The sequence below is a fragment of the Zingiber officinale genome, chromosome 4B, assembly GCF_018446385.1.
Source record: "Zingiber officinale cultivar Zhangliang chromosome 4B, Zo_v1.1, whole genome shotgun sequence".
Lineage (NCBI taxonomy): Eukaryota > Viridiplantae > Streptophyta > Magnoliopsida > Zingiberales > Zingiberaceae > Zingiber > Zingiber officinale.
Window position 1 is genome coordinate 125,501,657 of NC_055993.1, and position 72,089 is coordinate 125,573,745.

Genomic DNA, 72,089 nt, shown 5'->3' on the forward strand with positions numbered 1-72,089 from the left:
AATTTTCTATGAAAATACTTCATATTTTCAAGGATTGACACAAACTTGAAAACTTACAAAAACTTTAGTGTTTTCTTCAAGTTTGTGTCTAACTATTCAATGGTGATTACTATCAAAAGATAGCCTTCACCAAGGTTTTCCAAAATCATTTTGAAAACATTTTCAAACCAATATCCCACCATGTTCCTTGGGCTTAATGCACATGATTTGTACATTAGCTTTCCCAATGATGGGAAAACACATAACTATGTGTTTTGATGAACTAAAAACTCAAACGAATGCACTAAATCAACATTTTGAGTTTTGTTCATCATCCTAACATCTCACTTGTATTTAATGTGCACTAAAACACATACAAGTCACCTTATAATCCTTGTGAGATGTGAGATTTTGGTTTTGCCCTATTCTAGGGATCATGCATATCTATCTAGGCATTTTAGAGATATTAGACATCCACCTAGGATGTCACTTGTTAATAAGTGTTGTTAAATGCCATTTGTCCTTAATTACAAGGAATTAAACTTAATGCATGATTATGTTATGACATACATCAAAAGGAAATAATTTTTCAAAAGAAAATATCCTATAACTACATGATGTATGAATGTCATGACATGGTATTTTTGGATTTTTCATAATAAAACATGAATGCAAAAATAGACATGATGTCATGGCATATGATGGGAAAATAATCATGGCAAGGTTTAGCATAAATAAAATATACCTAGATTACCTATCTAAGTATCCTTAACCACTTAGCTAAATCAAAAAGCATATACCCTAGATCGCCCAATTTCCTTAAGAAAATACCAAAACCTAACTTGACATTTCTTTAATCTCTTGAATTAATTATGCCAATTAAGAATTTAAAACATTCCTCAAATGTTGGCATATTTCATTTTCCCATAAGAGTAATCACTTTAAATTAAGGCTTAGATTTGCCTTAAATTCCTAAGACAATACCAAAGTCCCAATTTGGTATTTCTTAACACTTGATTTCTTGTGCCATTTAAAGTCATCTCAAATTTCTTCCTTTATAGCACATTTTACTCTTTCCAAGAGTAACAATAAATCCATTTCATTTTCAAAGGTTAACAAAAACCTTGAAAATGCTCCTTGAGTGTCAATTTCTTCAAAGTTGGGTTAACTACCCTTCTTCTCAAAGTTGACACTCTCTAACCCATCTATGGGATAGAGAAAATGCTCCTAGGAACCCAAAACCTATTGGTGCTCCTTGGATGCTCTAGGTATTCACTAGGGATAACTTCCCTAGATACCTTCCTAGTGACTTTATTTGGCTTCTTAGAAGTCTTGGTCACTTTTTCTAGGTCAACTCTAGGGATTGCTTCCCTTGTAACATTCTTTGTGACTTTCTTAGACTTCTTAGAAGTCTTAGTCACATTTGTTGCAAAAATACTCTTAGGGATAACTTCCCTTGTATTTTTAGCTTGACCACTAGACCTAGGGTTGGTTCCATAACTATATGGAACCCTATGGTAAGAGATTACATCCTTCTTAGCCTTTGGTTTGTATCCCAAACCCCTATGGCCATTAGATGACCTTTGTGCTCCTAGACCTAGGCTATGCTCATTTTGCCCTTTTAGGATATATTCCATCCTTTTTAGGGTCTTTTCCATTTTATCAAGCCTTGACCTCAAGACTTGATTTTCTATCACTAAGTCCTTAGTTTTTGGTTTTCCATTAAATTTATGAGCATTTTTATTTCTAGGCTTGTAGCTAAGGTCCTTAGTGTGATTGCCTAGATTTTTATCTACCTTCCTAATCCTAGGTGTGGTAGTTTTGGCATGGTAAGCTACATTATTTTCCTTAATTTTACCATGCTCTCTATTCTTATGGTACATAGCATTAAAATGATATAAGTTAGAACTAGCATGCTTTTTACCATAATGTTAAGGGGTAGACTCAATAAAAGTTACCTTCCTTTTTACCTTAGAGGCTCCCCCTTGACTTGAGCTTCCTCCTTGAGCTTTGACCATCTTCTTCCCCTTAGGGCATGGACTCCGGTAATGCCCCTTTTGATTGCAAGAGAAGCACACAATGTGCTCCTTGCTCTTCTTTATTCCGGGGATGGTCTCCTTTGGCTTCTCCTTGCCCTTAGGTGCCACTTGGCCCTTCTTCTTGGCCAATTTAGGTCACTTGCTTTTGTAGTACCCATGTTCCCTACATTCAAAACATATAATATGATTCTTATTATTAATTGAACTATTTATACCTTCTTGTGTAGGGGTGGCACTTGCTCCTCCATTTGATATGAATGTAGAGGCTTCCTCTTGATCCGAAATCGATTTCCCTCCAATTGATTTATCTTGACTTGTGGAGGTGGAAGCTTCTTCATCCTCTTCTTCTCTTGACCCGGATGTGGAGGATTCTCCTTCTTTTTTATCCGGTGTCACCAAGAGTTGCTCCCCCTCAATCCTAGAGGTGGAGGCTTCACCTTCTTCTTCATCCTCTTGTACATGAAACAAGGAATATGCTCCTTCCTTGCTCTTTTGATTACACTCCCTTGAGAATGAAGCTTCTTGGATTTCCTCTTCTTCGGAAGTTGAGCATCTCTCAACTTCGGAGTCCTCCTCTTGATCTTGCTCCAATGAGTCACCCTCTTTAGATTCTTCTTGGTTAGGTACAGTGGAGGGGATCTCATGAGCCTTTTCCAATTTGCTCCATAGCTCTTTGGCATCTTCAACTTCTCCAATTTTCTCTAAGATGTTGCTCGGCAATAGATTGACCAAAAGCTTGGTCACTTTGTCATTGGCCTCACATCTTTGGATTTGTTCTTGGCTCCATTTGCTCCTTTTGAGCACTTTGCCCTTTGAATTCCTTGGAGCCTTAAAACCTTCCATTAGAGCAAACCATTGCTCTATCTCCATCATCAAGAAATTTTCAAGCTTGTGGATGTGTATGGTGGAGCCACACTTGTATCAAATCCAAGTCCATCTTGGAATTGCATCTTGAAGTTGAGCTTCTTGAATTCTTTGACTTTGATGAATTTGCTCCAACTTCTTCACCCTCTAGCTTTTCTTGTTATGTTTGCCCCTTCCGGCGGTGATTCCGGTGAAGAGCAACCTCGCTCTGATACCACTTGTTAGGACCGAAAAGTAGCTAGAGGGGGGGTGAATAGCTTCGCGTGTGCTCGTCGTGCTTCGTTGCTTGTTTCTTCAAAGTGATGCGCAGCGGAATACAAAGAAACAAACCACAACAATGCTAACAATAGGATTTTACTTGGTATCCACCTCACAATAGGTGACTAGTCCAAGGATCCACGCACACACACACACACCTCCACTAATAAACACTCCTTTTCGGTAACTACTGAAGGCGGAGAAGCCCTACAAGACTCTCAATACAAGTAGAAGAAAGAGTAGTAAAGAATAAGCAAAAGCTTACAAGAGATGCAGTAAAAACCCTAGCTTCTTCTTCTTCTCGTTGCAACTCGCCTCTTGACTTGGATGAACCTCCAAGAACCTTCAAGAACTGGCGGTGAGGAGCTTAGAGAGTGCTGGGGAGGAGCTGTGATGAATCTGGAATGAATCGGTGAAGTTATGCTGAAGGAATCGCACGCCAACAGCTATAAATGACGCCAACGGTCGAATCCCAATCGATTGGATTGCTCCCAATCGATTGGGGAGGCTTTGGATCGATCCACGGATTGATCCAGAGCGCCTCTGTGCTCTGAAAAAATATCTGGATCGATTCACGGATCAATCCAGCGCTTATCGCGCGAAGCAGCAGCGTCCCAATCGATCCAATGATCGATTGAGACCTCTGGATCGATCCACTGATCGATCCAGAAGCTTTCTGTTCGCTGGGAAAAGCCTGGATCGATCCACTGATCGATCCGGAGGCCTGGATCGATCCACTGATCGATCCAGAGGCTTTCTGTTCGCTGGGAAAAGCCTGGATCGATCCACTGATCGATCCACTGATCAATCCACTGATTGATTCAGCTCTTGGTTTTTACCCAAAACCAAGTCCCAAGCCTCCCAAACCAACATCCGGTCAACCATGACTTGTTGGTACATAAAACCTAGCATCCGGTCACCCTTGACCAGCTAGGACTCTCTCACCAAGTGTCCAGTCAATCTCTTTAACCCACTTGGACTTTTTTCTTCTTGCCAAGTATCCGGTCAATCCTTTGACCTACTTGGTCTTTTCTTCCTTGTGCCAAGTATCCGATCAATCCCTTTGACCTACTTGGACTTTTCACCAAATGTCTGGTCAACCTTGACCCATCTGGATTTCCCTTGCCTGGCTTCACTCACCAGGACTTTCATACTGCCTAGCTTCACTCACTAGGATTTTCTCTTCTGCAATCAACCTTTCATTGTCAAACATCGAAATCCAAACCAAGACTCAAGCTTGGTCAACCAGGTCAACCTTGACCTAAGGGATATTGCACCAACAGATATCACAACCACACATATCTCAACCTGACTATGTCCGAGTCGAGTGGTTTTGGCCCTGAAAAGAATATGAACGATATAATATATCTTCCTCGTATGGAGGAAGTTGATATCACAACCATAAGGATCTCGACCCGACTATGTCTGAATCAGGGAGTTTGGGTTCTGAAAAGGATATGGGAAACACGATATATGTTCCCTGCACAGAAGAAATTGATATCACAACCACATGAATCTTGGCTCGACTATGTCCGAGTTAGAGAGTTTGTGTCCTGAAAAAGACACGGGTGATACAATATATGTTTCCCATCGAAGGAAGTTGATATTGTAGCCACATGGATCTTGACCCGACTATGTCCGAATTAGGGAATTGGGGCCCTGAAAAGGACACGGGCGATACTATATATGTTCCCTCGAGGAGGAAGTTGATATCACAGCTACATGAATCTTGGCTCGACTATGTCCGAGTCAAGGAGTTTGGGGCAACCATGCCTCAAATCTTTTGGGAAAAAGTTTGTTTGCATGGAAAAGAGGAAACAATATAGAACTTTGCAAAAAGAAGACTAAAAAAAGGAGATATCCTATAAGATACTAGTGAAGCTCTTCAAGCATGGTAGGGTTTCAAGTGGTTAGCATTCTTGGGGTGATCGAGTTATTTTTCTCTTGGAATGGTCCCTCCCATTGTAGATCCAGCTTGTCGAAGATCCGTATTTTTTTATCCATATGAGGTTTTCCAGGTAGATTCTTCGCCCACTTCTACCGGGACAATTGCTTCTCTGTCGTAGACTAGGTGAAAAGAGGTCATTCTCGTACTTTCTTAAGGAGTAGTCCAATAAGTCCAAATAATGCTTGGCAATTCGTTGACCAAGCTGCCTCCAACGTGGTTCAATTTAATTTTGAGTCCCCACACTATCTTTCGATTAATCACTTCCACTTGCCCATTGCTTTGTGGGTAAGCTACTGAGGTGAAGACTTGCTAAATGTACATCCCTTCACACCACTCCTTCAGTTGATAACTCTAAATTGTCGCCTGTTATCGAAGACGAGCTTGTGAGGTATCCCAAATTAACAAACTATATACTGCCATATAAACTTTTGTACAACGCCTTCCATAATTCGGGTCAAGAGGGTTTCATCAACACACTTAGAAAAGTAATTCATAGCTACCAAAAGAAACTTCTTCTGTTAGAGTCCAATCAAGACAAGATCCACAATGTCCATACCCCACTAATCAAAAGGAAAAAATACTATAGAAGTTTTCAAGAGTGTGGTCGGGTTGTGGGAGATATTTTGATGCTTTTGGCAGTAAAGGCATGAAGCAATAAACTGAGTAGTATCGGCTTGTAGCATTGGCCAAAAGTATCTAGCTAGTAGTGCCTTTAGATTAAGGGTCCACCCTCCGATATCATTTCTGCAAATGCCTTCATGGGTTTTCCTCATGACATAGTTAGCATCATCGAGACCAAGACATTTGAGGAGAGGACGAGAAAAAGACCAATGGTACAATATGTCCTAGATTAGAGTGAATTGAGGGGTCTTCCTTTTAAGTAGTCGGACCTTCTCATAATCTGAGGGTAAAATTTCTCACTCCAAATAATCAATGAGAGGTGATCTCCAATCGACAGGTGTATACTAATTTAGAATTTGGTCAATTTGAGCCACAACAAGATTTGCGTTACCAAATTATCAGGAGTGCAGGTGGTCATTGTGCTTGCTATCTTGGCTAATGCATCCGTTCTTTGATTTTTGGCTTAGGGAATCTTGCATACGTTGACTTGCTGGAACCATAAGTTTTTCGAAGAGCTTTGATTAATGCCACAGCTAGTCATTTCGTATCTCAAAGTTCTCAGCTAGTTGTTGTGCAGCTAGTTGGGAATCTGAGTGGATGACCACTCGGGATGCCCCGACTTATTTGGCGGCTTGGAGTCCTACCAATAGAACTTCATATTCAACCTCATTATTGGAGGCTCAGAAGTTCAGTCATATGGAGAGTTGGAGCACATCATCTCAGGGAGAAATTAATAGGATCCTGACTCCGCTGTCTTGTTGAGCGGATGCTCTAGCCACATATATTTTCCAGACTCCTTTGCTCTCTTGGTTAGGAACTTTAGGGAGGAAATCGGCCTTAAGGCCTTAGCTTTGATAGTCATTCGTCGTTGATATTGAATGTTATATTCACTTAGTTCAATAGTCCATTTGATCAATTTGTCGAAGATCTCGAGATTCTTTAATACGCAACCCAAACTACTGTTGGTGAGAACCATGAAGTATGATCTCGGTTGATGGGTTGTGAGAGTCAGCATGAGTGCTAATTTATCTAAGTTAATGTATCTTCTTTCTACTTTTTTAACAAATGATTGAAGAAGCAAACCAGATGTTGGATGTTGTCTTCCTGCTATAGCAATACCATGGTGACAACTCCTCCTGAGCCTGACAGATAAACCCATAGCTTTTTTCTGGCTATCAATTCAACAACAAGTGGTAGGCGGGCCAAATATTCCTTCAATTCCGTAAAGGCATTGTCACATTTTTCATCTCACTTGAATTTGGAAGCCTTTTTCAACACTTTGATGAAGGGCAAACTTCGATCTACGGAGTGGGAAATGAACTTGGACAAAACCATGATGTGGCCTATTAATCTTTGTACTTCCTTGAGGTTGTGAGGGGGCCGCATGCTTTGGAGGGCTTGGATCTTCTCGAAATTAGGCTTGATTCCTCTTTCAGTCACCAAGTACCCAAGGAACTTTCCACTGCATTTACTCGGATTAAGTTTGAGCCCGAATCGCCTTAGAGTGTCTCACATTTCTTCGATGTCCGCAATCAAGCTCCCGGTCGGGTAGTTTTGATTAGGATGTCATTTATGTATAGTTCAATGTTCTTCCCGATTTTATGTTCAAACACTCAATCCATTAGCCGTTAATATATAGCTACTGTATTCTTTAGTCTAAACAATATAATTATATAACAAAAAGTACCGACAGAAGTGATGAAGTTAACTTTTTCCTAATCCTTCCTAGAAAAGGGATTTGATGGTACCCATAATATGTGTTTAACATTCATATTAACTCACATCTGGCTGTTGAGTTTACCAACTAGTTAATTCAAGGCAGTTCGAGGCAGGGGTAATAATCTTTTGGACAAACTTTGTTGATATCTTGAAAGTTGATACAGACCATCCACTTGCCCTTGGTTTGGACACTAACACCGCGTTGGCCAACCAAATCGGGAATTAGACTTCCCGGATGTATCCCGACTCCTTTAGTTTCTTGATCTCTGCTTGGATCAAATGTTTTTGTTCGAGCAAAAAATTCTATTTCTTTTGCTGGACGGGGCGGGCATCCGAGAGTATGTTCAATCGGTGAGTCATCACTGTCAAGGAGACTCTCGTGACCTCTCTAGAAGACCAGGCGAAGACATCATGATTGTGTGAGAGGCACGCAATCAATTCTTACTTTAGCTCTGGATGAAAGTCACTAGCTACTTTACGTCGGGCGGTATAGCAATTATCCTGCGGACTAACGAGAAGAGGGGAATTGAGGAGAAGACAAAAGAGGAACCTCCAAAAAGGAAAATTTTTATTAAAATTAGAGGGTTAATCCCTCGACATCTAAACATGACTCTTATATGGACCATAACCTAAGACCTAAATAAGGAAAAAAAGATTTACAATTAACATATCTTAATTCTAATATGTAGAGAAAGGAAATAAATCTTTTTCCTAAAAAGAAAAGAAATTACAATTAACATATCTTAATTCTAATTTTGTAAAGAAAGGAAATAGAGTTTTATCCGAAAAGGAAAGTGATTAATGTTGGTGTAGCGGGACCGACAAGAGGGGGATGAATTGCTTGAGAAATAAAAGAGTATACCCTCCTCAAGACTTTTAACTCAAAAGAAAATGCAACAGTAATAAAGTAAACTAAAAGAAAAAGACTCAGCAATTTACTTGGTTACAACCCAGGGGGTTGTTAATCCATGACAGTAGAAAAAGCTCTGAACGATCTCCTTATCTGAAGGTGGAGAAGTCTTTTACACACTAGAAGCTCAGAATTATTACTAGAAATGAATACAAAGTTGAATACCTGATTAATCATCATTCCTAGGTCCAGGGGTCCTTTTTTATAGCCCCTGGAAAGTCTATCCCGTAGGTCGAAGGCGCCTCCAATTGAGGTCCAAAGCGCCTCAACTCGGGTGAATGGATAGAACTCTATCTGGTCAACAATGGTCATTTTGACCAGGGCTGAGGCGTCTCAAACAAGCATGAAAGCGCCTCCAAGGTGGAGGCGCCTCCGATACTTGATGAAGGCGCCTTGAGCTTGATTTTCAACTTGCTTTCTCCTTTGTTTTGACTTATGAAGCTTCACGTGTTTGGGTGATTCCTGCCAACCGAAATAGGACTCACCCGAACCTAATTTTCGACCTTCTCCTCGAGTAGACTTCCGTCCCGACTTCTCGTCCTTCGAACACTGTGCACGTTCTTCTCGCCCACCGGTGTACTCTTCCGCAGCTCTTTCGTCCTTCGGACGCACCGAGCCCGTCGACTCCCTTCCCGTGACGTCCTTCTTGCTAGCTGCGTCTTCCGCTCGACTTCCTGTGCTCCTAAGCTCCTGCACACTTAGACACAGGGATCAAATAACAAATAGGACCTAACCTAACTTGGTTGATCATATCAAAATAATCACGGAGTCCAACAATTAATTGAATAATCTTAACTCAAATTAGCATGCGAATCAAAACAAATCCTCTCTAATAAATACCAGGAATACTAAAATTAACCTAAATATCCCAAAAATGGAAATAACTAACAAAAAAAGGTCCCGAAAAGGGTTTAAATGGTGAAATTTGGGACTGAAATTTGGCGATTACAATTTCACATATAACAAACATATGATTTTAAATTCTGCACATATGGCGATAGACAAAGCCTAATTCTGAGTCTCCAGTCAAAAGTTATGATCATTTAAAATTAAAAAATTCATATTAGGCTTCAACATGAGTTGTGCCTACATCACTACTCGGGTGTTTTCGTCTGATAAGTGGGGATGAATCCGTACATCCGATTTATCCTCAACCAGGTGGGACATGTGTACTTCTTAAACGACTTATACCGAGGCCCCCTTTAGCCGTGAAATTTTACATGAGTCGACCTTGATAACATTGACATAACACTTTCTAGCTGCCAACTAATCCCCCTTTGCCTCCCCGATTCGATCTTCCACTAGGAATTTGAGCTTCTAGTGGAAGGTAGACGCCATCGCTTGAAATACGGTTAGTGCTAGTCTCCCCAATATCACATTGTATGTGGAATCCATGTTCACGATGAGAAAAGGTGACCGCCTTGTTCTTAATGTGGGTTCTCCTTCCAAAGAAAGGGAAAGAGTGATTTGGCCCATGGGTTGTACTTCGTGCCCCTTGAATCTGTACAGGGAGGTGTTTATTGGACATAGTTCTTTCTCGTCTAGTTGTAATTGATCCAAAGCCCCTTTGAAGATGTTGTTAACGGAGCTATCGGTGTCCACAAACAACCTTTTCACCATGTAATTAGCGATCTGAGCCTGGATCATTAGTGTCATCATGAGGAGTCTCGACCCCTTTTAGATCCTTAGGTCCAAAGCTAATTAAGGGGCCTTTTGTTGAATCGAGTCGGCCGGCTAGAAGGGGGTTTGAATAGTTTGCCAATACAAAAAGAGACCCTTCTCAACTTTTCAAAAGGACACTTGCATAAAAAGCAATAAATTAAAACAGAAAAGAAGAGGCACAAGATGTTTACTTGGTTACAACCGGGGAGGTTGTTAATCCAAGGAAAGTATCACACTAGTATCTCCTTCAGGCGGAGAAACCTCTTACAACAATGACGTACAAGAAATAGAAGCTCAACTTTAAAAGAAAGCGTACAAGTGTTGGAATGTTAATGCTTGGAATTTTTTTGAAGCTTCTGGACCAAGGCTGTATTTATAGCCTTGGTCGGGACGCTTGGAAGGGTTCCAAGTGCCTGGGAGGGGATAAACTTTTATCCCCTTCGTAACGGATCACGTTTGACGTGATCTTGGTCAAAGCTCAACTCCGAGCGCTCGGAATGGCTCCGGGCGCCCGGAAAATCCGGGCCTCAGGAATGGTTCCAGGCCCCTGAACCACTAAAGTCAACAAGGTTGATTTTTGGTCCGGTCCCTCTGCTCCGGTGCTGCTCGCCTCAGTCCGAGTCTTCCTCTCCGGCTCTGCTCGCTTGGATGATTTCGGCCAACCGAAATAAGGCTCACCCGAACCTAAGTTCGGCCTTCTCGAGCAACGTTCCGCTCTGGCTTCTCGTCCCTCGGAAATGTCGCGTGCCTCCTTCTCATCCGCCCGCGTACTCTTCCACAGTGCCTCGTACCTCGAACGCACCGAGCCCGTCGGCTCCCTCCCGTGCCGTCCTTCTCGCTAGTTGCGTCTTTTGCTCGACTCCCCGTGCTCCTAAGCTCCTGCATACTTAGACACAATGTTAAAACATGACAGGACCTAACTTAACTTGTTGATCACATCAAAACAACCTTAGGGTTCCAACAATCTCTCCTTTTTTTGATGTGAGCAACCCAAGTTAAGCTAGGGTAAATAGACATAAAAATAAAATATCTAATATTGCAATAGAGTGCAAAAAGATAGAAAATTTTGGTCTACCTCCCCTAGACTTATAAACAAAAAGATAGAAAATTTTGGTCTATCTCCCCCTAGACTTATATTTTTCCTTCTCCTCCTTTTATCACATAAAAAATTGAGGTTCAAAGAAAACTCTAAGGGTAATAATGTTGAAATTTTGAAAAATTATTTTGATTTTACTTAAAAATTTGCAATAATTTTTTTTTAACAAAGTTTCTAAGTTTCTTAAAAAAATTCTAAATTAAACAAAATTCTAAGTTAGATAATTTGCAAAAGAAATATTTTTTGAAAAATGATTTTCTAACTTAAATCTTTGAGAATTTTCTAAGTAAAAACTTTAGGTAAAAAAAAAAAAAAAAGCAACAATTTCAGAAGAGATTTTAACTTAGGCAATAATTTTTGAGAATTTTTCTAAGTAAAAATTTTACGCAAGAAAAATTTTCTAAGTATAAAAAGAATATTTTTGAAAAATTTCCAAAATAATGTTTGAAAAACTTTTTTAAAGTATTATTAAATTTCAATCTTAATGCTTTATCAGAAAGTTAATTAAATATTTTATTTCAATATTTTGGCTTCCAGGCAATGGCGAGGTACTAGGTCTTCTTGGTTATTAGAGCAACAACTACTTTCTTAGACAAAGCCTTATAAAGAAATTTAATGTCTAATTTTCTCACTGAAAGCTCTAAATCTAATTAACAATTCAAGTTAAACAGGACTTTGGAACCCAATATAGGTTCCAGCCTACTGGATTGACTAAAAATTTCTTAGGGACATACCTTTTTGAGATATTCCTAATTTGTCCCTTGTTGTATCTAAAATACCAATTTAGATTATTAAATTTTCTAACATTTGCATTAGATGAGCATGCACGATTTTTCAAGTTATTTATTCTTATTTTTAAATTATCATTTTCTAATTTTAATTTGTCTAACTCTTCTAAAGGGCAAGATTTAGCTAGTATTACTTTAAAAATTTTAATTTCTTTTTCTAATTTACAACAATCCTTAGTTAACAGTTTAATAAACTTAAATAGTTTATCGGGAGGAAGAGATCGTATTTGACTTACCTTGTCGATCTCATTGTTCGTGTCTCCCACTGAACTGCTGCTATCTTCCGACGTAGCTCCCCCTTCATCGATGCTCTCGATGTTCATTTCAGAAGAGCTTGACTCGCAATCGTCGTCTTGATGACTTGCCATTAGTGCACGTCCGGAGAAGGCCTCGACTTCCGATTCGGACGACGTATCGTCCCACATCGCCTTTAAGACCTTGTGTTTTTGGACAGACTTCTTACCTTTGTCCTTGTCCTTATTCCTCAACTTGGAGCAGTTGTCCTTGACGTGCCCTTCTTCGTTGCAGTGGTAGCAGCAGATTGTCTTTTTCTTTCTACCCTACGGATGGTTAATAGTTTTAGATTTACAAAGTTTCTTGAAACGTCTTACCATGATAACCATTTCCTCGTCGTCGAGAGAGGACTCTGACTCAGGTTCGTCTCTCGATACTTTGAGGATGACGTTGTGCTTGGGCTCCTTCGTACCTGCACATCTTGATTCATGCACTTCAAATGTCGAGAATAATTCTTCTAAAGTAATTTTTTCTAAATCTTTAGAAATATAAAAAGTATCTACTAGTGATGCCCATTTTGTATTTCTAGGAAAAGAATTTAGTGCGTACCTTAGTGAATCTCAGTTACTTACCTTTTCTCCGAGATTTGAAAGTTTGGTGATAAGCTCTTTAACTCTCGAGTGCAGATGCGCAGTTGTTTCGTCTTCTCCAAGTCGCAGGTTGGTGAGCCAGTTGTGAAGTAGATCTTGTCTTGTGAGCTTGGCTTTAGGCGTCCCTTCGTGCAGCTCAAGGAACTTCTCCCAAAGTTCCTTCACGGAGTCGTAGTTACCGATTCGGTTGACTTCTTGTGGTGGAAGAATGCTCAGCAGATGGTACTCCGCTTTGCCGTTTGCCATGTAGTCGACCTGCTCCTCCTTAGTCCATTGATATTTTTCTTTACCCTCCGGTGCTACAAAACCAAATTCCATTATAAGAAGTAATTCAAAGTCAGTTTTGAAAAATACCTGCATTCACTTTTTCCAGGTAGCGAATTCCCCTTCGAACTTCGGCGGGTATATGCTCAGTCCGGCCATCGTCTTTGCTTCAATCGGCGGTTAGTCCTCCTGAACCATCCTCACTCTAATACCATTTGTTGGATTGAGTCGGTCGGCTAGAAGGGAGTTTGAATAGTCTGCCAATACAAAAAGAGACCCTTCTCGACTTTTCAAAAGGACACTTGCATAAAAAGCAATAAATTAAAATAGAAAAGAAGAGACACAAGATGTTTACTTGGTTACAACCAGGGAGGTTGTTAATCCAAGTAAAGTGTCGCACTAGTATCTCCTTCAGGCGGAGAAGCCTCTTACAGCAATGACGTACAAGAAATAGAAGATCAACTCTAAAAGAAAGTGTTCAAGTGTTGGAATGCTAATGCTTGGAATTTTTTTGAAGTTTCTGGATCAAGGCTGTATTTATAGCCTTGGTCGGGGCGCCTGGAAGGGTTCCAGGCGCCTGGGAGAGGATAAACTTTTATCCCCTTCACAACGGATTGTGTTTGATGCGATCCTGGTCAAAGCTCAATTCCGGGTGCCCGGACCACTAAAGTCAATAATGTTGACTTTTGGTCCGGTCCCTCTGCTCCGGTGCTGCTCGCCTCAGTCCGGGTCTTCCGCTCCGGCTTCGCTCGCTTGGGTGATTTCGGCCAACCGAAATAAGGCTCACCCGAACCCAATTTCGGCCTTCTCGAGCAACCTTCCGCTCCGGCTTCTCGTCCCTCGGAAATGTCGCACGCCTCCTTCTCATCCGCCCGCATACTCTTCCACAGCACCTCGTACCTCAGATGCACCGAGCCCGTTGGCTCCCTCCCATGCCGTCCTTCTTACGAGCTACGTCTTTTGCTCGAATCCCCGTGCTCCTAAGTTCTTGCACACTTAAACACAAGGTTAAAATACGACAGGACCTAACTTAACTTGTTGATCACATCAAAACAACCTTGGGGTTCCAGCACCTTTCTCGCTTCCTCGGCTGATAATTACTTCGTAGCTTTCCAATTTTTGACCATGGGCTTTCTGAACTTGTATGGAATCTCCATTGGTTGGCCCCTCTAAGATTATGTTCACAGTTCCTCAGAGATCCATTCCATTATCTTTCTCCTTCCTTTTTCCCGGATCACCTTTCAAGGAGACCTGGATGAAAGTCAAGTTTCTTTCCTCGAGAGGGATGCTTAATTGGCTTGATCATGAGGAGTGGTATCTTGTTCATATCCGTGGGGATGATGGTAAGGCTTCGGGGATCCTCTTGTTGGTGTGGGAAGCATCCGACGATCGAACCTGTGTTTTGATTATGTTAAAGGGTTCAAAGTTAAGTTGTTTTGTTATCTAAAATGCTTGAATGAGTTTGCAGGAAAGTCCTAAGTGTACTTAGGCAAAAGTCCTAGCTGCGGCTAGACAAGTGAAAAACCCTAGGGGATGGTAACCCTAAGTCCTAGGGGGTGGTAGTCCTAGGTCCTAGGGGGTGGTAACCCTAGATCTTAGGGGGTGGTAACCCTAGGTGAAGAAAAGTTATAGCTGCGATTAAGCAAAGGGAAAACCCAAGGGGGTGATAACCCTAGGTCCTAGGGGGTAGTAACCCTAGGCGGAAAGTCTTAGCGGGTCAAGAGCTTCGGGTAAAATTCTAGGGGGTGGTAACCCTAGGTTGAAATCTTGGTGTCGCGAACCAAGTGGAAGACTGGACGGGTCGTGGAACGGACGTCCAACATAAAGACCGGAAGCATTGGACGCTGAGCAAAAGTCCTATCGGTCTGGAGGACCGAACTGACAAAAGTTAACTTCTCCTGAGAGGAGTAAGTGAGGATGCGTTCCCCTGAAGAGGGAACAGTAGGCGTCGGTTCGACCTAGGGTTTCTGGTCAAAAATCCGAAGTCAGAACCGGACAGTCCGGTGACTGTCAGATATTCATATTTATGTTATTATTATGTGCTAACTTTGTGTTGTAGGGTATGTTTGGTATTTTGGGGACTAACATATCTTGCAGGGACAAAATAGCATGATTTGCCTTGGATAAACAGTACCTGAGGCACCCTCCATGGAGCGTGGAGGCGCCTCGGGTGCAAGAGCTGGGGAGTGCGCGCAGTAGAGCTGGAGGCGTCCTCATGGAGTGCTGAGGCACCCAAGCGAGCGGAAGACCTAGACTGAGGCGAACGGAGCCGGAGCAGAAGACCCGGGATGAAAAAGTCAATGAGGTTGACTTTCCCCGTCCGGGATGCCCGGAACCCAACTTTCGACCTTCTCGAGCAGGCTTCCGCTCCAATTTCTCATCCCTCGGAATCGTCGCGTGCTTCATTCTCGTCCACCAGCGTACTCATCCGCAGTTTTCGTCCCTCGGTCGTACCCTGTGCTGACCTTCTCGCTAGCTGCGTCTTTTGCTCCTCGAGCAGTCTTCCGCTCCGGCTTCTCGTCCCTTGGAACCACCGCACGCTTCCTTCTCGTCCGCTGGTGTACTCTTCCGCAGCGCCTCGTCCCTCGGACGCACCGAGCCCGTTAGCTTGCTCACATGTCATCCTTCTCGCTAGCTGTGTCTTCCGCTCGAGTACCTGTGCTCCTAAGCTCCTGCACACTTAGACACAAGGTTAAAAACACAACAGGACCTAACTTAACTTGTTGATCACACCAAAATAACCTTGGGGTTTTAACAATCTCCCCCTTTTTGATGTGAGCAACCCAAGTTAAGTTAGGGTAAATAGACATAAAAAAATAACTAATACTGCAATAAAGTGTAAAAAGATAGAAAAAATTGTAGGTCTACCTCCCCCTAAACTTTTTTTTTTCTTTTCCCCCTTTGATCACATAAAAAAATGGGGTTTCGAGAAAAAAATCTAAGGGTTAAAATTTAGAAAATTTTTGAAAATAATTTCAATGATTTTGCTTAAACATTTGCAATAATTTTCAACAAAGTTTCTAGGTTTCTTAAAAAAATTCTAAGTTAGATAATTTGCAAAAAAAAAATTCTAACTTAAATCTTTGAGAATTTTCTAAGAAAAAATTTTACTAAGTTTTTGCAAGCAAAAATTATTTTTGAGAATTTTCTAAAACAAATTGAGTAACTCTTTAAAGCATTATTCAATTTCAAATTAATGCTTTTTCAGTTAGCCAATACAACTTTTTATTTCGATACTTGGCTTCCAGGCAGTGGTGAGGCACTAGACCTTCTTGGTTATTGGAGCAACAACCACTTTCTTAGACAAAGCCGTATAAAGAAATTAAATGTTTAATTTTCTCGCTAAAAATGCTAAGTCTAAATTTTTTAATTTAGATCAAATTTTCTAATATTGTGATATTTAAATTTTCATTTTAGTTTATCATAATTTTTCATATCTAAAACAGGGAATTTTGAATATGCAAAAAATTGTATAATCTGTATTTGTTCCTCTAACATGTCATTTTCTATTGTTAGCTTGTCTAAATCTTTTAATCGATAAGTTGTTGCTAGAGTTTCTTTTATTTCACTATTCTTTGTTTTATTTTGAATTTCTAATTCACAAAAATGTTTCGATAATATAAATTCTAACTCACAAAAGTCTTTTGATAATTTATTGATCGAATTAAGCAATTGGCCAGGAGGTGAAGACTATACCTGACTTAGAAAATCTTGCAGAAAACATTTTTGAATTTTTTTTTAAAATTTAAGCAGAAATTTCTAATTTCAGAAGAACTTTTAACTTATATTTCTAAGTAAAAGTTTTACACAAAAAATTTTTAAGTAAAAAAATATTTAAAAGACTTTTTAAAAGCATTATTAAATTTCAACCTTAATGCTTTATCAGAAAGTTAATTAAATATTTTATTTCAATATTTTGGCTTTCAAGTCATGGTGAGACACTAGACTTTCTTGGTTATTGGAGCAACAACCACTTCCTTAGACAAAGCCTCATAAAGAAATTTTAATATCTAATTTTCTCGCTGAAAGCTCTAAATCTAATTAGTTCAAGTTCAAGTAAGACGGGACTTTGGAACCCAATATAGATTCCAGCTTACTGGATTGACTAAGAATTTCTTAGGGACATATCTTTTTGAAATGTTCCTAATTTGTCCCTTATGATATCTAAAATATCAATTTAAATTGTTAAATTTTCTAACATTGGTCTTAGATGAGCATGCATGATTTTTCAAATTTTTACTTATATTTTTAAATTATCATTTTCTAATTTCAATTTCTCAATTTCTAATTCTAATTTTTTAAAATCTTCTACCAGATAAGATTTATCTAGAATTAATTTCAATTCTTTATTTTCTTTTTCAAACATGTAACAGTCTTTATTTAATAACTTTACAAATTTGAACATTTGGTCAGGTGGTAGGGAGCGTACCTGACTTGTCGCCTGCTGATGCTCCCCTTGTTGAGCTGCTTTCTTCTGAAGACTCTCCCCCTTCATCGGTGCTTTCGATGTTCATTGAGGATGAGCTTGCTTCCTCTTCTGGTAGATACTCAGCTATTAAGGTTGTTCCAGCGATTTCCTCGGTTTCAGATTCTTCCGATGATGACTGGGTGTCCATTGAGGAGTTGGATGCGGCTTCTTTTGGTTCTTCATGGAGCTTTAAAAACTTTTCCCAAAGTTCTTTTGCACTCTGATAGTCGCCAATTTTGTCTAGATCTTCAACCGGTAGTACGCTTTAAAAGGTGAAATTCAACCTTACCAAAACAACCTTGGGGTTCCAACACGTTTTACTCCGAAGTTTTTAAATGAATGAGAAATAGCCATAAGTGCTATTCCCCCCCCCCCCCCCCCTCTATCACGTTTCGATCTTACAGAACCTTCAAGAACTAGTGGAAAGAATCAGAGAAGAGAGATATGTTTAAATCTTCATCATCGCCTTTATATCTGCAGATTATGGCTCCTGATCGATTGACTTTACCCTCAATCGATTGCCACTTTAGATCCGTGCGCATTCTGCCATCCAAACCTTGCAATAGCTCATTTTTTTCGTCACTTAATCAATTATCTAATTGATTATGGGCCTTCTGTTTGCTCGCAAGCTTCTCCCAATCAATTACCCAATCGATCAAGCAGCTTCAATCGATCACCTGATCGATTTAGAAGCTTTCTGTTCACTCACGACCAAGCTTAATTGATTAAGCCTCTCGCGACATCCTCAATCAAATGAGATTCTTCCCAATCAATTCAGCACAATGCAATGCAATGTGCTTTGCGAAATAACTCCTCCCAATAGATCACGTAACCCAATCGATTGGAAACGCCTCTGTGCATCGCGAAGAAAATGCATCCAATCGATCAGGTGTAGCCTAACTGATACTGATCGATTAGCATAGCATTCAATCGATCACTTGATTTATTGTTCAACTCTAACTTACTTAATCCAAGTCTTGGGTTCGCTTGCCCAATCTTTGGTCAACCATGACCTATTGGAACTTCTCCATTAAGTATTCGATCAACCTTTTGATTCACTTGAACTTTGTCAACTTTTCGATCACCAAGTGCAATCCTCCTTGACTCACTTACATTTTCCTCTCGCCTAACTGCAATTAGGACTTTACCATCTAACATGTGATTCTCCTTGATCCACTTGGACTTTCAAACACCAGGTGTTCGGTCAACCTTTGACCCACCTAGATTTTCCAATGTCTGGCTTCACTCACCTGGACCTTCTCACTACCTAGCTTCATTCACTATGACTTCCTAATTACCTGACTTCACTCACCAGAACTTTCTCACTGCTTAGTTTTATTCATCGGGACTTCCCACTGTATGACTTCACTCACTTAGACTTTCCTCAACTGTCTGACTTCACTCACTAGGACTTCCTGTCTGCTTGACTTCACTCACCAAGACTTTCCTTAACTGTCCGGCTTTACTTACAGGACTTCTCCACTATTCGACTTCACTCACCAGGACTTTTCACTTCAAATGTCCAGTCAACATTGACCCACTTGATTCTTCTTCTTCTACCAACCATCTCGTTGGTATTGTCCTTTACTAACCTCCAGTTAGGAATTTCCCAATCAAGTATTCAGTTAACCTTGACCTACTTGAGTACTCTCTCACTTAAAACTGGTTAACCTTTGACTAGAGAAGACTTGCACCAAAATTATCCCTAATGGACAATTGCACCTGCAATCTCCCTATATTGTCAAATATCAAAACTCAAGTTTGAGCCAAACTGATCAACTTTGACCTAGGAAAAATTGCACCATTAAGATGGAGCGCCCATGGTGATCTAACTGAATCGTTGTAGATAATCTTTCAGCGGCTTCTTGACCCTCTATTTAAAGGTGAATATATCATGCAAAGTCTTTTTATGCCTCCAGCTAGCGACGAAATGTTACAAGAACATGGTTATAAATTCCTCAAAAGTATGGATGGAGGAGGCGGGGAGTCAACTAAACCACCTCCGTATTGGGTCTGAGAGAGTTGTCAAGAAAACCCGATATTTTATATCATCCGTGTATTAGTGTAATAGGGAGGCATTTTTGAACTTATAGATGTAATCTTCTTGATCAATAGTTCCATTGTACTCCTCGATCTATAATACTTAAAAATGCCAAGGTAATTCATCTCGAAGGATCTCGGCGGAAAATGGTGAACCCGAAGTAGTTTTTGCTTTGCTTGATAGTAGATTCCTCCTGTTTGCGGGATTTTGATGTGGGATTTCTCTAGAAGATTCCAGAGACACCTCTTGTGTCATTGATGTTCCCCTGATGATGGGGATCACTACCGAAGGTGTTTCCCTTGGTAGTGTTGGTGCAATTTGTACTAACGATTTAATTCAAGTTTTGATGAAATAATTAGTGAGTTAAGTTAGGTGTTATCATGATCTAACCTTGTTATCGAGTGTGTGAGGTTGACTAACTTAACGGGTCAAGAGGACCTGACACCAGGCAGGAAGTCCAGTCGAAATATGCGATTTCTGAGTGATAAAATCTAGATGTGGAATTCTGACAGGAGGAAGTCCGGATGTGCGATTCTGGTAGAAAGATCTGATGGGTTAGATTGACGTCAAAGAAGTAACTTGGCACACGGTAAGTGAAGATAAGTCACTGGAGGAGAGTGACTAAGTGAGGACGTATTTTGATTGAAGGAACAGTAGACGTTCATCCAATTTAGGTCAATTTTAGAAATTTAAATTGAGACCCTGACTAAATCCTGGTCTGGAGGACAAAGTCTAAGTCATATATTAATCATATTATTATTATGCTAACTTTATTTTGCAAGTTAGATATTGTCATGTTGGACTAACTTAACTTGTAGAACAAAAGGAGCAAAAAGACCTCAGGTGAACAGTACATGAGGCATCTTCAAGCATTGGAAGGCGCCTTTAATATTGTTCATGGAAGGTGCCTTCGGTGCTATGGAAGGTGTCTTCCAATGGATAAAATTCAAATCTCGTCAGCGATAAGGAGCAGCGAAGTCAGTATAAAGTTTTACCTATGGAAGGCGTCTTCAAGGCTATGGAAGGCGCCTTCCACACTCTTTAAAAGGGTATCTCGACCAAACATTCTTCAACAACTCATATACAAGTTTCTACGCATCTGATTGGCATTCCGACTATTCTAACTTCCTGCTGCTGCCCTGCTGCGACTTTACTATGCTCGACTACCACTGAGAAACCGTCCAAACACCGAGCTCGAGCCGACTGTCTACAAAAGTGTTTGGTAACAAAGCTTAAAGTTTTGTACTTAATTTCTGCATACGAAAAGTGTAGTTTGTTACACTCTTCCGATTCTTTTGGTACTCAATCCCCTCTTTCAGCGGTTCTGAAAGAGGTTATTAGTGGATTACCCGTCGATAGGTCCGCGGGACCTGGGTCTTAGAGTAGGAGTTGCTGAAGGCTCCAAACCAAGTAAAACTGAACTTGTGCTTTCACTTGCTTTTGTTTTCATGTTTTTCCACTGCGTACTTAAGTTTAAAATAGAAAAGAAAAGGTTTTTCAAAACCACATGATTCACCCTCCCCCTTCTCTCATATCCATCTCGATCCAACAGGTAGGGCCGCCCTAGGGTTAGGTATTTGTGGTGCTTTCGGTGATTCAATAGGGACTCCATCAAGAGCACTATGGGCGGCACTGATTTATGTAATTGCCCTTGCAATACTACTTGTACAGTCACGACGACCAACTTATTGAAATCTTTAGTTGTCATGGTGTTGACGTTAGACGCACCGGTGTCTTCCATCTCAACTTCATGGTTCAAGTCTTAACTCAGGAATTCCCACAGACGACGCTAATTTGATCTTGTCCAGAAATGCTATGGGTGAATCATCGATGAGTTAACGTCGGTGTTGACTTGACCGTCAGTCGTCAGGCTACCAAAAGTCCATAAGGAGATCTGCTAATACTTGTGTAAGAGAGAAGACGGAGGACAAAAGGTTAGAGTGACAGCTAAGAAGTTTCCTACTATTATCACTCTGACGTTCAAGTTAGGATTTTGAAGGAGTTGAGAAGAAAATGATCAGTATTAGGGTTTTGGGGAATGATGTGCACATACTTCTTCTCATGAGGGTTGGCTATCTTTATAGGATTGAGATTATTTACCATATTCTCCTTGTTTCTCACGGCCGTATGACCATTACAATCCATTTGTTTCAAGTAAATAACTGTGTTTTTTGCTATTCTCACAATAATGGTTGCGTTGCCAACGTTCTCCATGAATAATGTTTCGTCACTTTAACTTCTGATAGTGAAGACCATTTCAGTTTAGCCAAAGGGAGTGTAAGAACCTAGTCGAGAGCCAAGGGTTAGAACTGAGAGTCGGGTGTTGAGAACCGAGAGCCAAGAGTCGAGAGTTAAGAGCCAAGAGCCAAGAGCCAAGAGCCGAGAGCCGAGAGTCAAGAGCAAGAGCAGGAAGTCATGAGTCGAGAGCCAGGAGTCAGGAATCAAGAGCCAAGAGTCGAGAGTGATCAGAAGTCGAAAATCAAAGGCTAAGAGCTGAAGTCAAGAGTTAAGAGTGCAACTTCCTTAATTTTTACTGGCTATTGTGGTAAGACTGTTGACATTTTTTAATCATATGACATCTGTTAAAAATCTTGTACCAAACTAAAAAATTATCGTTTAAATACAAATAATTTATCTTACTAAAAAAATATCTTTACGGTAATAATTATGAAACATAGTTAATACAATGCACCTTAGGTTTAAAATTTAGGTGAAAAATAGGAAAGAGATAATAACTTGGAATATGGCAGATGATAATTTATTTTACAGTCGCGACGCTTTTTATTAAAAAAACACGATGCTTGCCCCTTTGTTTTTTTTCTCTCCACTGTTGCATTGAATGGATGGCACCCAACAGATGCAAAACAAGCTGTTACTTTGAAACTTTAACTTCAAGAACCAAAAGATAACAATCACAAGAAGAAGAAGAAGACGACTCGGAAGATTCAATGCAACAAATCACCAATCAAGCAACTGATAACATATCAGCAACCTCTTGTGGTGCTGCGACTTTCAGTATTCTTGTTATCCAGTCCAGGCCCAATCTCCAAGAACTGTCAAATATAGTAAAACAGATGGCTAATCGCATCACGCTATCACAGAACAAAGTGTCAGGTTTTGTTTTTAATGCTTTTCTGAAAGCCCAGGTAAAGGATAACTGTCTGTTCAATTCAAACTTCAATATGCAGTATAAGATGGATATGTAACTAAGTTTTTGTGATTTTCCATAAAATGGGAGATTTCTAGCTGCCAAGAACATGGTCTTATTTCTCCAAAACTTTCTTTTTCATCTTGCTGGAATGATCCTGTTTACTCTTTCCTTACACTTACAGGTTTTAGTTTCATATCCTCTATGGATGCAGGCTTCCACTGTTTGAAGAAGCTATTTCGACGCTAGTGCAATAATTCTAACATCTCCCTAAGGTATTCAGATATTTTGTAATCATCTTTTGACTTTGACTAAACAAGGGTTGTCAAAGAATGAGTTTCTGTAACGATGAAAAACTGACTTGTTAAAAAATGCAGTAATTTCGGCCGGCGACGTTGGTGGCGGAGAAGCAGAAGTGGTAGGTTTGAAGGTCGGGATTGAACCCGGCGACGTCAGTGATCGGTTTCGGGATGGGCGCCGCCGCGCCGCCGCGCCGCCGCGCCGCCTACTTCTCTGCGGCCGCATCCATGTATAAGAACCATTCATTCTGTAAAATAAATTTAAAAAGAATCCGGATCCGAAATGTGCAAAATAAACGGTCGAAAACGGATCTTGATTAGATTGCGTAAACTAATTCGAAGGGAATAATAATAAATACAAAATGCTCCCACCCGTCGGCCGACGCGTAGGTCTGATCCGCCCTCTTCCTTGCAACGTACACGCGTGACATGTCATGCATCGGCCGTCGTACCCGCTGACATTTGTCAGACGACTCCTCTGTCTCCTCGCCGGCGCCACACTTTAATAACAGCGCACGCCGTCACGCTCCTTCATTTTCAATCCCCAACGCTATCAACGAGACGAGCGGAGGCGATCATGGCGCCGGAGCGGGACGAAACAAACTCTTCCGCCAGGCCGCCGTATCAAAATCAGAGCCTCCTCTCGCCGCCGCGCAAGCTCCCCCGCTTCGCCTCCGACGAAGCAGGTACTGCCGGTCCTTTTTAATCACCTCGACCGCCGCGTGTTCGACCGGCGTTGGGTGACGTATTTGGTATTCCTGTCTGCTTCAGGACTGGTGACGATGGCGGCGCCGTCGCCCTTGGTACTGGGTTTAGGCCTCGAGCTCGGCCGAGGAAGCCCCACCGACGCGTCGAAGCCGCCTACCTTCACCTTCATGCAGTTACAGGAGCTGGAGCACCAGGCGCTCATTTTCAAGTACATGGCCGCCGGCCTCCCTGTCCCCCTCCATCTCGTCCTCCCCATTTGGAAGAGCGTCGCCGCCTCATCCTTCGTCCACTGCCATTACCCCTCTCGTTTGTTCCCATCAATCCTCTGTTTCGTTCTTTGTTTAAGAAAAGAATAATGCAATTAACAATGTCCCCTGTTTCGATCGATCCCTTCTTTTTTTTTTGGCTTTTAAGAAAAAAAAATCGAACTGTTTTGGATTAATTTGTACGGTTGTGGATTTGTGTGGCAGTGATGGGGTACGGGAGCTTCTTCTTGGACTACCGGAACAACATGGAACCGGAGCCGGGGCGGTGCAGGCGGACGGACGGCAAGAAGTGGCGGTGCTCCAGAGACGTCGTCCCCGACCAGAAGTACTGCGAGCGACACATGCACCGTGGACGCAACCGTTCAAGAAAGCCCGTGGAACCCGCTGGTGCCGCCGCCGCCACATCCACGCAGCTTTCCATTTCCATTCCATCCGCTTTCTCATCCCCCAACTCCACCATTAACAACTGTCTGTGAACTTCATTGGAAGCAGGGGAGGTCAGTTAGAGGTCATCTTTTTTTGCTTCCCTCAAGGTAACGAGAGAGATGGAAACGGACTGGACCAGGTGCAGGACCACCATTGCTGCTGCTGTAGCTGCAATGGAGAGTGAGAGTGAGTGAGATGGAGTGAGGGACAGCTCAGAGTTGTGCGTCTCTGCGATGGCAAATCAATTCGCGGTTCTGACACCGTCAGAGGACGGTGCTGCTGGCGGCAGCTTTTTGTTTTGCTTTCGTTATTTGTAATTTATGGGTGTAGTCTGGACATGAGAACTGAGCTCTCTCATCGCAGTGCTTCTCAGTGTCTCTCTGTTTTACCAGGAAAAAAAAAACGTTGTAGTTCATGGAAGAGATTGAGATTGAGAGATGATGTATAGAAGGAAGTCAAGTTTCATGTGCTGGTGTCAAGTTTCATTGACTAGTCCTTCTAGCAGACTTGCAGTCAATGGCCATGGACAGCGGAGAGTAGAAGGTTTAATTATCAAATTATTACCGTGAACTGCACTTATAAATTACAATGCGTTTGGTGGATGAATATCGAATGGATGTATGTGGGCGTGGAGACAAGACAACTCCTGCACTGCTGAATCCGAATGATATCAGATCATCAGAAACAATGGAATCTTTCTTCCCTAACGTGATTTGAGGTGTCCATGGTGTGGGGGTCGCCCATAATCCTCGGCCAAGTTTGACACGACTTAGGCCATAGCATACGTACCCCACGAATTTAGCCGGAAACAATGGAATCTATTTTCTCTATAAATACTTAAAAGAAAAGGTTTCGCACATTCGTCTACATCATTTCCCAAAACATCCTATTAATCATAGTTACAATTGATGAATACGTCTTAACAAAGAGGTGTACAAGTATGGATCTGTAAATTCTGCAATAGCCGGGACGAGACATTGTTCAGATGAATGAGACCAATGCCCTTGGAAGAACATGCAAATGTGCATGCTCGAATGGAAAGGTTTGTGTTTTGAGCGACTAACCGAGTTCCTCTTCGGCTTGAAGAGTTTGAAGAGTTCTCTTGGCATGGATAGTAATAGCTGCGGTTGCTGCTGCTGCAACGCAAAACCCAATAGCATCATAGATGATCTGCTGCATTGAAAGGAAAACTCCAGTGTTTGTAGCATCCACTAAGCTTCGAATCAGTCTACCGCTGATCTCATATGTCATTTAACAATGAGAAGAAAAAGTGTTAAATGTAGTCCGTTTGAATATTTTGATGAAAACCTTACTTTATAAAAATCATGCACAAGGATATTTTGTTTGAACCATTGTTATGCGGATAACTTAGGACTTTTAGCTTTCATTGGAATGAAGAATAAAGCACACATTTTTCTTCAAGATATTCATGAAGGACGATCGGAATTCTAACTGATGTGATTTGATGATAATGATTCTGTAGTGGCACAGCATTAGCAAACATAAAGAACGGTGGAATGAAGAACTCAAGTCTAGATCATGTAGAGCATGTGCTGCAGGGTAACTGATATCAGTATGTGAATCTGGTAAAATATGAAACCACATAATATACCAACAGAAAAGCTTAAGCATCGGAAAGAACAGAGCAGCACTGGGGGTAAAATGGATGATATATCTTGGATAGACAAGAGGGTCAACTAAAGCAACTTATTCAGAACTTCAAAGCATGAAGAGTTTACCAACCTGTAAATTGTTATGAAGATCTCGTGCACAGTTCCTATAGCTGAACCAGATATATATGGACCATACTTAATATTAGCAGCAACAGCTGCATAATTAAATATAAGATATGGGAACGGTGAAATCCTGAGCAAAACAACGGCTCGAAATTGATGAAACCAATCTCCTTCACAGGCTAATCTTACAATGGCTGCTTTCTTGGGCCATTTCTCCAACCATCTCTGCAGAATCAAGGATCAGATTTACCAAAAAAAAAAAATAGTGTGAAAATTAAGCATGTGTAAAAGGAATGAGAAGAAATAGAGACTAACATGTAGATCACGGCGAAAAAATGATCCAACAAAAAAAGGCAGTGACATGCCTATAAGGCTCCCAGCCATAATTAGCAGAAAGCCATAACCATAGCCAAAAGTCATCCCAGCTATCCACATGCAAGGTGATGAAGGCAACAAGATAGTTGGAAACATGGCAATAGAAGCAAAAAGTAACAGCACAAGGATAGGTCTACTGAATGTTCTTGTTTCCCAGTTCAACACAGGTACAACTACCTGCAAAAAGAAAACCATCTACCACTCTATGATAGGAAGAATTGGGTGGAAAAGGGCTCAAATTAGAGGCTTACAGAAAATTACACAGATATTTTCTTCTACTGTAATTGGGCAAAAAAAAACCTCAGCGTGTATTAAAATGGAATAGATTTTGCAGTTAGCAACAAGTGCACTCAGTAATTTAGAGATCAAATAAAAGCAAGATTGCATCTTCCGTCAGCTACGTCTGTCCTTGGCAAGAAACCAGACACCCACTTAGAGGGTAAACAGTTCCATGGTTAGCTTAGAAATTGTCCTAAAGAATCAATTAAACTGAATATTAAATCTCAATATACCCTGATAGATGTGAAAACTATAGATCCCTAGTTCTGTCATAATGTTACTCAGCAATCACAACGAAGACATTTTTAAATTCCCAAAACAATGCAGATATATACCAATGATGGATGTAAGTACATCTCACAAAAGTAGCACGTGTAGCTAATGCGGATTCAATAACAATTTGAACTACCAAAACTCTTGATCATTAACTTACTAACAAATCAACACGAGCATGAATCAAAAGAGAAGAATACCAAGCTTAATACGTTTGATTCGCTTTCTGCACATCCAAGTATCTAATTAACCCAGACAACAAAAACATTCCTCATAGGACATAAGAACAAGATGCTTTTGGCAAGTTAGAAGATGAAATATATTTTGAGTCAATAATGTTTAGATAGGAATCCAACTCCTGCCCATGACAAATTACCCCATCATGGCCGGTCCCAAGCCCGGATAAAGGAGGGTTGCTTTAAGTTGCTAGCCAGCGTTAAACTGCAAATGTTTAATAAATGGATCCAAGAAACTACTATGCTAATGCTAGGTTATTCCCCGGAAGGAACACGTTATACAATCTGACTGTGACATCTCCGCAAGGACCACTACATCTCCAAAACTCGGGTGTAGTGATAAATATGCAAAAGTTCGGGTTGCAGCGTCCGACTGTAACTTATTGGCAAGGACCGCTACAGCTCCATGAGAATTTGGGTATAGAGTTAAATAGGCAAGAGACAGGTTGGATAAAAATAAATATTATAAAAAAAATATTAGTCTAAGATTTGGGCATAGAACGCTCATCGGTAAAATAATGGAGATAGTAAATACGATGATTAGGAGAAGAATTAGTATTTTGTGTGTACAAGAAGACAAAGATGATAGAAAATTCGGATTTTAAGTTATGATATACAGGAAAGAGCAAAATAAGATATGGAGTGGGTATTATAGTAGATAGTTTATTAAAGAATGAAGCTGTACGAGTAATTAGAAAGGGAGATAGAATTATAGCTCTCAAAATAGTAATGGTGAATGAAACTATGAACATAATTAGCATATATACCTAAGTAGAATTAGATGAAAATACCAAATCAAGATTTTGGGATGACATAGATCAAGCATTACAAAATATTCTACCGAATGAAATGATTTTAATAGGAGGCGATCTAAATGAGCATGTCGAAGTGGAAAATGAAGAATATGAGAGGGTGCATAGGGTTATAGGTTTGGAACAATAAATGATGAAAAAAAATTATATTGAATTTTACAATAACATATAACCTTATACTAGCTAATATGTTTTTTAAGAAAAATGAAGAACGTCACGTTCAAAAATGAGAATAATAAATCGCAAATTAGTTGGGAGAAGAGATAGAAAGATTTGTAAAAATCGCAAGGTCATCAAGATTAACTACTCAACATAGGTTAATAATGTTGGATATACGCCTCAATCATAGTATCAATAGAAGGAAAATATACACGACTTCTAGAATTAAGCGGTGAAAGTTAAAGGATGTGAAGCAAAACATATTTAAGGAGAAGTTAAAAGTACAAACATTAGATGAAATATATGGTTACTTTAATATGACATGGGATAAGATGATATAAAAGTTAAAAATAGCAACCAAGTGTACTCAGTGTGTCAAAGGGGCATGCGCCACCAAGTAAAGAATCTTGGTGGTGGAATGAGAAAAAGAAAGTGAAGAAAAAATGAACGCCTATAAGTAATTATCTATTTATATGAACGAAGAAAACTTAAAAAATATAGAATAGCTAAGAAAGAGGTTAAGAAAACAGTGAATGAAGCAAAAAAAATGAAACTTTTGAACGATTATATCGAAAATTAGATACAAAAGAAGGGAAAAGAAACATTTATAGAATAGTTAAAGTGAGAGAAAGGAAGACAAGTGATCTTATCCAAATAAGATGCATTAAAGATTAATACAATAGGGTAATGGAGAAATAAAAGAACGGTGGAAAAAGTATTTTCATCAACATTTTAATGAAGGTTTAGATAACCAACTTAACTTAAGTAATTTAAGTAGGTCGAATGAGTAGAGAAATTTAAATTTTTATCGTAAAATTTAAATTTAGAAGTAGAACAAACTTTAAATGGGATGCAAAATGAAAAACCGTCGACCAGATGATATTCTCATAGAGATATGGAAGTGCCTAGGGAAACAAGATACTGAATGACTTACAAAATTATTTAACATGAAATTGAAAACGAAAAAAATGCTTAATTAATGGAAGGTAGATACTCTGGTTCCTTTATATAAGAAGGAAGAGAGACGTACAAAATTATGTAAACTATAAGGGTATTAAATTAACGAGTCATGCCATGAAACTTTAGGAAAGAGTAATAAAAAAAAGATTAAGGAGAACACGGTGACCGAAAATCAATTTGGATTCATGCTTGGAAGGTCGGCAATAAAAGTTATATATCTTCTCGGCCAACTAATTGAAAAGTATCGGGAGCAAAAACAAAATCTACATATGATATTTATTAACTTAGAAAAAACTTATGATAAAGTCCTAAAGGAAATTATAAGAAGAATTCTAAAAAAGAGAAGTATTATCATAGCATATATTGAACTAACTAAGAATATGTATGAGAATGTAACGACCAGAGTGAAGACTTTAGGTGAATTAACTAAAACATTTCAAATAAAGACAAGGTTCCATCAAGGATTAGCTCTAAGTCTCTATCTTTTTACACTAATCATGTACGAACTTACTGGACACATTCAAGACCCAGTACCGATACATGTTGTTTGCAGATGATATTGTTTTGGTAGATGAGACAAGTAAATGCTAAACTAGAATCTTGACAAAATAAAAGTGAAAGGTTTTAGACTTAATAGAGTAAAGACAGATATATAAAATTTAAGTTTAGCAAATATTAGACATAATGAAACAATTGTTAAGATAGAATCTGATGAGTTATCAGAACCGAGAGCTTTAATTATTTAAGATCATTTTGGCAAAACGATAGAAGGATTGAGACAAATGTCTTATATAGAATACAAGCAAATGGTTGAAATGGAGGTTAGCATCGAGTGTTTTATGTGATTGTAAAGTACTTCTAAAACTTAAAGGGAAGTTTACAAAATGACGGTTATACCTGTTATGTTATATGGTGATGAATGTTGGACTATGACTCCGGCACATAATCATAAGAAGACAGTTGTAGAGATGAGGATGTTAAGATGGATGTGTGGACATATGAGAAGGGACAGAATAATAGATGAGAACATTAGAGAGACCAAAAAAAGACTCCAAGAGACACATTTATAATTGTATGGACATATACTTAGATGACCAATAAATCCCCAATTAGGTGATGTGAAACTATAACAAATATGCAAATCAAACAAGGAAGAGAAAGACAAAAAAAGACTTGGTTAGTAATAATAAAATAAGATAAAATTTATTCAAATATAAATGATGATACAGTAGCAGATAGAAGTTCAATGGCGCAGAAGGATCTATATAGCCACCTCATCTAGTGGGATAAGACTTGATTGTTGTAGTTGTTAATGTTTACATAGGAATCCCAAGTGCAAATATTGTCACTAAATATTCATTAGCTATCTCTCTGGTACAATATAGCTGATGAAGCGGCCTATCTTTCAGCAAAAATGGGGAAATTCAGCACCCATCAGCACGCCCGCATTACACCAGATGAGAGGCATATGTGACTAGAAAAGCTAGTATAGACAGGTCAATCACCATAAGTATTGTGCCAAACATCAGAGAAAGATAAGCTTGCTACAGTGCACAATATTTTAATCCTTTAGTCCTGACTTTCATATGCTTACCTAGCTATGCATAAACTCTATGCAAGGTCACTCATAAATTTTTATTTTCATTATAGCAGTTTTAAATCTGTCAAGGAGGGAACAACTAGTAATGGGATGTTAATATTGTTTGGTATTCAGGCAGTCAAGAAAGAGCTGATCAGGATCAATGGTACAAGATCGAAAATTCTATTAGAGAATATGTTTTGATTGATTCTAAGTCAGTTGTGACCTAAATTACATCAAAAACAATTAACAACTTCCAATAGTTTAATGGATACATATTGGTAAGTACTATGTCCAATCAGACGATAATTGCATCTTAAAAGAATTTGTTCAATTACGAGAAAAATTAACTGTGATGATCATTTTCAGTCCACATAAATCTAAGTGAAGATTGAATATGACTACCTTAATAATCCATCTAACGAACATTGCGTTTCAATTTCTTTAGTCAGAATATAGCAACAGTGATCTCATCAAAACACATACAGGTAGCTTGGGCAAAGACAAAAGAATTTAAATCATATGAGATGAGGAAGATGTTGTAGTAAAGTTTTTGTTGGATATAAGTGACTGGAAAAGAGGTGGAGAGGAAAGAGGAATGCAAATCCAAGGCCCAAATTTGCACTGAACCATGTTGACTTGTGTGTGAGCACACCTACGCATGTCGAATGCCGGACCGGTCAGAGCAAAATGTGTCTAAGTGGGACAACAAACATTTTACCACATGAATACATTTGCTACGTGCTCAAGTGCATAACGGATGCATTAACTGATGTTAATGGGTTAATGACGTATCCATAACCTCCCAGGTGAAACTGCCAACTACGGCTAGCGTTTTGATTCGAGCGATAATAGCAGTAAATGACCTTTAATCGGTCATTCAACGCAACCAACGGGGAGGCGCTCCTATATAAGAAGGCTAGATCTTGAACAAGAGAGGTAAAGTGAAAGCAATAGCAAAAACTCTGTCTACCTGTGTTCCTCCAAAATCTTTTTCCTTTACTGTGCAATTTTCGCTTGACGGATTTTCCGTGTTAGCATTCGGGTACAAATTCAATTCACTGTGACCACCAATGCCTAGTGGCAATTGCAGTCTGTCGTTATATCCTGAGAAACAGATAACACACGACAACCTCTAAGCATAGCCCGAGGTAAGACAAATATATTTTAAGGAAATTGTGTCATATGCATGCCTCAACATCTTCCTTTCCTGTCTCGCCCTTGGACATCTTTGTCTCGGCCTCTGCCTCGGACGTCTCTGTTTCGGCCTCATATATCTCGATCTCGGCCTTGGACATCTCAGTCTCAGCTGTAGCCTCGAACATCTTTGTCTTTGCCTCAGACATCTCGGTCACAACCTCGACCATCTCGGTCTCAGCCATCTCTAATCAAAAAGCTCTGTCTCAGCCTTAGATCTCGGACATCTCGGCCAAGTCTTTCAAGCAGCTCAACTTTGCAAGCAACTCTTCCTTCCTGCTTGCCACTGCTTGGCAGCCTGAGACTATCGAGTCAGGTCTAAAGTTGAACTTTTAGTTTATTTTAATTCAGCAACTATTTCTGTAATCTCTGACAAACAATCTTCATTGCGGAAGATTGTCTAACAATTCTCCCCTTCTAAACATTTATGTATTCTTGTATTCACTAGGGCAAGCTCTAAAAATCAGAAAATTGGATAATCAGGATCCAAAAAAGAAGAGGAAACCTTTCGGATGATCAAGGGGCCGACAAAGATGACGAGAGGCGCAGCTGCGGCACACAAAAAAACACACAAGAGAACCACCCTCAGCCACCGACAGATTAAACTCCACTTCCTTCGACGGCAGTGGGCCTCGCCCTCGCCCAACGTGACGTAATCCCCATTCGCATCCTCCGTCCCCCGCCTCGTCACCAGGACGACGATGCCCTCAGCGTCCTGCGCCTGATAGGTCATCGAGCCACAACGAACCGATCAAAAAAGCATCAGAGATCGCAAGGAACAATGAACCAGCGGCATCAGTCCGCAGATTTCCCAACAAGGAAGCACAGGAAGGGGGCGACGGTGACAGATTGGAGAGGCAAAAAAAAAGCTGCCGGCCCCTGGATTCCACTCACGGAAGCGTGAACGCTTCGAATTCGTATCGTAACCCTAACAATTTGGGCAAGGAAGGAGAATACTCTATCAGCGATGGTGGAAGCGAGGAATAGCGCACGAAGTCACTGGCTATAAAACTGAACTGCTGCCTTGAAACACAATTTAGTGCCTTTTGGCCCTTTTCCATTACATAATGCTACGCGAAGTCAACGACCTATAATATACCCAGCCTGAAAATTCGGTAGGTCTGGAATGATAATTTTCTCTACCGATTGGGGCCCGTGGAAAAAAAAACCTCAGACAGAACAGATTTGACCCGTGGAAGAAAAAACCTCATACAGAACAGATTTGAAAAGTTTTTTCGAGTATAAGTTTAGATTCGGAAATTTTTTAAATTTCATAGTTAAACGAAGGAGGGATGTTATCCCCAACTACTAATCCACCTTCTTATTAATAATAATAATAATAATAGAGTTTGATTTTTTTTATTTATTAAATTATTAATGTTATATATCTAGTTTAATTAATATTGGTATCAAAAAATTATTAATATATATATATATATATAATTTATTTATTCTACTTTATTATCATACCTAATAATGCTCAAACTGGATAGACATAACTATAGATAGAGTCCGGATATCAAATTCAGGTACGAGTAGGTTGTCGTGAATATCGAAGGATTGACTGATATGGAAGTAGTAGCTGAGGCGGAAGAGGTGGGGGCCCAAATTAACTTTCGGACATTGGGGGTTGATATCAAAATGTAAATTCGCTATATTAACGATTCTTCTAGTTCCGGTCTCACGGATATGGAGGGAGATATATACAGGTATATATAGACGTATAGTAAGATAAATTTTAAATTATCAGTTCTTGAGAATCGACCCCTGATCATTAAGGAGGTTGATATCTTGGTGTTGTGTTTTTATTTTCAAAATCATTTAAAATAAAATAAAACGATTCTATTTTTAAAAAAACCACAAAATTTTTTTTAATAAAAAAGAGATAGTGGCCTTCCTTTTGATATTGGAAAAATGAATCAGCCTGTGTGGCTGTGTCACTATTCTATCTCATTCTGTATCCGTTTGGGAAGGGAGTGAGGGGAAGGGACGAAAACTTTACCCTTTCTTGTCCTCAAATGGCCTATTTACTTGCATCCCGATTTGAGCTTTGAGATATAAAAAAGTTACCCTCCCCTCCCCTCCCCTTCCCATCCCATTAATGAACGTCACTCACCCCATCCAAACAGATGGTTACTTGCATTCCATTATACCAATCACAAGTTCATGAGGGGGTAAAAAAGGAAAGAAATTTCATCAATATTTATAAGTCACACCTTATGTTTCACACTATCTTATACTGAATCCATCTCATTCCCTTTCATTTCATCAAAGTTCAATCTTTCGAGATCCAAAGAGATGACCTTAACATAAGATTAAAACACAAACAAAACAATTTATCAAAAATTCAAACTTGCGGGTTGTTCTTGTAGCACAACATAAAATTCATCAGACTTTAGTTGTAAATGCCATCGTCTAATAGTAATAAAAAATACCAGCATGATTTGGACCAAAGTAATATCAACACAATTCTAAAGATATTTGTATCCTTCAATAAGCAATCTCTAGTTGCCAATCAACTTATGATCATCTGAACATGTCTTTTGTTTCTTTGCTTCATTTTCTCCAGTTTCTTGAGCGCGTTTTGATTTCTTAGCCTCACGTCGTTCCCTCTTCAAACCCTTAATGTCATTTGATAGTGGAATGCTACCAGCCTTTAAAGTGAAAAAGATTCAATCCATTATCGATGACAACTACTACCTTAAAGCCAGAACGAACAGAGACAAACGAAGATACCAACCTTTTGGTCTGGAATGTAGATTCTGCCAATCTTACCCTGGACTATATCACTGCTTACATTTTTTATCTGCAAGAAGACATAGCCGCAATAATCAGATATTTATCTCAAGCAATGATCCAGGAGCACATTCTACAGCGAAAACTATTATGATCATGAAAAGGTGCTTCTCAAACACTTAGTAACAGTTTCAAGTGTCATTCAGCCAAGTGAAAGATTATATATGCAATGGTCCTAGACAACAAAAATCTTGGGACCAAGGTAGTACTAACCTTCTTTTTCAGCTGATCAGAAGTGGTTTTCGTTGCCTCTTTCTTTACGCTGTCATTAGGAAGTCGGTGCCGCCGAATCACCAAATCCATGGATGGTCCAACCTCAACTAATTCCATCCTAGGAACCAATGTGCCAGATTTTTTTAGGCGAAGAGCACAGTGGGTGAAAAAGACTGTAGTTGGAGAAACAGCTGTGCATACAAACACATGATCAATGCCTGCAAGATTTAGGTTTTCTACAACCTGCACTATCCAGTATGATAGGTTATTTATCCCGAAGAAGTGCAATGACATGTATGTAAATTAGTGTGGTAAGGAAAACAACCTCTCCTCTGAAGAGGTCAAGCAAGACTTCCTTCAACTGTTTCAACTCTTCCACACTTTCAAATCCTTCCCCTATGAAAGCAAAGAATGGCTTTGAACCAATTCGAGGAGTTAATTTCTTGTCATACCCAAAGGTTTCTGTTGATTTGAAGTTATCCACTCCAACTTCAACAAGGTCATAAATATGATGATCAAACATTCGCCCCAAAACTAGATTGTTTGGTCTTTTCTTAGAATGAGAACCAAACTGCAAAATCGAATTATGAAAGTTGATTAAAGTATTGTAATAAAACTTCAACCATCTAAATTCTAAGAGAATGCAAAAGCATAGTGCTTTGTATACACTTTTCAGGGCTAAAACTTGATAAATTGAACTGTCAACTATTTCACATTAAACAACGCGAAAAGATGTAAATGTTAGATATAAAGGAGCATCAGGCATACGAATTTGTTCTAGGTACAATTGAAACTATAGACTCCTTAATTTTTTTTAAGTAAATATTTTTATTTTATTCAGGAAATTAGTGATAAAGGATGATAAATGAATGCTAGATTAGATATCAAGTCCAACATTCATAAAACAAAAACACTTTTGAAGGAATTCATCAAGCAAAATGGATACAAATTATTAGTGTATTATCTAATGCAACAATCAATGGATAAAAGGAGAAGAAAATGGAAACAAGAACTAGAACCAACAAACATACTGAATCTTAAACATAAGAAGACAAATTAATTTGCAGCCCAAAAATTAACAAAAATGTAAAAAAGGGAAACAACACAGACGCAAGGCTTCACTAACCACAAAAAGACTGCAATCAGTTTTAAGAGAGAAAAATTCCAGAGAAGTCTCCCCGCCACTCTCAAAAGGTCTAATATTTTCGTTCTTCTTAGTGTACTTCACCGCATTATCTCTCTTCATGTGATAAATTTGCATTAGGACCGCGTTGACCACGCCACTTGTTTTCGTACCATGAAGTATGAGTGTCTTCTTAGCATTCTCAACCTGCAAAAGCATAGCATGTTAAAAACTCCACAAATCTAGCATCCACTTTCGTCTCACCTCGGATTAGAAATTGCCTCAAACAGCGTTCTTACGATTTTAGGAGCACGGTTATCGAGCGCACGTTTTGCTCGTTGAGTCTTGGGGGTCTTTATCTTCAACATTATAGCTGTGGCAGAGATCAAAATTTTCCCCAATAAATCGAAGAAGGCACAAACTTATTAGGAGGAAAAGCAAAGATTTTTCTTGATAACAGATGATTTATAGTCCTACAAGGCTGCTCATCGAGCGAGAGACAGATAGACGGAAAGCATGAGAGGGTTTTACCGAGGAGGAGAGAGGCGGCGCCGGCGCGAGGAGGGATCGGTTCGGTAGAGGAGCAATGGACGCTGCAAGGGTTTTCGTAGGACTGAAAATGCTGATCTGACGGAGATATTAGAAACTGAAGCAGGCGCGATCGGATTGACCAAGTTTGATGTTTAAACCCGATCCGATCTATCAAACGCTTAACGCTGCTCCTTCGATAAAAATGAACGGCCTCGATAAAGGAGCAGCAAAACCCTAATTAGTTGAATCTCTAAGCCCGTCACAATTTTTGCTAATTTTCTGTTGGACGCAAAATTTAAAAAGATGAATTGCATAAGAACAAATATATATATATATATATATATATATATATATATATATATATATTCAGTCTGCTCCCTGAAAATTGGGGGGGGGGGGGGGGATAAGTGAGAAAATTAAAACAAAAAACTAATTACAAATTTTAAAATATTTTAGACATTTTTTTTTAAAAAGTCCAATTAAAACACATCCAGTCTTTTATTTTCTATTTTTTTTTTCCCATTCTCCTTTTGCCCCTCTCTTTCACTCTCTAGAGGTCTATCAGGTCTAAGGATGAATTTCTTAACTTGGTATAGTAGTTAAATTTCAATCATTCCTCATGCTTGGAGAATGCTCAAACTAATAATTACTCATGATTTATCTCCTTTCAAATAATTTAAAAATAGACTATGAGAGATGTCTGAGATAAATATTATCACCTCCGGTGGCTCCTCTCTCTCTGGTATTTTTATCTTTCTTCTCGTTATTTTAAATTTTTTCACTTTTTCTTTTCCTCTCTCGTATTTTTTTCTTCCTCCTTTAATCATCTTTTTTTTTTTCTCCAAAGTTAATTTTATCCAAAAAATCCTTCGTGGCAAGTTCCGAGGATAGATCCTTTGGACCGCCTGTCCTAGTCCATGTTAGCAATTCGAGCCGAAAAAATCGCTTTTTACGTTGCGGAAATCCCGAAGTTAGCCACGGATCTGTGCGAAGATAAATAAAATTGTACATGTACATGTTTGTCTACATTAGATCTACCTTAGATCTACATGGAAAGAAGTATACCCTTGTAGCGATGCCCTTCGCTTATCCCGCTCGTCCAAACGGTTGTCGGATCTCGTAGAGTGTCAAGTGTACACTCCTCTACACGTATCCACACGGACAAAAGGTGGAGAAAAACCACTTAAAGTGTGCTAGCACCCTTGAGTGGTTTCGGCAATGGAGGAGAGGGAGAGCAAGAGAAGAGAGGAAGAGGAAGAAGAAACCTTGAATGAGAATTCACTCACAACTAATGTGGCCGGCCACTAAATGAGAGGTTTTAAACCTCCATGTAATACCAAGAGTCATAGCTCTTAGTCTCCCTCATGAGGTGACACACATTGATGTAGCCTTGATGATGTGGAACACCATCAATGGCTGACCCATGCCAAGTCACCATGACGTGGCATTTGGTCAAGTCAAACTTGACCCTTCATCTTCCCTCTCAAGTCAAGTCAAACTTGACCTCTTATCTCCCATGGTTGATCAAATCTAACCTTTGATTCAAATCAATTTAATTTAATGAATCTCTATTCATTGAATTAAATTGATTCAATGAATCATAGTTTAAATTAGACTCATTCGACACATGAATCAAATTGAGTCCAACTCAATTAGTCTAATTTGGATTACTCTTAATCCAATTTGGTTCATCACATGAACCTAATCCTCTTGGTCCATCATATGAACCTAATCTCCATCTAATTGTCCTTTATGTATGACCCTATAGGTTCTTGTAACGTTGACAATGCTCCTAAACTCATTTAGAAACATAAGTAATGAGCGGTATCTAGTAACACATCGTTACTACCCAAGTTACAAGAATGTTGAGATCCAACATCACCATTGTGACTACTAATTGTGACTCTCATAATATGTGACAATGTCCTTCTATCCTTGACATCTAGAATGATCAATTGAGGCATAGACCGTGTCATCCTCTAATCAATCTATGTCTTGAACTCCAAGTAGACTCACTCTAATCAAATGAGCTCAATATCTCATATTGACTCATTTGAGCATGACCATGCACTTAGTGGTCTCACTCTATCAAGAATCATGATGTCACTCCCGTCATATAGGAGAGATAGATCCCATCTATATCACTCACATCCCTCCGCATAATTTGTTACATACCCAGTAGTCGCCTTTATAGTTCACCCATTTACGGGTGACGTTTGATGAAGCAAAAGTATGCAACTCCTTATGTAGGGAACCATGGTGACTTCAGGTCCAAGGACTGATAGTCATACTAATAGTCACATGAGAAAGTATATGACACTCATATAACGATCCATGATACTTTCTCATAGCGGGTCATTCAGTATATATTCTCCAATGCATACCCATGTGTCAACTTGATATCTAATATCCATGACTTGTGAGATCAAGTCATCGAGTTGACTTACATGCTAGTCTCATCGCATTAACATGTCCCTGAATGTTAATATTTGACTAGGAATGATTAAGAGTAGTGTTCTCTATATCATCTCACTATCAATTCAACCAATCGATTGATATAGATAAGAACCTTCTACTCAGGGGCACTATTATACTCAGTTATTTGGCACCAATACAAGTAACTATAATAACCATAAAGAAATGCCTTTATAAATAAATGAATATGATACATCGAGTCTATACAACAATCATCACATGATCAGCTCTAGGGCTATCACTAACAATCTCCCACTAGCACTAGTGCCAATCAGTGTAGACTCTAAGGCCCAATGACCTAGTGTGACCATCATGCTTTCTCTACCAAAGCTGTTGGTTAGTCCTAGGAAGATCATACCGGTTCCACTGTACAAAAATTTTGTACAAGTGTCAAACCTTTCCTAAATAGCCTATTGTGTTCTTTATAAGTTAAATTAGGAATCGCAAATAGAACTTAACATTATTGATTCCAAATTTAACTTATCTGTTCTTAATGGTTTAGACTTGGATCGCAAGTGGAACTTAACACTATTGATCCAAATCCACCTACGTTATAAATTCAATTAAATATTAATTTCCAAAATTAACTTACAGGTTAAACATGGCGAGGCACAATGCCTTCTTGGATATGGGAGCAACCACCACTTCCTAGACAAAGCATTTTAAGGAAAGCTAATATTTAATTTCCTTATATAACTCTAGGTTTAACCAAAAGGAACAATCGAATCACAAATTCGAAAAACAAAAACACAAATTCGAATAGCAAATCCGAAAAACTAGAATCTAATGCATCTTGTGTTTGGAATTCTAACAAAGGAAAAATAACTAGCATGATGCTGAAGAAAATTACTAGTTATACATTTTCGTTGCAAGCTAATGACCTCAAGATCTTCTGCCGTATTCCTCGCCTCACCTTGGACATCGTGTGGGCAACGATCCTCCAAGATAAACACCACACAAAAAGGCTTCTCCTCCTTGTAGTATTCGGCCACCACCACTAAAGAGAAAAAGAGAGCAAAGGGAGAAGAGAGGGAGAGAGGACCGACCACTTGAGGATCACCAAGCAAGAGAATAAGAGTTGTGTTCTCATGAGGTCTCCTCACCCCTTCTTTTATATTACTTGCCCAAGGCAAATAAGGGAAGAATTTTTACAAAAATTAAAATCTTCCTCTTGTTTTTCCTATTCCCTTTTTATTTTTCCTTTTCTTTCCTCTTGATTGAATCAATCACCAAATCATTGATTGATTTGATTTTTTTTTTATTTGGCCGGCCCCTTGCTTGGGCACCAAGCAAGGGTGGTCGACCCCTTAAAGAGGAAGAAAAAAAATATTTTTTATAAAATTTTATAAAAGAAGAAAATCTCTTACAAAATTTTACAAGCTCTCTTTTTAAAAGTGGATGTTAAAAAAAGAAAGTTTTAAAAATTAAAACCATGTTTTAAAATTTAAAATTTCTCTTCAAAAAATTTCCTTTTTTAACATGCTTACAAAATAGAAAATTTTAATTTTAAAACTTCTCTTCCTTTTTTCTAAAACCATGAAGATGGTTAAAAAAGAAAAGCTTTTAAAATTAAAATATCTCTTTTAAAACTTGTAGTTTTCTACAAAGAGAAGATTTTTAAAATTCAAAACACTCCTCTTATTTGAATTAATTATGGTCGGCCCCTACTTGCTTGATCACCAAGCAAGAGGGCCGACCCTCTTAAGGAGATGGTGTCCGACCATTGCTTGGTCACCAAGCAATAGGCTGACCTCCTTCTTGGACACCAAAAAGAGCTTTTATTTGGATGAACTTGAGACACTAATGAGGCTACGACAGGGACCTAGAGGAGAAATTAGTTTTGGCCTTCCGATGAGCTTGAGTATCCCGTGTTCGCCCCGAACACACAACTCAAGTTCATCAACAATAATTCATTCCACTAGAAAGTTATTGTTACACTACCGCACCAATCACAAATTACATTTATGGGCACCTTCTTATCATGAGTATGTTGGTCTCCCTGTGTTTAAGATAACGAATGCCCACTAATTAAGTAAGTTACTAACAACTCACTTAATTAATATCTAAGTCCAAGAGTAGTATCACTCAACCTCATTGTCATGTCGGACTAAGTCCACCTGCAGGGTTTAACATGACAATCCTTATGAGCTCCTCTTGGGGGCATTCTCAACCTAGATTACTAGGACACAGTTTCCTTCTATAATCAACAACACACACTATAAGTAATATCATTTTCCAACTTATCGGGCCTATTGATTTATCAAACTAAATCTTACCTTTTGATAAGTTAAAGAAATAGATACTAAATATATATGCTTGTTATTATATTATGATTAAGAGTACACACTTCCATAATAACTAAGGTCTAGTTCTTTTATTAAGTCAGTATAAAAAGAACTTACCTAAAATGGTCCTACTCAATACACTTAGAGTGTACTAGTGTAATTTATTAGTCAAGATAAACTAATACTTAATTACACTACGACTTTACCAATGGTTTGTTCCTTTCCATCTTAGTCGTGAGCAACTGTTTATAATTTATAAAGAGCTGATAACATGATCTTCTGTGTGTGACACCACACACCATGTTATCTATTTTATAAATTAATTGAACAACTATATTTAACAAATAAATATAGACATTTGACCAATGTGATTCTTTTATTTAAAAAAAATATTTACAAAAGCTAGGCTTTTAGTATACACTCTAACAAAAGCCTTGGTTAAGGGATCAGCTATGTTAGCCTCTGTGGGTACTCTGTAAATTTTCACATCTCCTCTATCGATGATCTCTCGAATGAGATGGAAACGCCGTAGTATGTGTTTGGTCCGCTGGTGTGAGCGAGATTCCTTAGCCTGTGCAATTGCTCCATTGTTGTCACAATAGAGCTCTATATGATCGACTATGCTAGGAACCACCCCAAGCTCAATAATGAACTTGCGGATCCAAACTGCCTCCTTTGCTGCTTCTGATGCAGCAATATACTCGACCTCTGTTGTAGAATCAGCAACTATGTCCTGCTTCGAACTCTTCCAGCTCACAGCACCACCATTCAAGCAAAACACGAACCCAGATTGCGATCTATAATCATCCTGGTCAGTTTGGAAGCTGGCATTACTGTAACCCTTTACAGCTAGCTCGCCATCACCTCCATATATCAAGAAATATTCTTTAGTCCTTCTCAAGTACTTAAGAATATTCTTGACCGCTATCCAGTGACGCTCACCTGGATCTGACTGGTATCTTCTCATCATGCTCAAAGCATACGAAACATCAGGACGAGTACATAACATGGCGTACATGATAGATCCTATGGCTGAAGCATAAGGGATCTTATCCATGCGGTCTCTCTCCTCTCTAGAAGAGAGACTTTGAGTCTTCGAAAGACTCACACCATGTGACATCGGCAGAAATCCTTTCTTGGAATTCTGCATAGCAAACCGTAGTAATACCATGTCAATATATGTACTTTGACTTAGGCCAAGCAATCTCTTAGATCTATCTCTATAGATCTTTATGCCTAGAATACAGGCTGCTTCACCTAAGTCTTTCATTGAGAAACAATTCCCCAGCCAAGTCTTTACAGACTGCAGCAAAGGGATGTCATTTCCAATGAGTAGTATATCATCCACATACAATACAAGGAAGACAACTGTGTTCCCAACAACCTTCTTGTAGACACAGGGTTCATTTTCATTCTTGATGAAACCAAACTGTTTGATTGCATCATCGAATCAAAGATTCCAGCTCCGAGAAGCTTGCTTTAGTCCATAAATGGACCTATGCAGCTTGCATACTCTGCCAGTATGCAGTGGATTTACAAAACCCTCAAGTTGTGTCATATACACATCCTCGAGCAAGTTTCCATTCAGAAATGCGGTTTTGACATCCATCTACGAGATCTCATAATCGTGGTATGCTGCAATAGCAAGTATGATCCGAATGGACTTAAACATCGCTACTGGAGAAAAAGTTCATCATAGTCAACACCATGAATTTGCTTAAAACCTTTAGCTACCAAACGACCCTTATAGGTATGCATATGTCCATCCATGTCAGTCTTTCTCTTAAAGACCCACTTACACCCAATGGGTTTGACGCCTTCAGGTGGATCAATCAAAGTTCATACTTGGTTGGTGTACATGGATTCCATCTCGGATCTTATGGCCTCTAGCCATTTCTCAGAATCTGGTCTCATCATAGCTTCCTGATAGGAGGTAGGCTCATTCTCAATGAGCATAACGTCGTCATGGTCAGACAAGAGAAAAGAGTATCTCTCAGCCTGACGACGTATCCTGTCAGACCTACGAAGAGGTAGGTCTACTTGAACTGATTGTTGTTGCTCAACTCCTTGTGCACCAATCTCATCATCCACAACAGTTTGCGGTTCTAGTTCAACTTCCATCAAGGCTTCAGTGCTATAGTCCATATCTTGAACTTCTTCAAGATCGAACGTACTCCCACTAGTTTTTCTAGAAACAAAGTCCTTTTTTAGAAATACCCCAGTCTTAGCCACAAATACTTTGTGTTGACTGGGAATGTAGAAGTAATATCCCTTTGTTTTCTTGGGATATCCTATAAAATAGCACTTATCATATTTGGGTCCCAGTTTGTACGAGACTTGACGTCGAACGTAAGTCTCACAACCCCAAATCCTCATAAAAGATATCTGGGCATCTCTCCCAGTCCATATCCTATATGGTGTCTTTATCACAGCTTTGGATGGAACATGGTTAAGTGTGAAGGCCGCTGTGTCTAGAGCATATCTCCAAAAGGATATAGGAAGATTTGTGTGACTCATCATAGATCGTACCATATCTAATAGGGTACGATTCCTCCTTTCGGATACACCATTCCACTATGATGTTCCAAGAGGAGAGTTGGGATAGAATCTCACACTCAGCTAGATAGTCACGAAACTTATGGCTAAGGTATTCACCACCTCGATCTGATCGAAGTATCTTAATACTCTTGCCAAGCTGGTTTTGTACTTCATTCTTGAATTCTTTGAACTTTTCAAAGGATTGTGACTTATGTGTCATCAGATGCACATAACCATAACTACTGAAGTCATCAGTAAATGTAATGAAGTACATGTAACCACCTCTGGTAGTGACATTGAAAGGGCCACATACATCACTATGTATAAGTCCTAACAAGTTAGTTGCTCTTTCGCTGTGTCCACTAAAGGGAGTCTTGGTCATCTTGCCCAGTAGGCATAACTCGCATGTCTCATATGATTCAAAATCAAATGAGTCCAGCAAACCATCTTTATGGAGCTGGGATAAGCGATTCTCATTTATATGACCTAAGCGACAATGCCAGAGATAAGTTCGGTTCATTTCATTTGACTTGAACCTTTTGGTACTTATGTTATAGATAGGGTTCTCTAAGTCTAGAATGTAGAGTCTGTTCATCAAAGGTGCACTACAATAGAACATATCATTTAAATAAACGGAACAATATTTATTTTTTATTATAAACAAAAAATCTTTCTTGTCTAAACAAGAAACTGAAATGATGTTCTTTGTGAGAGTAGGCACATAACAACATTCATTTAATTCTAGTACAAGCCCAGAGGGCAGAGATAGAAAGTAAGTTCCTACATCAACAGCAGTAACCCGTGCTACATTGCCTACTCATAGGTGTAGGACCGTTAGAGTCGATAGAGGGGGGGTGAATATCGATTCGAAAATTTAGAGTATAAACGCAGCGGAAAAGTAAAATAGACACAGATGTTTTTTACTTCATTCGGAGCCTGTGATGACTCCTACTCGAAGGCCCGTGGTCCTTCACCACTTTCGTTGGGCAATCACTAACAATTCGAATATAGTTACAAAAATGAACACAGGAACTGCTAGTGAAAATAAAGCAATACCGACAAGGAAATTAAATAACCGAAGGAGCGCTTTGTCGGAGCTTAGTTGGCGTCGCACTGAACGTCGAGCAGCAAGACTAGCAGTAGAAGAATTCTCAGATTGATTGATGATCTGAAGCTCCTGTCTGGGGCTTCTTTTATATGCTATTCCGGGCGCTTGGATCCCTTCCGGGCGCCTGGAATGTGACGTAGCTGCTCAAACCGAGATGCTCCACGTGGCGATGCACAATCAGGATAAAGTTTGCCTCCCGGGCACCCGGATCCCTTCCGGGCGCCCAGACCTCCGGGCGCCTGGATTCCTTCCGAGCGCCCGGACCCTGTTTTCCCGCAGAATCCGTCCTGCACGACAAACGTTAGTCCGGAGGCAAATATATATATCCTGTAAAACAGATTGTTAGCACAATTAAAGTTCAACAAATTAATAGCAAAGAGTATGACTTAGATTCCGTCTTTCCGAGACCGGAATCTAGTCACGATCTCGACTTAGACATCCGAAATGGATCTAAGCCGGATCGACGCCTAATGTTCCCTTCCCGGGAACGCGTCCTCGCAGTCACTCCCCTCCAGTGACTTACCTCACTTACCTGCCAGACGTCCGGTCAGCCCGTCGACCCGTCTGGACTTCTCGCCAAGCGTCCGGTCAGCCCGTCGACCCGCTTGGACTTCTCGCCAGCTATCCGGTCAGCCCGTCGACCTAGCTGGACTTCTCGCCAAGCGTCCGGTCAGCCCGTCGACCCGCTTGGACTTCTCGCCAGCTATCCGGTCAGCCCGTCGACCTAGCTGGACTTCGTGCCAGACATCCGGTCAGCCCGTCGACCTGTCTGGACTTCTCCTGCACACTCGATCAAAGTGTCAGACAACAACAAAACTAACTTAACCTATTTGTCATTCATCAAAACCTGGGTTAGACCGTTAGTGCTACTCGCACCAACAGTAGGTCCACCTCGTCCTTCGTCAATGCCCTGCTATTTCTCAGCGCCTGCATATTAGTACAAATGTGAGAAGCACATCCGATATCTAATACCCACGATGAAGAAATAAAAAAATTGACTTCTATAACATATATACCTGAAGTAGAAATCTCATTTCTCTTCTTCTTAAGATCTTCCAGGTATCCTTTGCAATTCCTCTTCCAATGCCCGGTCTGACCGCAGTGGAAGCAGGTAGCATCCTTGGCAACCCCTCCTTTAGGTTTCATTACCTTGCCTTTGCCCTTGGCTTGAGACTTTCCCTTACCTTTAGGTTTGTCCTTGCCTTTATGCTTTTGCACCATCAAAATGGAGTTGGGCTTTACCTTCTTAAGGTTGAGCTCAGCAGTTCCCAACATGCTTAGCAGCTCAGACAATGACTTATCAATTTCGTTCATGTTGTAATTCATGACAAATTGACTGTAACTTTCTGGCAATGATTGCAAGATCAAGTTAGTGGTCAATTCTTGGCCAAGTAAGAATCCCAACCTCTGTAGGTTCTCTATGTACCCAATCATCTTGAGTACATATGGGCCTACGGGAGTCCCATCTTGCATCTTGCATCTTGCATCTTGCACTGAAACAGTGCCTTCGAGATCTCGAATCTCTTGTGCCTTGCTTGTCCTTGATATAGTTGACGAAGATGTTCAACCATATCATAAGCAGTCATCAACTCGTGTTTCTTCTGAAGCTCAGAGTTCATGGTTGCGAGCATAAGGCATGACACATCTAATGCATCATCTTGATGCTTCTTATAAGCATCTCAGTCAGCTCGTGTGGCAGTGGCAGGAGGTGCCTCAGGAATGGGCTGCTACAGGACGTACAGTTTTCTTTCTTGTGTGAGAACGATTCTCAGATTCCTGTACCAGTTCAAGAAATTAGCTCCATTGAGCTTGTCCTTGTCAAGGACAGAACGCAGGGAGAAAGTATTCGTGTTTGTCGACATAGCAATCTACAACATAAATAAAGTAGAAAGTAAATATCATATTCCACTGATCATTTAATTAGGCCTTTAACTAAATGATGCTCCCACTGAATTATAGGGCTTTTGTAGAATCGAGTCATGGATGCGGTCAAACCACACTACTAGATTCCACCAATTTAACTATAATTCTCGCAGGACAAGATCCATATTATACTACGTCTTGAGTTAGCTTTGGCTAAATTGCCCAAGACTTAGTATGATCGGTAGATAACTAATTATCAATTACATCTCTATACAACTCTTGTTTATCCAACCGTTGGAAAATGCCTATAGTTTTACTCGATCCAATTGAGTTAACTAGTTATACTCAATCTAATTGAGTTTGTACTCACTCAAGCTTTGATAGGCGGGACCAAGATTGTCCCTCCACACCCTACCAAGATAATATACGTTGCTCTGCTTTGGCATATTCAACAACAACAAATGATCGAAGTAGTGATGGGTATCAAAACTTGGTAGGCATTTCGAGTTGACTTAATTAAGATCGAATCTAATCATGAATGTGTATCATATACGCATTAAGGCACTAATTACCCTACATTAGCATACATCACATACACACAAGCAAATTAAATTGTGATGAGGTCATGGCCCTACTACAATCTTCTCAAGCCAATGAGAAGATTGGACAGTCAACCTAGGGATAACAGCTTCTTTAAGCGCCTCATTTGACCGCCATGTGTTGACAACATCCTGCTCGTATCTCCTTCTTGAGTGGACTTTCCACCGCTTCATTTTGTACATTACAAATATGAAACTCGAATTACATTCGAGTCTAAAGTCTATTTACAACAGAACATAAATAAAGGAGGCACGACGCGCAGATCGCAAATCATATACAACACGCACAATATTAAAATGGCGCACAGACCATATTATGAATTACAACACAATTTTAAACCAATCAAATTAGGATTTTGGGCCATGACCATCACAATATCATACATAATTCTAAATTATGTATTTTATATAAATTTCTATAATTTTACTACTGGTTTTATCAATTTTATGAGTCACAACTCCGCGGCGGTCCCGATTAGCGATTTTCGAGCGCGATCACGAGACAATGCCCCTTGCGGGGTTAGGGGCAGCGCCCCTTCTCGCGAAATGAATATCGCGAGTGTCCCATCTTGATCTAATAGCGTCTTAAGTCGCTGTCCCAAAACAAAATAATTTTGTTTGGGCGAGACCTTGCCATTTCGGAAGGTTTTTCTCGGTATTCGAAGCCTACAAGTGCCCAAGCACTTGTTGCTTCGCCTCTACGAGAAAAATACTCACAAAATCCATAAAAATAGAAAAATTACAGAAACTTACAGATCTAAATCCTTTTTTCGTAATAACAAATACAAAACATGTACATGCTTCGCACGTGGCTCTGATACCACTATTAGCAATTCGAGCTGCAAAAACCATTTTTTACGTTGCGGAAACCCCGAAGCTAGCCACGGATCCGTGCGAAGATAAATAAAATTGTACATGTACATGTTTGTCTACATTATATCTACCTTAGATCTACATGGAAAGAAGTATACCCTTGTAGCGATGCCCTTCGCTTATCCCGCTCGTCCAAACGGTTGTCGGATCTCGTAGAGTGTCAAGTGTACACTCCTCTACACGTATCCACACGGACAAAAGGTGGAGAAAAACCACTTAAAGTGTGCTAGCACCCTTGAGTGGTTTCGGCAATGGAGGAGAGGGAGAGCAAGAGAAGAGAGGAAGAGGAAGAAGAAACCTTGAATGAGAATTCACTCACAACTAATGTGGCCGTCCACTAAATGAGAGGTTTTAAACCTCCATGTAATACCAAGAGTCATAGCTCTTAGTCTCCCTCATGAGGTGACACACATTGATGTAGCCTTGATGATGTGGAACACCATCAATGGCTGACCCATGCCAAGTCACCATGACGTGGCATTTGGTCAAGTCAAACTTGACCCTTCATCTTCCCTCTCAAGTCAAGTCAAACTTGACCTCTTATCTCCCATGGTTGATCAAATCTAACCTTTGATTCAAGTCAATTTAATTTAATGAATCTCTATTCATTGAATTAAATTGATTCAATGAATCATAGTTTAAATTAGACTCATTCGACACATGAATCAAATTGAGTCCAACTCAATTAGTCTAATTTGGATTACTCTTAATCCAATTTGGTTCATCACATGAACCTAATCCTCTTGGTCCATCATATGAACCTAATCTCCATCTAATTGTCCTTTATGTATGACCCTATAGGTTCTTGTAACGTTGACAATGCTCCTAAACTCATTTAGAAACATAAGTAATGAGCGGTATCCAGCAACACATCGTTACTACCCAAGTTACAAGAATGTTGAGATCCAACATCACCATTGTGACTACTAATTGTGACTCTCATAATATGTGACAATGTCCTTCTATCCTTGACATCTAGAATGATCAATTGAGGCATAGACCGTGTCATCCTCTAATCAATCTATGTCTTGAACTCCAAGTAGACTCACTCTAATCAAATGAGCTCAATATCTCATATTGACTCATTTGAGCATGACCATGCACTTAGTGGTCTCACTCTATCAAGAATCATAATGTCACTCCCGTCATATAGGAGGGATAGATCCCATCTATATCACTCACATGCCTCCGCATAATTTGTTACATACCCAGTAGTCGTCTTTATAGTCCACCCATTTATGGGTGACGTTTGACGAAGCAAAAGTATGCAACTCCTTATGTAGGGAACCATGGTGACTTCAGGTCCAAGGACTGATAGTCATACTAATAGTCACATGAGAAAGTATATGACACTCATATAACGATCCATGATACTTTCTCATAGCGGGTCATTCAGTATATATTCTCCAATGCATACTCATGTGTCAACTTGATATCTAATATCCATGACTTGTGAGATCAAGTCATCGAGTTGACCTACATGCTAGTCTCATCGCATTAACATTGTCCCTGAATGTTAATACTTGACTAGGAATAATTAAGAGTAGTGTTCTCTATATCATCTCACTATCAATTCAATCAATCGATTGATATAGATAATAACATTCTACTCAGGGACACTATTATACTCAGTTATTTGACACCAATACAAGTAAGTATAATAACCATAAAGAAATGTCTTTATAAATAAAGGAATATGATACATCGAGTCCATACAACAATCATCACATGATCGGCTCTAGGGCTCTCACTAACAGTCCACTCCTAGACCAGGACAAGCGGATAAGTGGGAGGGATTAGGGGTTGGTCTAGCATTTGTGGTCCAGAGGATCTCTCCTCGCAAGTCCCACTACCTCCCACATCATTATCGCCGCAAGCTATTACAACCAGCTTCGTCGTCATTTGCTGCTAGCGCAACCATCATCGCTTCATCGACACTCCACAATAAACACCTTTTAATTAAGATGAAAATTTTTTACTTGATCTTTTTCAATTGTAGATTTAAGTGTTGAAAATATATATAATCTTATTTTTTTATATATTCATATTTTTATTTGTTAGTCTTATTTGTTTGCTATCATTCTTATTTGTTATTTGTTATTGAATTGTTAGGAAAAGATTGTAATTAAATTAGGTGATTATGTTTCTAAAATATTATGCTAATGATAAATTAGGTAACATAGTAATATTGAGGTATTTTAAGAAAATACGAAATAAACCTACTCCATATAAGACATCTTCCCCTCCACCACTTCCTGATGAGTATCTTAGTGATCTTGGGCTAAGAAAGAATATCCTCAAGTATAATCTACATGAATGAAAGGGAAATGTCCCCTCGGGGCGGTGCGGTAGTTGAGATATAGGGTGTTGTCACATGAGATATCGGGGTCGAAACTCGACACGTCTGAGCATGCTCTCCCTCATGCCTTTGCCACTTGCACTAATGGCTAGTAGCCACCTGTGATTTACCTCCTTTGTGTTGACCTAGGGACAAATTGGTGGAGGAACTGGAGCAAACGAATCGTCTTTTGCCACATGAATGAAAGAGAGATTAATCCCCTTGGGGTGATGTAGTGGTTAAGACATATGGTGTTATCACATAAGGTATTGGGTTCGAAATTCGGTGTGTCTGAGCGACTCTTTGAATTTATTCTTACTTCTTAAATTCAAAATTTAGATTTTTAATGGTGCAAATTGATTTATACTAATATTTAAAATTTTTAAAAATTGCTCCTCCTACGTACAATGGTAAAACATTTTCATAATTAATATGATATACATGGGTTAATTCCTAGCTGTAGCACAATTCGAAATTAATTTCCTCCCATAAAAAAATAACTCTAAAACATTAACTATGGTGTGATGAATCATTTACCCTAATAGTCTATCAAAAACTTATATGAAATCAAGTAGGAGTGGGCCTAGAATTTTAAATTCAATGACGTCATATACATTAAGTGACGAAATTAATTATTGTATATTTTATATGATTTTTAATAATTTAAAAATAAATAAAATAATCAAAGTTAATATTAATATATTATTAAAAGAGGAAAATTAAAAATTACTTACAGGATATGTTAAATTAAGTATCAATTGTCTCAACTTAGTTCTCTGATAGGCTTCATAAAATTCTAGAGTTCGGAACTTAGAAGTCACGCATGATATTTCCATGTAAGGACGCATGCTTATCCACTTGATCTGATGCATGATTCATGCTATGTAAATATATATCTTCATACACACATCCTTATTATATAATTGAATTCATATGAAAAACCAAAATATCTGTATGTTGGTAACAAGTGAATATATTTATCTAGTATCTTCATCAATCCGTCTTAAAATTAACATAAAAGAAATACAAATTATCTGTATGACACCCATGCAAAGAGGATCCTTGATCTTGGCTGTAATTCATTATCATCTCTTTAGATTTATCTTCCCATCTATATTAATATATTATAATTTGAATAGAAATGGATGATCAAAAGTCACCTAGAGACTGTCGGTAATGGGTGGTTGGCTGGGCTGCGTGGCACCGAGCGAAGGCGGCCTCCGGAGATCTATCCCAGTCTAAATTATAATTTGGATGAAAAAAATAAACTCAAGGAGAAATTGTAATCAATTGTAGTTGAATCACAATTTAACTACAATTACATTATAAATGATCCCTTATTCAAAAAAGTGGATCAAAGGATTCGATTGGCCCCACGCAGCATTGCTGATCGATAGTATATAAATTGAATTGTTATATTATTATTTTTGGTTACACCCTAATTATGCATATGTTACAAAAGTTTAATTAATTACTCACGTTGATGAGTATCTTTAAAATCATTATGATTGCATATATTACTCACGGACTTATATATATAATTGGTTCATGTAAAAGTATTACTATTAATATGTCCACCAGGTATGAAAGACCTTGTTAGTTGTCTCGATCTCACTTTGTATGTAATATTATTACTGAATGAAGCTTTTCATGACTTACCTCTCTTCTAGACGCTAGAGGACCACCCTGAAAAGATCATGGATTATCTCTCTTTTAGACAATGAAAGGTCACCTTAGAAAAATCGTCGAGCTAGGTACTGTCAATTATACTTGCATAGATAAGTTAACTCATATAATTAGATGAAGGTTAGAACATAATAATATTGTTGTCCTTAATTATAAAGGTTTCCATCTTCAAAGTCCTATAATTAAAAATAATACTCTTAATTTAGTTTTTTTACTGAACTATGTAGGTAAGTTTATGATATTACTAAATCATATAGGGTAGTTTTAAAATTATCAAATCATGTATCTATTTCTCATTTTATCCCTATTAGTCAACTGATTTTTTATCAGTCGAATAGATTTTACTTTGTGACGAAACGTTAAAATTTTAAGTAAATTAGTCGACTGATTTTTTAAATTAGTGGATTGATTTGCTCCTTTTTTTAATCAAAGTTGATCTTAGGTAAAATCGGACGATAGACTAAATAACCTCGGATTGGCTTGAAACTAGTTCTTATATGTTCTTTTATCTTTCTTGATTATATTCATGCTCTCAAACATCAATTCAACTTAATATATTGAGAGCATTGATTTTTTTGAATATGAATATGTTTGAAAAAAAATAATTTGTGTTGAAAAATCATTATTTTCAATATATTTGGTAAAATTAGTATTTGAGAGCATAAATATAATCAAGAAAAGTAGACAAATACATAATAACTAGTTTCATGTCAATCCGAGGTCATTTGATCCATAAGCCAATTTTGTCCAAAACTGACCAAATGACCTTAGATTGACATAAAACTAGTTCTTATGTGTTCGTCTACCTCTCTTAATTATATTCATGTTCTCAAACATCAATTTGACTTAATATATTGAGAGCTATGATTTTCTAAAAAAGAATTAAAATTTTCAAATATATTCATGTTAAAAAAATCATTGATCTCAATATATTGGATCGAATTGAAGTTTGAGGACATGAATATAATCAGGAGAGATAGATGAACATATAGGAACTAGTTTCATATCAATCCGCGGTTGTTTGGTCCATAAGTCGATTTTGGGCAAAACTAACTAATGGACCAAACGACCTCGGATTGACATGAAACCAGATTTTGTATTTCCGGCTAATTCTCCTGATTATATTCATACCCTTAAACATCAATTTGACAAAATATATTTAGAGCAATAATTTTCTGAACAAGAATTTAATTTTTCAAATATATTCTTGTTCAAAAAATCATTGCTCTCAATATATTGTGTCAAATTAACGTTTAAGGGCATGAATATAATAAGGAAAGATAAATAAACACATAAGAACTAGTTTTATGCCAATCCGAGGTTATTTGATACATCAGCTTATTTTGGGCAAAATCGACTGATGAACCAAATTACCTCGGATTGATATTAAACTAGTTCTTATGTGTTCGTCTACATCTTCTGATTATATTCATACCCTTAAATACTAATTTGACTGAATATATTGAGAATATTGATTTTTTTTAACATTAATTGATTTTTTTCAAATACATTGGTATTCAAAAAATTATTACTCTTAATATATTTAGTTAAATTGACTTTTGATGGAATGTATATAGAAAAATTTCTAAAATATCTAATTCATGTATCCTAGTTTTAAAATTAACAAATCACCACGTATTCAATTCTATTTTTACCACTATTACTATCCTGGTTGACTGTTATAATTATAGTAGTCGAATCAATTATTTTTTTAAAAAATAAAATGACTGATGAGTATTTTAAGGCATGTATGTAATCAGGAGAACTAGATGAACACATAGAATATGTATCATGTCATTTCGAGTTCTCTAAGTCCATTAATCAATTTTGATCAAAACCGACTAATGGACTTAGAGGGCTCAGACTAATATGAAACCAGTTTCTATGTGTGTTGTCTAGTTTTCTTGATTATATAATACACTTAAATATCAATTTGACTTATTCTATTGAGAACAGTGATTTTTTGAACATAAATATGTCCAAAAATATAATTTGTGTTCAAAGAATTACTATTCTCAATATATTGAATTAAATTGATATTTGTTGCGCAAAGAGAGGACAACACCTCTCAACCTCTAAACCACGGAAGAAAAGGAAGAGAGAAAAGAGATTACCCGGAGCAATAAGACAAAGACGCACAAAAGGAGAGCAAACACGAGGAAGGAGAAGAAGAGAAAGAAGAAGAGTTACCGTGGTTCGGCGGCGTGCCTACTCCACAAAACGGCCGAAGCTTTATTAGAATTCTCTCTACACAAGAGAATCACATCTAATGATTCTTGTGTTTGTTGTTGTACAATAGGCTTACAATAATCCCTATAAATAATGCTAAACCCCAGACCCGGTAAAATCGTAACAGAATTTTGTTATGAAAAATCACAATAAAATTATGTTATATAAAATCTTAATAGAATTTTATTATGAAAAATATTAATAGATTTTTCTTCCATAACATCTCTCATATTAACCTTATCCAAATATGAGCCACCCGTCAACAATCTCCACCTTGGCGAATATTCACCCCTTCGAAGAACATGAGTATCTGAACAAAACTCTATCTGGATCTCTGGGTCTAGGCTTCCTTCCTCTAGCATCTATAGATATGGATCAAGTTCAAGCAATGCTTAAACTTCTCTGTGGTCACTGGCTTTGTCAGCATATCTGCAGCATTGTCTACAGTGTGAACCTTCTCAAGTTGAATTTCCCCGGAAGCAATCAACTCTCTGATCTTGTGAAACCTCACATCAATGTGCTTGGTTCTCGCATGATACATTTGATTCTTCGCTAAATAGATAGCACTGTGACTATCGTATAACAACTTGACTCCACCTGCTGAACACCTAGTTCTCTAACCAACCCTATAAGCCATAAAGCTTCCTTCGCTGCTTCAGTTGCTGCCATCTACTCGGACTCCGTAGTAGACAATGCAACAATATATTGTATTATAGATATCCAACAAATAGGTCCTCCTGCCACAGTGAATACATATCCTGTAGTAGACCTCCTGTTATCTAAATCTCCTACATAATATGCATCTACGTACCCAGTAACTGAAGGATCTCTTCTGGTTGTCTACTGAACATGATGCCATAATTGTTGGGACCGATTATGCAGCTAGAAGGGGGGTGAATAGCTCGGTGTGCTCGTCGTGCTCTTCGTTGCTTGTTTCTTCAAAGATGTGCAGCAGAAATACAAGAAACAAAACATACAACGCTAACACAAAGGATTTACTTGGTATCCACCTCACAAGAGGTGACTAATCCAAGGATCCACACACTCACACACCCTCCACTATGAATAACACTCCTTTATGGTAACTACCAAAGGCGGAGAAGCTCTATAACACTCTCAGTACAAGAAGAAGGAAAGGGAAACAAACTACAAGCAAAAGCTTACAAGATATGCAATAAAAACCTTAACCCTAGCTTTTCTTCTTGTTGTGTTCTCGCCTCTTGACTTGGATGTCTCTCCAAGATCCTTCAAGAACTGGCGATCTGAACCTCAAGAGTTGCTGTGGAGATGTTGTGCTCGCTGGAGAGGATCGGAGATGAATAGTGCGAGTTCTTCCGAAGGAATCGAACGCCAAAGGCTTTATCCTGCGCCAACGGTCGGATCCCGATCGATTGGATTGCTCCCAATCGATCAGGGAGGCTTTGGATCGATCGGCTGATCGATCCAGAGCGCCTCTGTGCTCTCGGGAATTGACTGGATCGATCGACTGATCGATCCAGGGCTTATCGCGCGAAGTCGCAGCTCCCAATCGATCCACTGATCGATTGGGGGCTCTGGATCGATCGACCGATCGATCCAGCGCTGTTCTGTGCGATCGCGCACTTGTCCTAATCGATCCACTGATCGATTGTGAGGAAGCTTGTCGCAAGGATTCGCCCGATCGATCGGCCGATCGATTGGGCATGAGCCAATCGATCTAGCTCATGATTTTCTCCCAAAATCAAGTCTAAAGCCTCCTAAACCAACATCCGGTCAACCATGACCTGTTGGTTCATCGTGCCTAGCATCCGGTCACCCTTGACCTGCTAGGACACCCTCACCAAGTGTTCGGTCAATCCCTTTCACCCACTTGGACTTTTCTCCTTTTGCCAAGTATCCGGTCAATCCTTTGACCTACTTGGACTTTCCTCCTCGTGCCAAGTATCCGGTCAATTCCTTTGACCTACTTGGTCTTTCCAACACCAGATGTCCGATCAGCCTTGATCCATCTGGATTTCTTCGTGCCTGGCTTCACTCACCAGGACTTCCTTCTGCCTAGCTTCACTCACTAGGTCTTTCACCTGGCTTCACTCACCAGGACTTTTCCTTCTACCTAGCTTCACTCACTAGGTCTTTTACCTGGCTTCACTCACCAGGATTTCCTTCTGCCTAGCTTCACTCACTAGGTCTTTCACCTAGCTTCACTCACCAGGATTTCTTTCTGCCTAGCTTCACTCACTAGGTCTTTCACCTGGCTTCACTTACCAGGATTTCCTTCTGCCTAGCTTCACTCACTAGGTCTTTCACTCTGCCTGGCTTCACTCACCAGAACTTTCACCTAGCTTCACTCACTATGATTTCCCATTGCCTAACTTCCCAGTTAGGACTTTCCATCTGCCTGGCTTCACTCACCAGGACTTTCACCTAGCTTCACCCACTAATATTTCCAGTCAAGTATCCAGTCAATCTTGACCTACTTGACTCTCATTCACACATGAACAATTGCACCTGCAATCTTCATGTATTGACTACATGTATTGTCAAAACATCGACTACATGTATTGGGCACATGTATTGTCAAACATCGAAACCACAACATCAAGACTCGAGCTTGACTTAATTTAATCTCAGTCAACCTGGTCAACCTTGACCTGGGGAATATTGCACCAACAATCTCCCCCTTTTTTGATGTTTGACAATACCTTCTTTAAGTTAGGCTAATCCCATAGCCTCAACCTTCTTCATGTCATTAGGTAATGAAGACGTAAGTTAAACCCTACATTCTCCCCCTAAGAGGGCGAACTCCCTCTTAGATAATGAAGGCCTAACTTAAACCCTTCATTCTCCCCCTATTGGCACACATCACAAACATTCCCCATCTTTGGGCACACTCTCCTCCTGAAGAGTTACTCTTTGTTGTTTACAACTTCACTCGTTGCTCACAACACCATAATGAAGGTCTCATACCCTTCATTATTCTCAACGCTCATCCTTGAGCATATACCACTTGGTATATTCACTTGTTGTATTCACACACGATTACAATTGTTGTGTGAATACCACTTGATGTGTCAGAGCCACTTGTTGTGTTCACACACGATTCAAATGAAGGTCTCATACCCTTCATTCTCATCACATGCTCATCCATGAGCATGCTGTTGGTTGCTACTCGGAAAACCTATAGGTTCCACTGTACAAAAATTTTGTACAAAGGTCTGAACCTTTTCCTAGCTACCATGTGTTCTTTTAAATTAAATTTTGGATCGCCTGCGGAACTTAACACGTTTGATCCAAAACTTAATCTATTTGTTCTTTTAGGTTTTGACTTGGATCTCCTGCGGAACTTAACACGTTCGACCCAAGTCTCCTTAAGTTATTAATTTCATTAAATATTAATTTCCATAAAAAGTTCCCAGTACTGACGTGGCGAGGCACATGGCCTTCTTGGATATGGGAGCAACCGCCACCGACTAGACAAAACCTTTAATAGAAAGCTAATATTTAATTTCCTAAAATAACTTTAGGTTAACCAAAGAGAACAATCAAATCACAAGGAAAAGAAAGAAACAAAAGAACACAACTTCGAAAAAACATATTCAAAATTCTAGAACGTAAGCCTCTTGTATTTGGTATTATTTCCATAAATAACTAGCATGATGCGGAAATAAAATTTACTAGTTATACCTTGTAGAAAAACCTCTTGATCTTCTACCGTATTCCTCTTCTAACCTCGGATGTTGTGTGGGCAACGATCTTCCGAGACGAGAAACCACCAATCACCTTCTTCTCCTCCTAGCTAGGTTCGGCCAACAAAGAGGAAGCTTCACCAAGGAAGAAAACAAAATACTAACCAAGCTCCAAGAGATGCTAGCTTTCTCCTTCTTCTTCTTCTTCTCCGAGTAGTATCCGCCACCACAAGAGCTCCAATAGAAGGGTAGGGTTCGCCACCACAAGAGGAAGAGAGGAGAGGTTGGCCGCCACACCAAGGAACAAAGAGGGAGAGGAATAATAGATGTTGTGTCTTGTGAAGGCACCTTCACCCTTCTTTTATATTCCTTGGCCTAGGCAAATTAGGAAATTTAATTACAATAAAATTTCCTTAATTTCCTTGACATGATTTAATTGAGAAAATTAAATAAAATTTCCCAATTTAATCTCTAATGGCCGGCCACTTCTAGAGGAAATAAATTAGACAAGTTTTAATCAACAAATTAAAACTTCCTAATTTGTTTCCGGAAATTTTAAAAATAAAATTTCTCTTTAAAAATCTCTTCATGGTTGATAAAGGAAATTTCTATAATTTTAATTTTATCAACATGTGGATAATTTTTAAAGAGAAAATAAAATAACTCATCAATCTACAAATAAGGAAAGAGATCTAATCTCTTCCTTTAATCTTTTGTAGATCTTTTACAAGAGAGATATTTTAATTTTAATTCTCTTTAAAAAATTATTTCTTCCACATAATAAAAACTAAAATTAAAATCCCTTTTTAATTTAATTTGGCCGGCCCCACTAGCTTGGGTTCAAGCTAGGGCCACCCAATAATATACCTAGGCCGGCCCTAGCTTGGTTCCCAAGCTAGCTTGGCCGACCCCTTATTAGTGGGTATAGAAGGTGGGTATAGGTGGGTATAAAACTTCTACAAATAAGAGGCTACGATAGGGACCGAGAGGAGGAATTGGTTTTGGTCTCCCGATAAAATTAAGCATCCCGTGTTCGCCCCGAACACACAACTTAATTTTATCAATGATAATTCATTCCACTAGAGAATTATCATTGAACTACCGCACCAATCCCAAATTACATTTTTGGGCTCCTTCTTATTATGAGTGTGTTAGTCTCCCTGTGTTTAAGATATCAAATGTCCACTAATTAAGTGAGTTACTGACAACTCATTTAATTAATATCTAAGTCCAAGAGTAGTACCACTCAACCTTATTATCATGTCGGACTAAGTCCACTGGGTTTAACATGACAATCTTTATGAGCTCCTCTTGAGGACATTATCAACCTAGTATCTCTAGGACACAGTTTCCTTCTATAATCAACAACACACACTATAAGTGATACCATTTCCCAACTTATCGAGTTTATTGATTCAACGAACTAAATCTCACCCATTGATAAATTAAAGAAATAAATATCAAATATATGTGCTTGTTATTACATTAGGATTAAGAGCACACACTTCCATAATAACCGAGGTCTTTGTTTCTTTATAAAGTCAGTATAAAAGAAACGACCTCAAATGGTCCTACTTAATACACTCTGAGTGTACTAGTGTAATTATATAGTCAAGATAAACTAATACCTAATTACACTACGACCTTCCAATGGTTTGTTCCTTTCCATCATGGTCGTGAGCTACTGTTTATAATTTATAAGCTACTGATAACATGATCTTCTGTGTGTGACACCACACACCATGTCATTTACAATATAAATTAATTGAACAACTACATTTATCATAAATGTAGACATTCGACCAATGTGATTCTTATTTCTAGATAAATGTTTATACCAAAAGCTAGGCTTTTAGTATACACTCCAACACATGCACCATTTGAACAATGAAGATATCCACTCTCCATTGTAGTCAAAATGTCCAACCTTGAGCATTTTCACGACAGAAGGTTAACCACCTTCCAAGGTGTATGAAAATTAGATTTTCATGTCCTTAAAAAGTAACTCCCCCTAAAGACATGCACGTAACTTCTGTCATTGCACCAACAATGACTTGGAATCCCTAAAACTTTATGAAACCCAAAGTTAGAAGTTTTGAGGTTCATAAATTTAATATTGAAACCAAACCTCAACCTAAACCTCTACTTAGTCTTCCTTAACCAATCCATTCTAGTTTTCATCATGAAAACTCCCCCTAAATGTATACAAATGTGTTTTGAGGGGAAAGGAATGGTTGCGTAGACAAAAAATGGTCCAAAATGTTGAAATCAGGCTTTACCAGCTAAAATCAACATTCCTAATCAATTGGAGTTGGGTCCCAATCGATTGAACCTGCTTGAATCGATCCACTGATCGATTCAGGAGGGCTGGATCGATCGGTGGATCGATCCAGGAAGCTTCTGTTCGCGAGAAGCTTGCTCTCAATCGATCGTCCGATCGATTGAGACCCTTCAATCGATCGGGTGATCGATTGAAGCTCTGAAAAAGCTGAAATTCCATTTCAGTCAATTTCAGAAACCCCTAGAAAAATCTACAAAATTTCAAAAATCATAAAAATCGTTGTAGACATTATTTAGGGCATATAGTATCATGGAAAAATAGTTTTCTAAGAAAATACTTCATATTTTCAAAGATTGACACAAACTTGAAAACTTGCAAAAACTTTAGTGTTTTCTTCAAGTTTGTGTTCAACTATTCAATGATGATTACTATCAAAAGATAACCTTCATCAAGGTTTTCCAAAATATATTTAAAATCATTTTCAAAACCAATATCCAACCATGTTCCTTGGGCTCAATGCACATGACTTGTACATTAGCTTTCTCAATGATTGGAAAACACATAACTATGTGTTTTGATGAATTTAAAACTCAAAAGAATGCACTAAATCAACATCTTGAGTTTTGTTCATCATTCTAACATCTCACTTGTATCTAATGTGTACTGAAACACATACAAGTCACCTTATAGTTCTTTAGTGAGATGTAAAGTTTTGGTTTTGCCCTAATCTAGGGATCATGCATATCTACCTAGGCATTTTGAGTTGTGAACATTCACCAAGGATGTTTATTGTTGATAAATGTCATTAGTCCTTAATTTTTCAAGAAAATAAACTAATGCATGATGATGTTATGGCATACATCAAAAAGAAATAATTTTCAAAAGAAAATTTCTATAACTACATGATGTATGTATGACATGACATGGTATTTTTGTATTTTTCATAATAAAGCATGAATTCAAAAGCAAATATGATGTCATGACATATGATGGGCAAACAAAGCATGACAAGTTTTAGCATAAATAAAATACCTAGATTAACTATCTAAGTATCTTTAAATCTTAGCTAACTTAAAATTTAAAACCTAGATTGCCCACTATCTCCCAAGAAAATGCCAATAATCCAATGTTGACATTTCTTTTCCTTTTTCCAATTTGTGCCAATTTAAATTAAGCATATTCCTCAAATTTTGGCACAAATTACTCTCTCAAAGAGTAACCACTTTAAGTTAAGGCATAAATTACCTTTAATTTTCCAAGAACATACCAAAATCCCAACTTGGTAGTTCTTTTGATTTTCCCTATTTGTGTCACTTAGAATATCATCCAATTTCTTAAAATATGACACATTTTACTTTTACCAAGAGTAAACATATAACCCTTATCATTTTCAAAGGTTAACAATAACCTTGAAAATGCTCTCCGAGTGTCAACTTCATCAAAGTTGGGTTAACTACCCTTCTAATCAGAGTTGACACTCTCTAACCCATCTATGGGGTAGAAAAAATACTCCTAGGAACCCAAAACTTATTGGTGCTCCTTGGATGCTCTAGGTACTCACTAGGGATAACTTCCCTAGATACCTTTCTAGTGACCTTGTTAGGCTTCTTAGAAGCCTTGGTCACATTTTCTAGGTCAACCCTAGGGATTGCTTCCCTTGTGACCTTTTTAGTGACTGTTGGATTTCTTAAAAGTCTTAGTCACTTTTGTTGTTACAAAAATATTCTTAGGAATAACCTTCCTAGTATTCTTGACTTGACCACTAGACCTAGGGTTGGTTCTATAATTATATGGAACCATATGGTAAGAAGGCACATCCCTTTTGGTGTTAGGATTGTATCCCAAACCCCTATGGCCCTTGGATGACCTTTGTTGTCCTAAACCTAGGTTTTGACTCTTGGACCCTTGTGTATTATTTGTGATCTTTCTAAGGGTCATTTCCATTTTGTCAAGTCTTGACCTCAAGACTTGATTTTCCTTCCATAATTCCTCAATCTTAGATTTTTCACTAAGCCCTTGAGCATTTTTGTTCCTAGGCCTATAACTATGGTCTTTAGTATTTTTGCTTAGACTTTTACCTACCTTCCTAATCCTAGGTGTGTTAGTCTTAGCATGGAGAGCCATATGTTTTTCTTTAATACTACCATGCTCCCTATTTTTATGGTAAATAGCATTAAAATGATAAATATTAGAACTAGCATGCTTTTTACCATTATTTAAGGGGATATGCTCAATAAATGATACCTTTCTTTTTTACCTTGGAAGCTCCCCCTTGATTTGTGCTTCCTCCTAAAGCCTTGACCGCTTTCTTCCCCTTGGGATATTGGCTCCGGTAATGTCTCTTTTGATTGCAAGAGAAGCACACAATGTGCTCCTTGCTCTTCTTTGTTCCGGGAACGGTCTCCTTGGGCTTCTCCTTGCCCTTTAATGCCACTTGGCCCTTCTTCTTGGCCAATTTGGGGCACTTGCTCTTGTAGTGCCCATGTTCCCTACACTCAAAACATATAATATGATTTTTATTTTTAATTGAAATATTTATACCTTCATGTGTAGGGATGACATCTTCTCCTTTTGATCCGGAGGTAGAGGCTTCCTCTTGATCTGACAATGATGCTCCTCCAATAGATTTGACTTGACTTGTGGAGGTGGAAGCTTCTTCATCCTCTTCTTCTCTTGACCCGGATGTGAAGACTTCTCCTTCTTCTTGATCCGGTGTCAATGAAAGTTGCTCCCCCTCAATCCTAGAGGTGGAGACTTCTTCATCTTCGTCTTGTATATGGAACAAAGAGTATGCTCCCTCTTTGTCTTTTTCATTGCATTCCTTTGAAGATGAAGCTTCTTGGACTTCTTCTTCGGAAGTTGAGCATCTCTCAACTTCGAAGTCTACCTCCTCTTGGTCTTGATCCAATAAGTCACCCTCTTTGAATTCTTCTTGAATTGGTACAGTGGAGGGGATCTCATGAATCTTTGCCAACTTGCTCCAAAGCTCCTTGGCATCCTTGAATTCTCCAACTTGAGCCAAAATATTGCTTGGCAATAAGTTGACCAAAAGCTTGGTCACTTTATCGTTTGCCTTGCTCCTTTGAACTTGCTCTTGACTCCATTTGCTCCTCTTGAGAATTTTGCCATTGGAATTTGTTGGAGCTTCGAAACCTTCCATTAGAGCAAACCATTGCTCTATCTCCATCATCAAGAAGTTTTCGATTCTTGATCTCCAAGAATCGAAGCTTGTCATTGTGAATGATGGAGGCACCCTCGTATCGAATCTAAGTCCATCTTGGAATTCCATTTGAAGTTGAGCCTTTTGATGAAGTCTTTGACTTGTAGAATTGCTCCAACTTCTTCACCCTCTAGCTTTTTTCCTTTTCAGCGATGATTCCGGTGAAGAGCAACCTTTCTCTGATACCACTTGTTGGGACCGATTATGTAGCTAGAGGGGGGTGAATAGCTCGGTGCGCTCGTCGTGCTCTTCGTTGCTTGTTTCTTCAAAGATGTGCAGCGAAAATACAAGAAACAAAACATACAACGCTAACACAAAGGATTTACTTGGTATCCACCTCACAAGAGGTGACTAATCCAAGGATCCACACACTCACACACCCTCCACTATGAATAACACTCCTTTATGGTAACTACCAAAGGTGGAGAAGCCCTATAACACTCTCAGTACAAGAAGAAGGAAAGGGAAACAAACTACAAGCAAAAGCTTACAAGATATGCAATAAAAACCCTAACCCTAGCTTTTCTTCTTGTTGTGTTCTCGCCTCTTGACTTGGATGTCTCTCCAAGATCCTTCAAGAACTGGCGATCTGAACCTCAAGAGTTGCTGTGGAGATGCTGTGCTCGCTAGAGATGATCGGAGATGAACAGTGCGAGTTCTTCCGAAGGAATCGCATGCCAAAGGCTTTATCTTGCGCCAACGGTCGAATCCCGATCGATTGGATTGCTCTCAATCGATCGGGGAGGCTTTGGATCGATTGGCTGATCGATCCAGAGCGCCTCTGTGCTCTCGGGAATTGCCTGGATCGATCGGCTGATTGATCCAAGGCTTATCGCGCGAAATCGCAGCTCACAATCGATCCACTAATCGATTGGGGGCTCTGGATCGATCGACTGATCGATCCAGCGCTGTTCTGTGTGATCGCGCACTTGTCCCAATTGATCCACTGATCGATTGGGAGGAGGCTTGTCGCAAAGACTCGCCCGATCGATCGATTGAGCATGAGCCAATCGATCGCTTGATCGATCCAGCTCATGATTTCTCCCTAAAATCAAGTCTAAAGTCTCCTAAACCAACATCTGGTCAACCATGACCTGTTGGTTCATCGTGCCTAGCATCCGGTCACCCTTGACCTGCTAGGACACCCTCACCAAGTGTCCGGTCAATCCCTTTGACCCTCTTGGACTTTTCTCCTTGTGCCAAGTATCCGGTCAATCCTTTGACCTACTTGGACTTTCCTCCTCGTGCCAAGTATCTGGTCAATTCCTTTGACCTACTTGGTCTTTCCAACACCAGATGTCCGATCAGCCTTGATCCATCTGGATTTCTTCGTGCCTGACTTCACTCACCAGGACTTCCTTCTGCCTAGCTTCACTCACTAGGTCTTTCACCTGGCTTCACTCACCAGGATTTCCTTCTGCCTAGCTTTACTCACTAGGTCTTTCCATCTGCCTGGCTTCACTCACCAGGACTTTCACCTAGCTTCACTCACTAGGATTTCCAGTCAAGTATCCAGTCAATCTTGACCTACTTGACTCTCCTTCACACATGAACAATTGCACATACAATCTTCATGTATTGACTACATGTATTATCAAAACATTGACTACATGTATTGGGCACATGTATTGTCAAACATCGAAACCACAACATCAAGACTCGAGCTTAACTCAATTCAATCTCAATCAACCCGGTCAACCTTGACCTAGGGAATATTACACCAACAATAATCAGTTATATTTCTCAAGTATCTGAAAATACATTTCACTGCATCCCAATGTGGTCGACCAGGATTTGAGAGAAACTTACTCACCATACTAACTGCTTGCACCAAATCTAGTCTCGTGCAAACCATGGCATACATCAGACAACCAACTGCACTATCATAAGGAACCTTTAACATCTCTTGGATCTCGTTATCCATCTTTGGACACTGTGTATTGGATAACTTGAAGTGATGCGCCAGGGGTGTGCTCCCCAACTTTGCATTCTTCATGTTGAATCTATCCAGCATATTCTCCACATAGCTACGTTGAGACAACCATAATCTCCCTGCAGCTCTCTCCCTATGAATCTCCTTCCCAAGAATCTTCTTGGCCTCTCCCAAATCTTTCATGTCAAATTCCTTACTCAGTAGCCTCTTCAATTTATCAACCTCTTTCATCTTCTTCGCAATAATGAGCATGTCATCTACGTATAATAGTAAGAAAACCAGTGATTCATCTTCAAGGCTCTTCACATATATATGCATCAGTCATACTCACATTTCCTATATCCATTTTGAATCATGTATGAATCAAAATGTTTGTACCATTGCCTAGGAGATTGTTGTTGGAACCCCAAAGTTATTTTGGTGTGATCAACAAGTTAAGTTAGGTCCTGTGTGCTTTTAACCTTGTGTCTAAGTGTCCAGGAGCTTAGGAGCACAGGTAGTCGAGCGGAAGACGTAGCTAGTGAGAAGGACGGCACACGATGCGTCCGAGGGACGAGGCGCTGTGGAAGAATACACCGGCGGACGAGAATGAAGTGTATGGTGGTTCCGAGGGACGAGAAGCTGGAGCGGAAGACTGCTTGGGGAGTAAAAGACGCAACTAGCGAGAAGGTCGGCAAGGGGTGTGACCGAGGGACGAAGATTACGGATGAGTACGTTGGCGGACGAGAAGGAAGCATGCGACGATTCCGAGGGACGAGAAGCCGGAGCGGAAGCCTGCTCGAGAAGGCCAAAATTGGGTTCGGGTGAGCCTTATTTCGGTTGACTGAAATCACCTAAGCAAGCAGAGCCGGAGCGGAAGACCTGGACCGAGGCGAGCAGCACAGAAGCAGAGGGCCCGGACCAGAAAGTCAACTTGGTTGACTTAGTGGTCCGGGAGCCCGGAGTTGGCTTTTTGACTAGATTGCGTCAAGAGAGATCCGTTGCATTGGGGATAAAGTTTTATCCCCCCAGGGTGGCCGGAACACTTCGGGGCATCCCGACCAAGGCTATAAATACAGCCTTGGTCCAGAAGCTTTACAACAACTCAAGCAATTCATTTCCAACACTTGTAAGCTTTCATTTAGAGTTTAACTTCTTTCTTTGTGCGCTTCATTGTTGTAAGAGGCTTCTCCGCCTGAAGGAGATAGTTAGTGCGACAATTTCCTTGGATTAACAACCTCCCCGGTTGTAACCAAGTAAAACATCCTTGTGCCTCTACTTTATGTTTTAGTTTATCGCTTTTCTATTTTACAAGTGTTAGTTTAAGAAAAATCGAGAAGAGTTTTCTTGTTATTATTTTTGCAGGCTATTCAACCCCCTTCTAGTCGGTCGCCGTGATCCAACAATTGTTTCAATCCATAGAGCGATTTCTTCAACTTGAAAACCAACCGCTCTTGTCCGGACTAACTAAATCCCTCGAGTTGTGACATAAAAATCTGCTCCCCCAACTTTTCATGAAGAAATGTTGTCTTCACATCCATTTGCTCAAGTTGCAAATCGTGATGTGCCACTAAAGCCAACACCGCTCTAATTGACGTATGTCTTACCATCGGAGAGAAAATTTCTTCATAGTCAATCCCCTTTCTCTGTGAATACCCCTTTACTACCAACCGAGCCTTGAACTTCACTTTTTCTCCCTCTGACATTGCTTCTTTCTTTTTGAATATCCACTTGCACCCTATAGCTTTCTCTCCTTTGGAAAGTTCCACTAGATCCCACGTTTGGTTCTTATGCAATGACTCCATCTCCTCTGCCATAACACCCACCCATCTGTCCTTCTCAGAATCGTGTATCGCCTCCTGAAAAGATGTAGGGTCTCCGCTACTAGTGATAAGCGCATAAGATACCAAGTCTTCGAATCCGTATCTAGTGGGTGGTTTTATGACTCATCTCGTTCTACCACTAGCTATAGTGCGATGCTCCATGTTCTCTGAGCTAGAATCATCAGAGTCATTAGTCTCTAGCTCCACCTGTACAATATCTTTCTCCATGTTGCTCTTTGGTGTTTCCTTTTCTTCTTCCTGAGTACGCTATAACATAGCTTTCTCATCAAACATCACATCTCTACTGATCACTACCTTATTTGCCTTAGGATCCCAAAGCTTGAAGCCTTTAACTCCTTTCTGATACCCCAGAAAATGCATTGCTTTTACTTCGCATCCAACTTTGATCTTTCCTCACTAGATATGTGCATATAAGCTAGACATCCAAAAACTCGAAGATGAGAGTAATCTACTTGATTCCCTGTCCATACTTCCTCTAATACTTTGCCTTCTAGTGCTGCCCTTGGTGATCTATTAATAAGATAACATGTCATGTTAACTGCTTCCGCTCATAAATTCTTTACAAGCCTTGCATTCAGCCTGAGACATCTTGCCTTCCTAATGATTGTTCTGTTCAACCTTTCTGCTATCCCATTCTGTTGAGGTGTCATGTGAACCGAGAAATGCCTCATTATCCCATGTTGCTCATAAAATTCCTGAAACGTTGAATTCGTGCACTCAGTCCCATTGTCTGACCTAAGGCATTTGATCTTCCTTCCGGTCTGGTTCTCCACTTCAATTTTCCACAATTTAAACTTTGCAAAAGTTTCTGACTTGTGACGCATAAAGTATACCTAAACCTTTCGTGAGAAATCATTAGTAAAATTCACAAAATACAAGTGCCCTCCACGTGATGCTACACTGGCTGGTCCCCAGAGATTCGTATATACATAGTCCAGAATCCCCTCCGTCTTGTTTGTTGCCGTCTTGAATTGCACTTTGCTGTGTTTCCCAAGAACATAGAATTTGCAGAATTCAAGCTTACACATCTTGACACCCTTCAACAAATCTTTCTTGTGAAGTTCTAGCATCCCACATTCACCCATATGCCCTAGCCGCATATGCCACAGGACAGTACTGTCTGATTCAGACTCCACTGAGGCATCTCCACCTATAACTGTAGTCCCTATCAACATGTAGATATTTCTTGCTACTTTTTATCCTTTCATTACCGTCAGAGCTCCCTTGCTGACCTTCATCACCCCGCTCATTGATTTGTAATTACAACCAATATCATCCAGTGTGCTTAGTGAGATCAAGTTCTTCCTTAGCTCTGGTATATATCTGACATCACATAAAGTTCTAATCACACCATTAAACATTTTGATTTAGACATTCCCTATGCCAATAACTTTGCATGACGCATCGTTTCCCATCAACACTGAACCAGAATCTACTGCCCTATAGGTGTCAAACCACTTTTTATTTGGAGTCATGTGATATGACCATGCAGAGTCTAAGATCCATGCATTTGTCAGCTGCTCCGAACTTGACATAACCGATAGCATATCTCCATCACTGCTCTCTGAATTTTATTTTTCAACTATGTTTGTAGACTTTGTCGAACTACCTTTGTTCTCTGCAACATATTTCTTTATCTCAGGACAATCTCTCTTAATATGACCTTTACCTTCACATTTGTAGCATGTATTCACCTTCTTCCTTCTCGATTTAGAACGAGCCTTGTTGTTGTTACCCGATCCATATCGAGATTTGCTCCTACCGCACTCTTGGTTACTATTTACCACAAGTCATTCTCCTTGAGAAATTTCATCGCTTGTTTTCTTCCTTTGCTGAAAACCTAGCAACGCACTTGTGATCTCCTCCAATTTCAGAGTTTCCTTACCCCACATCAAAGTAGTAACCAAATTCTCATACATAGGAGATGAAGGTAGAGAATTCAACAACATCAGCACCTTGTCTTCATCTTTGATCTTCACATCAATCCACTTCAGATCACTTACAATCTAGTTGAATATGTTAATGTGCAGTAAGAACAATGTCCAGGTTCCTTTTCCAATCAATATAGTTGGGACCAGTAAGTTTGTTCTCTTTCAGTATAATGGCCAGTGGGTTGAAAGTCATCCTAAGAATTACAAAAATAAACTTTGGTCAAGACTCTAAATTTAGAATAATATTGATTCCTCAAACAATACTATTTTAAATTAACCAACACCTCAAATCACCGTGAATATTGCATGTCATGTTAGTGTGAACGTATACAAATTCAACATTTGTAAGAGGAGAGTGTGACCCATTAATTTTATTATCTTGTCATCCTAACTTTATGACAAATAAAATTAATAGTTGGTTTTACTTTAGTCACACAAAACAATAGCAGTGACTCCGTTGGGGAGGATACTATTGAATGCGTCTAAGTGTATACCATTACTTGATACTAAGTCCATTAAATAGGATTGTGCCCCTTCAGTTGGAGAAGATCACACGCTCCTAAATAATTTCCTATAACCATCCATAAAGGAAGTTTGATCTAGTGATCCGCAACAAACCCATCCGTTGTGGAGGGAGGCATTTGGAGCCAACACGCAAGCTTGTTGTATCACTTACAAACCAGTAATGGAGACTATGAGATTTATTAAAATCTCTCTCCCACTTAGTTATTTAAAATGAGGATTTTAACCTATGCTAGCATACATCACATGCACATAAACATCACAGTAAATAAAAGCAATAAATTTGAAAATTAATTTTCCAACTATTATGGCATTTTCCATCACTATCTTTAGTATGCTCCAACCCTAGCTGCTGCCATCTTTAGCCACCACCATCGGGTCGAGTTGTCGCATCTATCTTGCTTCTTATTCCGCTGCGCCTTTGGTCCTCCAATAGCACCACGCCTTGCAAAGATACGATCCGCGACAAATATAGAATTTTACATATATCGATCCTATATTCTATAAAAGAATGTACATGTATTATAGATCGAACAAAAATAAAATTCTAAAAATAATACAGCTCATGCTGTATTTGATGCATACAATCATGTACACAAAATAATGCCCTTGACATGTCCAAGGGTCCAATCACACACAATATCTAAATGTCATAATAGTTGGAGCCTGCAACCACAAAGTTAGCACATCTTACTATTATCCTGCCTAAATTATGTATGACATGTGCATAATTAATTTGAAAACCAAAACACACAGAGGCAAACCCTAGCTTTGATATCAATTGTTGGTTAGTCCTAGGAAAATCGTACCGGTTCCACTGTACAAAAATTTTGTACAAGTGTCGAACATTTCCTTAAATAACCTATTGTGTTCTTTAGAAATTAAATTAGGAATCGCAGACGGAACTTAACATCATTGATTCCAAATTTAACTTATCTGTTCTTAATGATTTAGATTTGAATCGCAAGCGGAACTTAACACTACTGATTCAAATCCACCTATGTTATTAATTTCATTAAATATTAATTTCTAAAATTGGCTTCCAGGACTGCATGGCGAGACACATGACCTTCTTGGATATGGGAGCAACCACCACCGCCTAGACAAAGCCTTTTAAGGAAAGCTAATATTTAATTTCCTTAAATAACTCTAGGTTAACAAAAAAGAGCAATCGAATCACAAATTCTAAAACAAAGAAAACACAAACTCAAAAAACTAATTCGAAATACTAGATCTAATGTCTCTTGTGTTTGGAATTCTTACAAAAAGAAATAACTAGCATGATGTGGAAAACAATTGCTAATTATACCTTTTCTTTGTAAACTAATGACCTCGAGATCTTCTTCCGTATTCCTCGCCTCACCTTGGACGTCGTGTGGGCGACGATCCTCCAAGATAAACACCACCTAAAAGCTTTCTTCCTCTTCCTCTAAAATCTGGCCATCACCACCACCAAGGAGAAGAGAGCAAAAGGAAAGGGAGAAGGAGAAGGGGCCGGCCACACCAAGATCTCCAAGCAAGAGAATAAGAATTGTGTCTCATGAAGCCTCCTTACCCCTTCTTTTATATTACTTACCCAAGGCAAATAAGGGAAGAATTTTTACAAAAATTAAAATCTTCCTCTAGTTTTTCCTTTTCCCATTTAATTTTCCTTTTCTTTCCTCTTGATTGAATCAATCACCAAATCAATTAGATGATGATTTATTATGATTGGCCGGCCCCTTGCTTGGGCTCCAAGCAAGGTGGGCGGCCACCTCATCAAGGATAAGGAAATATATTTTTTAAAAATTTTACAAGAAGAAATCCTCTTATAAAATTTACAAGCTCTCTTTCCTAAAGTAGGAGTTAAAAAAGGAAAGTTTTAAAAATTAAAACCATGTTTTAAAATTTAAAACTTCTCTTATAAAATTTCCTTTTTTAACATGGTGATAGAAAATTCAAATTTTAAAACTTCTCTTCCCTTTTTTCCTTAAACCATGAAGATAGTTAAAAAAAGGAAAGTTTTAAAACTTTTAAAACTCTCTATTAAACCATGTGACCTAATTCAAATAAGGAAAGTTTTT

General features: G+C 39.1%; 3 protein-coding genes across 4 annotated transcripts; 1 reads left to right on the forward strand and 2 right to left on the reverse strand.

Moving 5' to 3' along the window:
• The first annotated feature begins 23,477 nt into the window (after positions 1-23,477).
• On the forward strand, positions 23,478-24,880 carry LOC121976490 (growth-regulating factor 12-like). Of its 2 annotated transcripts, none has more exons than XM_042528669.1 (3): positions 23,478-23,674; positions 23,760-24,023; positions 24,167-24,880. In XM_042528669.1, exons 1-3 carry the CDS (start codon positions 23,566-23,568, stop codon positions 24,436-24,438), a joined length of 645 nt encoding a protein of 214 aa, XP_042384603.1. In that variant the 5' UTR covers positions 23,478-23,565; the 3' UTR covers positions 24,439-24,880. The 2 variants fall into 2 exon arrangements, with proteins under 2 accessions (XP_042384603.1, XP_042384604.1); XM_042528670.1 differs by having other exon boundaries at positions 23,488-23,674; positions 23,760-24,002.
• Positions 24,881-25,193: 313 nt separating this feature from the next.
• Positions 25,194-33,022, reverse strand: LOC121976489. The gene is made up of 4 exons (XM_042528668.1): positions 32,500-33,022; positions 26,440-26,676; positions 26,132-26,349; positions 25,194-25,622 (listed from the first exon to the last, which is right to left on the reverse strand). Exons 1-4 carry the CDS (start codon positions 32,725-32,727, stop codon positions 25,448-25,450), a joined length of 858 nt encoding a protein of 285 aa, XP_042384602.1. The 5' UTR covers positions 32,728-33,022; the 3' UTR covers positions 25,194-25,447.
• A 1,307-nt stretch (positions 33,023-34,329) lies between these two features.
• LOC121976491 (ribosome production factor 2 homolog) lies at positions 34,330-36,779 on the reverse strand. Its single transcript, XM_042528671.1, has 7 exons — positions 36,658-36,779; positions 36,426-36,499; positions 36,130-36,333; positions 35,329-35,574; positions 35,004-35,246; positions 34,735-34,800; positions 34,330-34,648 (listed from the first exon to the last, which is right to left on the reverse strand). The coding sequence occupies exons 2-7, from the start codon at positions 36,492-36,494 to the stop codon at positions 34,499-34,501; spliced, it is 978 nt and encodes a 325-aa protein (XP_042384605.1). The 5' UTR covers positions 36,495-36,499; positions 36,658-36,779; the 3' UTR covers positions 34,330-34,498.
• Between the last annotated feature and the right edge of the window lie 35,310 nt (positions 36,780-72,089).

Excerpts from the sequence above, each read along its gene's own strand:
- LOC121976490 (XM_042528669.1), top strand. The coding sequence starts at position 23,566 with ATGGCGCCGGAGCGGGACGAAACAAACTCTTCCGCCAGGCCGCCGTAT. Across the intron at positions 23,675-23,759 it reads CTTCGCCTCCGACGAAGCAG|GACTGGTGACGATGGCGGCG; the intron begins GTACTGCCGGTC and ends TGTCTGCTTCAG. Across the intron at positions 24,024-24,166 it reads TTTGTTCCCATCAATCCTCT|TGATGGGGTACGGGAGCTTC; the intron begins GTTTCGTTCTTT and ends TTTGTGTGGCAG.
- LOC121976489 (XM_042528668.1), bottom strand. The coding sequence starts at position 32,727 with ATGACCTATCAGGCGCAGGACGCTGAGGGCATCGTCGTCCTGGTGACG. Across the intron at positions 26,677-32,499 it reads GCCCCTTGATCATCCGAAAG|GTAGTTGTACCTGTGTTGAA; the intron begins GTTTCCTCTTCT and ends TTCTTTTTGCAG. Across the intron at positions 25,623-26,131 it reads ATCTTCATAACAATTTACAG|CGGTAGACTGATTCGAAGCT; the intron begins GTTGGTAAACTC and ends ATATGAGATCAG.
- LOC121976491 (XM_042528671.1), bottom strand. The coding sequence starts at position 36,494 with ATGTTGAAGATAAAGACCCCCAAGACTCAACGAGCAAAACGTGCGCTC. Across the intron at positions 36,334-36,425 it reads ATAACCGTGCTCCTAAAATC|GTTGAGAATGCTAAGAAGAC; the intron begins GTAAGAACGCTG and ends ATGCTTTTGCAG. Across the intron at positions 35,575-36,129 it reads CTGATTGCAGTCTTTTTGTG|TTTGGTTCTCATTCTAAGAA; the intron begins GTTAGTGAAGCC and ends TCGATTTTGCAG.